Source organism: Macrosteles quadrilineatus, unplaced genomic scaffold (assembly GCF_028750875.1).
Source record: "Macrosteles quadrilineatus isolate MER2022 unplaced genomic scaffold, UCM_ALF_1.0 Scaffold_5__1_contigs__length_97177068, whole genome shotgun sequence".
Classification (NCBI taxonomy): domain Eukaryota; kingdom Metazoa; phylum Arthropoda; class Insecta; order Hemiptera; family Cicadellidae; genus Macrosteles; species Macrosteles quadrilineatus.
In genome coordinates this window covers 7,924,440-7,996,528 of record NW_026542598.1, presented here as the reverse complement: position 1 = coordinate 7,996,528, position 72,089 = coordinate 7,924,440, and the positions used below count along the sequence as shown (strand labels likewise).

The 72,089-nt window shown below is 35.7% G+C and overlaps 5 protein-coding genes across 6 annotated transcripts; all 5 read left to right on the top strand.

The window, feature by feature from the left end:
- The first annotated feature begins 6,622 nt into the window (after positions 1-6,622).
- LOC128994132 (tyrosine 3-monooxygenase-like) lies at positions 6,623-17,648 on the top strand. Its single transcript, XM_054418426.1, has 7 exons — positions 6,623-6,966; positions 12,380-12,491; positions 12,992-13,057; positions 13,399-13,461; positions 13,762-13,812; positions 14,600-15,419; positions 16,767-17,648. The coding sequence occupies exons 1-7, from the start codon at positions 6,898-6,900 to the stop codon at positions 17,293-17,295; spliced, it is 1,710 nt and encodes a 569-aa protein (XP_054274401.1). The 5' UTR covers positions 6,623-6,897; the 3' UTR covers positions 17,296-17,648.
- Positions 17,649-23,027: 5,379 nt separating this feature from the next.
- LOC128995362 (serine protease grass-like) lies at positions 23,028-45,061 on the top strand. The gene is made up of 3 exons (XM_054420367.1): positions 23,028-24,316; positions 44,061-44,258; positions 44,894-45,061. Exons 1-3 carry the CDS (start codon positions 23,090-23,092, stop codon positions 45,059-45,061), a joined length of 1,593 nt encoding a protein of 530 aa, XP_054276342.1. The 5' UTR covers positions 23,028-23,089.
- LOC128995363 (uncharacterized) lies at positions 42,879-43,917 on the top strand. Its single transcript, XM_054420368.1, has one exon. The coding sequence runs from the start codon at positions 42,999-43,001 to the stop codon at positions 43,560-43,562; it is 564 nt and encodes a 187-aa protein (XP_054276343.1). The 5' UTR covers positions 42,879-42,998; the 3' UTR covers positions 43,563-43,917.
- A 2,999-nt stretch (positions 45,062-48,060) lies between the features above and the next one.
- On the top strand, positions 48,061-65,333 carry LOC128994748 (uncharacterized). 2 transcript variants are annotated; one of them, XM_054419504.1, is made up of 3 exons: positions 48,061-49,354; positions 58,937-59,134; positions 65,166-65,333. In XM_054419504.1, exons 1-3 carry the CDS (start codon positions 48,125-48,127, stop codon positions 65,331-65,333), a joined length of 1,596 nt encoding a protein of 531 aa, XP_054275479.1. In that variant the 5' UTR covers positions 48,061-48,124. The 2 variants fall into 2 exon arrangements, with proteins under 2 accessions (XP_054275479.1, XP_054275480.1); XM_054419505.1 differs by lacking the exon at positions 58,937-59,134.
- A 4,485-nt stretch (positions 65,334-69,818) lies between these two features.
- LOC128994243 (52 kDa repressor of the inhibitor of the protein kinase-like) lies at positions 69,819-70,688 on the top strand. The gene has a single exon (XM_054418647.1). The coding sequence runs from the start codon at positions 69,819-69,821 to the stop codon at positions 70,686-70,688; it is 870 nt and encodes a 289-aa protein (XP_054274622.1).
- The last annotated feature ends 1,401 nt before the right edge of the window (positions 70,689-72,089 follow it).

The following is a 72,089-nucleotide window of genomic DNA, read 5'->3' as shown; positions in this document are numbered from 1 at the left end:
GGTACATTAATATAATATACATATTAATATAGGGTGATTTGTACTTAGTGTGACAAAATTTTTTTGGTGTAAGTACAAAGTAAATGAAGTGTGATGATGCATATCAAATGTTCCAAGTCTAAAAATTAGCTTCCCAAAAAATTATTTTCTGTTTTTCAAAAATAACCATGTTTTTAAACTTAATACAGTGATTTCTCAATTACCTGTGTATGGATTTGAGTAGATAATGTAATTTTCTTGTTCTACATTAAATTTTGAACAAGAATAATAGAAAATGACGGAGGATCAGTTGTAAAAACTCCATTGTAAATAGATTCAAAGATAAAAATTAAGATGTTTGATAAAAATTTGAAAAACAATTGTCTTTTACATTTTTCACACCCTGTATACAAGAAAGTGTCGGAATATGTTAAAAACTGCTCCATTTCATAAGCTTTCCAACCATATGCTACACTATTGAGGTTTATGTCTGCTTATGTACGCTTTAATGGTTTGAAGACTACAAAGCATGGTGTCTTTAACATGTAAAACATAGAAATTCGGCAGGTATTAAGCTTAAGTTGTATGTTTGTTTCAGCTTGAACAGTAAAAACAGTAAAAAAGTTCCCTGTTTTCTGGTATTCAAACCACTAAAACAAACAAAAAAATATCTAAACCTCAATAGTGTAGCATATGGTTGGAAAGCTTATAAAATGGAGCAGTTTTTAACATATTCCGACACTTTCTTGTATACAGGGTGTGAAAAATGCAATAGACCATTGTTTATAAAATTTTTATCAAATATCTTAATTTTTATCTTTGAATCTATTTTCAATGGAGTTTTTACATCTGATCCTCCGTCATTTTCCATTATTCTTGTTCAAAATTTAATGTAGAACACGAAAATGACAATATCTACTCAAATCCATACACAGGTAATCGATAAATCCCTGTATTAAGTTTAAAAGCATGGTTATTTTTGAAAAACATAAAATAATTCTTTGGGACGCTAATTTTGAGAGTTGGAACATTTGATATGCATCATCACACTTCATTTACTTTGTACTTACATCAAAAAAATTTTGTCACACTAAGTACAAATCACCCTGTATAATAGGGCCTATATACATATTATTAAATATGTGGCTATAGCTTAATTTTATATATATCTACTGTAGGTTGTTGAGTGCTGTCAGCAGTCCGAAGATTAAATAGCTTAAGTTTGAGTTATATAATTTAGTAATGATGATAACTTTTACCATGCATTACTAAACGTAACAGTATTGTACTGAGCATAGGCGGTCCGCAACTGCAAATATGGTTTAAATACTTTGGTACACAATAATTGTTTGTGTAACCAGTGGGCTTTGCTGCACATGAGAGAAATGTTTACGCACGAGCCGTAGGCGAGTGTGGAAAGTTTCTCGAGTGCAGCAAAGGCAGTTTGCACTCGTGTTACACATTTTATTTTTCCCACAGTTACTATAATCATATAAATAATTAGTCTTTCAAACACTATACAACACGTTTTTGGGTTAGGTTAAATCTAAACTTTGCACCAGCTGGTCGTAGTCGTAATATCTTTAAGTGTTGGCAACTTATTTTCAAGCGTACACGGATTAATACAAGCACGCTGTTTTGTGTTGTTTTCTTGGAATACTGGTGTGCCCCAAAGTAAAAACTGTGCGCCAAAGTAAGGCTTGTAAGTACCATAATCTGCGCAAGGAAGCCCACTTTGTCGGGTGGCTGTAGGAAAAATTATAATAATGTATTTCCCCCTGAAACTTGTTAATTTGTGTAGATTAGCAGGATTAGTAGGATTATTAGTAGTTTTGTGTTGATTCGAATTTCGAACTGACCCACATGTCCTTAGTTTGTAATTATGATCATGATTCAAGAACCAGCTGATTAGTAACAAAGTTGACATCCCATTCTTTCAACACTCTTCCTTTAGTCATCTTCTACCCGGCGTTGTAAACATCTAATCATATCTACTTTCTTCAACTTATAAATTTACCCGGTATAAATCTGTTAAGTAAGTCCAACTCCAGTAGCAACAAGATGATCTATGATGTAGGTGCCACACAGGAACTCGCCGATTATCGTTCAATAACAGGAAACTAACACGATTATTGATATGCATCGATAGTGCACTAAAGTACTGGTTAACCCTCAAGGTCAATCGAAGGTCGCCAATAGGTCAGATCAGGAGAAAACCACGATATCCGTATTCGTGAGCCATTGTCCCTTCAAAATGCCCAAGGTCGGGGCCGTTGACTAATGGGCAATGGGTAATGGTAATGGACCATTGCATCTCACCCATTAATACAAGGTGTAATGTCCATTAATGCCTTGAGATGCAGCTGTGATCTCAGTGGATGGTCGTTAACTTCAGCAAAGGATTTTGGTACTCCTAAATATTAGATTTTAAATAATAATAGTGGAATGTATATTACAAGTAAATACTGAAGAATACAATTGTGCAATTGCCGGCTACAACAATTACATTATAAATAGTAATAGTAGTAATGCAGGATATTATAAATTAGTTTTCGACGGAAAATTTTGATTTGTTTCGAAGTCAGTACAATCGTAATTTACCAAATAATAATTTTAAGAGTTTTTCCATTTATTTTACATGAATATGCCACAGTATTTAGTGAGTTGTTTAATGCCGATTGAATACCTAATGCCCATTGGTAAATGTTTCAATCGGCAAACACAAGAAGATTACAGTTCATTGAGTTAGCATAAAGTGTTTTTCATTTCCCTGTTTGAAACCATTCTCATCCTATTCAAAACTTTACATTTATTTCTCATTCTATTTGTATTCATTTTATTATCTAAATTTACTGATATCCACCTATTGTAGGGCCTACATTTTTTGACAATATGACATGAAGTCCTTTGCAAAACAATGCCACAAAATGATTGTAAAACATTGAAAAATTATGGAGACTCTTAACCCAAGAGAATTTATTTTAATGGAGTAAACACAGTTTTTCTCTCTTTTACTGAGGATATAAGCAATGACGAAACATTGCATGTGGTCGAAATGACACCTGGATTCTAGAACTAACTGTAAATCTATTTATAACTTCACCGAACATTATTATGTCATTCATAGACAAAGGTTATTTACCTTGTGGGACTACACAGCTGGCCACAATCCCCAACCTAATGTGATACTAATAGATGTGATACTATCTTCTCAACAGTTTCCTTGAGGTGTGATTGTATACATGTAACCTTCCGTTGGATCTGTTCTAGAATCGTATTTTACCAGATGAAAGTGTCAAATTGTCAGTTTCTACAGAAAATTGGTGTAATAATATTTAGGTTGTATAAATGTTTTGAATAGCCTACAAAATCTTTAACATGAAATAAAAGTGTACTGGTTATAATTTAAAAGCAGTGTTAATAGAATTTTAATTTTCGGTGGAAATGTGATGTATAGAATAATAGCTAAGTACGAATTGGCTGGGTAGCTGAGTGGTTATAGTGCTCGCCTAACAATATTAAAGGCCGGATCGATCTTGAGAAAATTTGGTACCTTTTTGGTAGTTCGAAACATCTAAACTAGACCCAGCTGTCCCTATTCAAAATGATCATGGCTAATTGAACAGCTGATCTTATATTAGTCATTAACAAAGCCATAAGATCACCTCAATCCATTTTACACTTATTCTACACTCATATTTGGGTTAAAATACGCACCTATGTTAGGTGGTGTCCCCATCTCAAATTTATAATAAAGGTTGTCAGTCCAATCCTAGAATAACTGGCAGCTTTTTCAAAGTCTATCATTAATCATTTTACGTCTAATAAACGGTTCTGGCTAAATAAACAGCTGATCTTAGTTAGTAAAACAGCTGCTCAAGGCTCCCTTAATTCTAAATTCACTCTTTACAGTGATTTAGGTTAAAATACCCAGCATTTCACTCCTGCCTCAATGTAATTGTAATGATAATGACACATTATATATTTCAGTTCTCAGTATAGTTGCAGATGACATATACGTTTTTATACAAACTCTAATTAAACTCTTTTTTAAACATTACTAAAGACCAACTTTACTAACAGTCAGATAGTCAGAATTGTACAATTTATAACAGTTTAAAATTAGCTTTAAAATGGGTAAAAATTGATTTAAAACTACAGTTTAAGTAAAAACACCTAACAAAAATTATTTTTTTCTATTTTAAATAATTTCTAAACTTGGTATACACTAAACTTAATATGCGATACTTGTTAAGGTTCGATTAATTCTTTTCGAAGACCTACAACACAAAATCCAAACCACAGTTGAAATGACGTCAATATCTAATACGACGTCAGCATCTGAGTATTTGCGAAACGAGTTTCGGCGAGACGTAATGGTTAAGAAGGGCAAAGGTTGAAGACACTTAACTAGCATTATTTATTAAAAATGTAAAGTATCCACTGAAGAATTTGAGCCATAAATCAAGGATTATTTCTCGTTTTCCTTTTTTGCTCGGGGCCGGTTTTCGCACGTGAGCGATCTCGTAGTAAATCATTTTCCTGGACGAGTTTCCTCCTGGGTTTTCCTCTGGTTGTATTGAGCTGCGTTGTGTTCGTAGACATTGCATTTAACTGATCTTTGTTAAGATTGACATTTCCTCATTCTGGTGCGTTAATCTTAACAAAGCGGAAAAAGAGCGAAAGGGAAAGATTACAGTTTGAAGATGCATGTTATGTATTGATTATCCTAAAATGTGTAAACTGACAATTTTGGGATTTCTCCGAAATTTCATAGAGTATATTTACTCTTCTGATTTCGCAAAGAATATATTTCGAGAGGAAATTCAAGATTATATAAAAGAAACTTGGGAATTGCTCATGACAACCTAAAAGATTGAAGTCCCTATGTATTGCGTGTTGACTACCAATAACATAAATTTTAAGTTGTTATAAATTTTAATTTGAGGGTTTTAGTGTATTTTAGAACTATTTTATTTTAAATTAGCTTTTGATAAACACATAAGAGACATTAAAACATTTAAAAACTGTTTATTTTGTATTTATGCATATAGTTTATGACGACAAGTCCCCTTTGAAGGAGTAAAACTTGATTAATTAAATTACAAATAAAATGTTTTAACACATTTTTTTGTCTTTTAGTGATATATCCCAAACAAATGATAAATACAAAATAGGTTTAGCTGAAACAGGCAAGAAATATTAGTTTATTTAGTAAACTTACTATCTTGACTAATTGAACTTTGGAATACAAGTGCTAATACGTGCTAATTGGAAAGTTAACATGCAAGCTAGAGTTTTAAAATATTTATATACAAGTTGTGTACAAACTAGAAAATCTGTAAATTGTGATAAGGTTTACATGTTAAATATCCACTGAGTTCAAAAATTATCCTCTTACCTTGAATATCTAAGATTTAAGTTTTTTATAAACGTATTAAAAGTTTTGACTATAAGACCTATCATTTTAGAAAAACTTTTCCAAGATTATCGCATACAAAATTTTACTAGGTAACATGGTTTTATGAGCAATGTAATGTGTATCAAATACATTTTTTTTAAGGTTCGGCAAAAAGTTTAATGCCATATACTTTTAAAATTTAAAAGGGTCAAAAATCCTTTTGAGTTCTCAATAAAATAGCTACTTTACAGGTTTAACAATAATAACAAGTTACAACGCAAAAGGTGGTGAAATACAAAACTAAACAATATTTTTGACTAAGTATGTTGAAAAACAACTTAAATAATTTATTTCAGGTTTAAATGACTATTCTATATTATATTTAAAACATGTTATTTAATTTTAATTCTAAAATAATTAAAAAAAACTATCCTACAAACGGTTTGTCGAATTTTACCGCATAGCAAATAAAAATAGCAAAATGTAACTATAATTTGTAAAATATTAATAAGGTAAAAATAAACAAAAATGTTATGTTTTGAAAAATCGCACAAAGTTTTTAATAAAATGTAATTTTTTACAGGCCGATCCTCTAAATTAATAATAATACTATAGTTACCTTCAATTTTACTAAAGTATAAAAATATGAATTATTTCATATATTTGCCTGAGATTAATTTCCAAACAGAGATTTTATTTTTAATATTGCAATATTGTTTATATAAATACTGTATATTGTAATTTATTTGAAATATATAAATGATTTAGCTGTTTGTTTGAATTCATATTAGATTTAAAGCATGTTACCTAAAATATATAAACTCTAAATTGAAATACTAGTGAAATCCTAAACAGTTTATGTAATGTCAGAATATATTTTAATTTCACACAGATTTAAACTTATAAAATTTGTTAATATAATCTGAAAAAAATTTTCTACCAGTAAACACGCAATATAATTTTGCCCAACACAACCAACACACCACTTAATCACCATTCGAAAACATCAACACCTTAAAAATATAACCTATGAATCCTCCTAAAACTCCAAAGTTATTGACACACGACAAAATGAAAACAAAACGCCAAATGAAACGCGTGGTGGGGAAGACACTCGGTCTAGCGAAGAGATAACACTGATAGTACGCTGGCTTCTCCTGACTCACCTCGGAAAATCCGCCAAGGCCACAATTTCTCCGTGCGAGGGGGTGGGGGAGGGCCGCGCTCATATATACCCTAGCGCGCCTATCATCAGCACAGTCAGATCAAGTCTGCAACCGCGAGCGCGCTTTCGACGCATCAACTTTGTAATTTTTCGATTTTTCGAACGTTCAGCCTAGAGTTCTCTTCGAGAAAGTCGGCTTGAGAAGTCTCGCAGTTTTGAAAAGACAAAGTCGTCGTAGCGTGAGTCGCGTCGTCCTGTGAAACTTTCCGGTCTGGAGTTTGGAGCTTTTCGTGTGTTAAGTCACCACCCCATTTACACCAACCCTTCCAAAGCCCCCACACATCCAGTCAAGATGATGGCCGTAGCAGCAGCACAGAAGAACAGGGAGATGTTCGCCATCAAGAAATCATACAGCATCGAGGTTAGTCTCACTAAATTGTATTTATTAAATGAACAAATAATATTTTTGAATTGTTTACTGGTATCAACACTAGTAAACTATAATTCTATAAAACTTTGAATTACCAATTTTTTAAATATCATATTTGCGTAGAAATTGTATAGGAATACTAGTTAAATATTCTCAAGAAAATAAAATACACACCTAAAACATGACTAAGCCTATGTTATGAATCTGAATACTTTGAACCTAAAATTATCTGGTAGCTCTTGTAACTTAATAAATACTAAAAATCATTAAAAATTCAGATGATCATCTAAAAGCGTGAACGTTTTATATAACAACGTATTTACATATAAAACAAAAGTATTTGGTAATTAATGTGTAATTTTTAAAATGTAAACAATAAGTTACGTATTTGATATGAACTAACATCTTAATACATTTTAAATTCACGAAGTGTAAAATATTGCTGATAACATTTTAAAATGTGTTTATTATTAAACAAAATCATTAAATATACATTAACAAGATAATACGAGTGTGTAAGAAAAGTAAACTAAATCTCAGTAAAATCAAAACATTTGATCTATTTAAAGTTTAACAGTATTCGTATTGAACACAATGTGTAGAGAAAAGCAAACCAAACTATCATCAATACAAGCTACTGCAGGTCTTGGTCAAATTCCTGACATTCCGATGTACAATACAAGGTCGCCAAGGGCTCCTGGCGATTTGCTAGGAAAGCTCTTAAACTACTCTAAACTAAACCTAACCTTTCGTCACGTAGGTCCCCTTGTTGCAAAAATATGTTTATGTTGGTTGTTCCAAAAATATAAAATAAACGCTGGAGGTGACAGAATAGGAAGCCTGCAGGTGAATTGATAGGTTTGCCACTAGTTTGTAAACAAAGAATGGGAAATACAAGTCTACAATGATCACGTGATCAGGTAAAAGCTTAACCCAAATGACAAATATTTAAAAACTTATATTTCATCGAATTTGTGTAATCAACAACGTACTAATTCATCAATATAACACTTGTTCGGACTAAGTAAACTGTAAAATTAGGATATAAACTAACAAAGTGGAAAGTAAATAAATTATAACACTTAAAAATACCCTAGGTGAGCTCAAAACAAATCATTACAATATTTACAGTTCACCAAACGAACAACGACAGATTCTGTTCCTAAAATAATACTGTTTTTTTATTGCATCAAAAATTCACACAATTTTTAGTTCCAATAAGTTTTTCACGTGAGTGCATGTTAGATAGCCATACTTGCACCTAGAAGTAGCTAGTAGCCGCACAATGACCATAGAGAACATTAGATTTTGATTTAGAACGGCTTTAAGCTTTTAAGCTTATGGCGATCCGTTTATAAGGGGTCGTAATTCAACATTGTAGATAAATATGCATAATATGTCTGTCGAAATCAGTAAACCAGTAAGACTAAATATGAACTCATAAAAGGTGTATTTGTATACATAACAGTTAATTTCTTTTTTATCGTCCGAATTTTTAGTTTCAAGTTTTGGGTTAGTAAAACTAAAGATATTCAATAATGTAAGCATCTAGCAAACAAACTATGGTAGTTAGTCTGCACTTCATTCATGAACATTGACTTTTGCCACACTTTACCTACATTTGTTATTCCTATACAACACTTTGATTAAAATGATCCATATATGTCTAGGTATATAACAAAACTTAATACATATTCATTCTCAACTAAAAATTATTCCAACACTCATTCCAACAGCAAACGAGTAGTCTAAATATTTCCCTAAAAATATTGAGTGCGCTTCAAATTTCCCTCCAAATATTTAGTTTGCTTAAAATCTCCCTCCAAAATATGAGCTATCGAAACGTAAAGTCCTGGGGTGGGTCACACGCACTCCTTGCCTCTGCTGCCGCACTGCCTTCCGGAGGACCCTGGGTGACCACCCATGGTCCACCCGCTCCCAGACCCGGTGTTCCAGGCAGCCGAGCAGAGGTTCCTCAGGGAGTGGCCTCTGGAGCGACTTCCCCCCCAGGACAAGCCTCCGGCCACGTCGTGCTTAAATCTGTTCAACTGTGGAATCTGGTGTTCGACTCCTCACATAGAGGTACGAACCTATTAGTATGAGAGCTGTAGGTTGTCACTTGGGTATTGGGCGCAAAAACTGTCAACTCTTGTTGGAAACTCACCGTAGCTCGTAAAGGTGCTAAATAATTGGTGTATCGAACACATGCATCCGTTGAAGAATGTTTTTGTTGCATTAAAATATTGTTGATGTTTTTTATACCTAAAAATCCAGAGTGACAAGCCATAGTGGACATACTTATTAATCCTTGATTTCAAAATATTTCAAGTTTTAAAAGTTGAATCGTGTTACATTTCTGTCTTAATCAGTCGAAAAAATTGAGTAAATATGCAAAAACAAATTAGGGAATAGTATCCAATTTGTTCAGTATATATTGACCTTGGTAAAAAAATATACAGAACTTGTGTTATAAAACATCCTCGGCGACCATTGCATAAAATACACAATAGAAACACCTTTGTTACGTAATCTTGCAAAACACTAACGCTGGCAGGTGATCAAGGCGTGGTTTGTGGTAACGGCATATCGCGCTGCAACAAGTGGTTTCTGGTTATTTAAGAAGTAGCCAGGTGCATTCCGGGTGTGCTTCAGGGTCGCGGCCTTGGGCACTTGACAACTGTCGGAGCAACTATGCGAAATGTCGCTCACACTTAGTGTAACATTGTATTGCATTTACTTTGAGAGTTTGAATTCACTAACTAGACAAATATCTAGGTGCCTAAAATGAGATTAATTAACAAAACAATCGATATTTGCCTAACAATAAATTTCAGAGAGATCCATGCAGCATTTGAACTTGTGAATCATAAAAATAGACATTTAACAAACACTCATTAGATCGAAGACAACGTATCACAAAACAATTCACGTTTATTAACGTTCCAAAAAGGAGTGTCTTTCAATTTGTTCTTAATTACCACAGTTCACCTTGGCGCATCAAGGCGAGCAGAAGCCGGTCAACCCTGAAACAGCTGATCACCTGGCCAAAGTGTTGCGAGGCTAACAGCTGACCACTGCTTAATTAATCATAATCACTTGTGTAAAGTGATGTGACCGGTTTATCACATTGTATGACTAGTATGACGTTTTATCGGACAGATTTGTGATTGAATTGCTTATGTAAAGTGACCATTCGGTATCAAATGCCTTACCACACTTATCTTTATTGGCATCACTAAAAATATTTACCTTTAGATATCCAAACCAAATATAATTATTTACTACCTATATTATACATGAGCTATTTCCTCACATTATGTGGCGAATCTATTGTCTAGCCTCTGGCTTACACACAGGGTCTGACAATTAATAATGGAATTTGAGAAAGTCAGAGTGAAAGTCCATAGTCTAATTATTGTCACTAAACAAACTGACCGTTCCACACGTACTGCCATCAAGATAAGCGTGTTGCAATACTTCCCTATTTGCATTGCTACTGAATGAATATACAAACATGATCTAATATTACTTTACACTATTCTACACATTAAAATTTCAATTACAATTGAAACACTAAACATGTCTAGTCTACCTTAAAGATAAACAACGTACCAGTAATTAATCTCTCTTTTACATTTCATATTTTTACCCCAAACTCCAAAGGTCCTTTTGCTAAGTCCTTAGTGGTTCAAAACATAACGAATTCAACACCGAAGAAATCCCTTGCTTTGAACTTAATGCGGTTAAGATGAAGGGGAAACGGGATCCACTGCCACATACATCAAGATGATCTTCGCCACTTCCACTGCCTCCGCGATCGCGTCGCCACCTGTATAACAATGTCATTAAAGCACTTCTAAGGCCGTGGAAATTAATTGTTTACAAAGTAGGTCGTCTTTTCAAGGATTTGATCCAAGCTAGATTGCCATGTTGCAACAGATGCAGTGCATTGTTGCATTGCATGCAATAGCTAACCGACAAAGTATATTGCAACTCGGTCTGTCGTTTGTAAATTTTTATTTTTTTTATCATACATACACATTATGTTGCACTCTAAAAAACCAAAGATCTTTTAGTTATTGAAAGGTATGTAAAACGTTAACTTTTTACAAAACTAAAACCAATGAATATTTACCCATTTATATATAACTAAAAATATTCTTATATACTGAAATCCTTACACTCTGTCATCCGATTGGTTGTTTAATTTTCAATTTAACTTAATCACATTATTGAAACTTTGCCGAGAGGAAATGTGTACTTCCTTTGAACAATCATCTGCTCACCGCTTTACATTCAAGTCGTGTGGGTTGTAAGTTCCGGTCTGCAGGCGCTTTGAGTCTAAGGAATAAACCTCGACTCAAGTTCAAATGCAGTTTTATATTTTATTCTTTTCTCATAAAAATTATATCCATAACTATTTTGTTGAGATCGTTCCCACAATTTTAAATTTTCAGATTAACCCTTTTACGATTTACACCAAATATACCACCACCCATTCTAGTAATAAATAACAAATACATAGCAAACAATATGATAATATCGAACAGCTGATTTGTGGTGGTCAGCTGTTTTTGACGTCACAATACCTGCGTGAGTAGTGGTGTACAAGGGTTCTTCGTTAGCGCACTCCATCAATCAAATCTTTGTTTTACTCGGGATAACCATCAGATGCCCTTAACTAATATATAATAACTGGAAAACTAATTAATAATAACGAATCGGTAATATTATTAGTATCACTATAAATTTTAAAAGACAGTTTTTGCAACACTATGATTTGGAATCGATGCTGTAAAATAATTCCCCATTATTACACATTTTGGTCAGTTCACAACACCAAATAAATACATATAAATCTAATTCAATGAAGAAACATAAATAACAATACACGATAAATAACTACATATGAGAAAGTGTGCTCGAACATTTTCCATTTTGTACATATAATCTGCGTTACATTTGTACCTAAATCACGACCAGATGGGTTCAGCTTTCAAACACAATATTGTTACACTGTAGGAAATAAACTCCTACGTTTTTTCTAAGCTGTTTAGATCATTGCTTACATTTTAGTGGTCACTAATTTTAGATCGAATTGTGTATTTTTAAAAGTACTGTTAACTGTATTCAAACCCATATTCTTTCAAATACGCATTTTTTGTACATACACATAAAAATTATTACCTACTCGTACATGATATTGCAAAATAAAACGTCATACGAATATTCTCCCAATTGATGGGTTATTCAGTTATATTTACTTTTATATAATTCCATGCTACTATTTAAGTTCCTATACACTTTCAACTTAAGATGTTTACTGTAAAACACGTTTACATTCTAAACACTTTACTTGGTTCCCCCTAGAGACTGTTCTAACAACTTCCTTCTGTTGTTCCAGAACGGGTACCCTGCCCGTCGCCGGTCACTAGTTGACGACGCTAGGTTCGAGACACTCGTGGTTAAGCAGACCAAACAATCTGTCCTAGAGGAGGCGAGACAACGGTCCAATGGTGAGTAAAATTTTATCATTGAGGAAAATCTGGAATATCTGGAGTATCTGGAAGATGTTTAAACACGGTTCAATTAAACCTTTTTATTTCATGTTCTTCACCAATCAATTCACATACAATTTTCAACTATCTGTGCAAATTTTAAATTAAATTCCAGCCCATTTTATAGACTTTTTAATAACGTGGCTACTTATTGTCTCTAAAATCAATATACTTAAATTTGTATGAATTTACTTTTCTAAAAGGTTTAGAAAGTTTCCTTTGTAGTAGGAGATTTATTATACTACGATGTATAGAATATATATATTTTCCTAAGTTTTATTTGACAATATTCACTGTAACCTTGTTGATACGTGAATTTAATTTTCCATTCCTTGCCTAATTCGTGAACTTTTTCACTTTTATATTCCAACATTTTCTGGACCATTTCATTTTTTTGTTTGTTCGTATTGTTTGCATCTTGTTTGATGTGCATGATAGTAACTGCATGACTGTTGTAGATTCTCAAAACGAGAGCATTGCCGTCCCCGCAGTCCAACAGGCTAAAATTACGACTCAAAAGTCAGGTGAGTTTTATTTTATTTTATTATTTTCGTCTTATAACCATTTTTATTTGTCATCAAATTAAATTTGTAAATAAGTTTTTCGACATACTCGTCTCAAACTATTAATGTATTGCTTTTTGTAATGTTACCTATTTTCATTGTTTATCCAACTATTACTTTTGAATTTCATCATCTTGTAAAATATATCATTAAAACTTAAATTACCAGTTTCACGATTCCGTATAATTTTTAACAGGATACATTTACCTTTGCTATAATTTTTGCTCAGATTTATTTAAAATTCTTTTTTTTGTTATTCATTTTTTGCTGTCATTTTTTATATTTTTTCCATTTATTTTTAGTCGAATATGAAGAAATCAAGACAGCAGAGCCCATTGTGAAGGAACCCCTTCCCGAACCGGCAGGTGTGTATTTTATCTATGCTTTAAACATTTATTTACTTTCTCAACTTACTTTAATTTACAGTTAGTTATTAGTTGAACTTAATTTTTCAATCTCAAATCCAAAATCGAATATTTATTTAAAATTATATATTTTGAATTTTTTTATATTAATTTCACAGTCCATATAAATTAAGGTGTTGCCTTACCAATTTGTGTTCTAATCACTCTTAAAGTAAAATTTTTAATATTATTTGGTTTTATATTTTTATTATTTTTGTGCTTGTTATTGTTGTTGTCTGCATGATTCGTGTTTCTGTGTAGTTGCTGCCCCTGCTGCCCAACCCAAAATTGAATCTCAGGTCAACGGAAAAGGTAAGAATACATTTAATTCTATATAATTCAAATAACTAAAATTTACGTGACACATCATTACTGTGACTATAAACTGCTTCTAAAAGCGTAAAACATTCTGCATTTGAGTAGAAATCATTCAACAACTTTTAACCGTGTTACTCGTCTTAACACAATAAGAGATGGAGTTAAAAGTACCGTCAACTTTTGACCGGGGGCGTTGGCGGGGGGGGGGAGGGGGCAATTTCCTCCCCTCAGAACCATTGTGGCGCTTCCTCCGTCACTTTGGCCCAAGGCGCAATTTGCCCAACCATCTGTGAACCACTTTACCCTCGGGCCACGGCTGGCTGCGGAAATTTGAAAACTCTGTTTAAATATTCTAAGAAATAGTAAACAGATATTTTGATCAAGGTATATATTAGTTGTTTAGTAGAGTATTAGCTCTACTGTTACAACTAGATGATTGATAGACTCGAGTTTTCTATTGATTTAATTGTGATATATTGTAATTACTTTGTCATTCAATATTCTTTGTGTTTTACGATTTGAAACCATACACTTAAACAATTTAATGGGCTGATTTCATACTTTTGCAAAGTTTAATTCGAAACAATTTGCCGAATTGAAACAGCGTGAGTTCTAGATAGGCTTACATGGCTTTGATCGACAAATTTTATGAGATTCTTTATCATTACTTTTTATGGTTATTCCTAAATCGACACATTGAGATCTTACTGTGGAAACAGATATTTAAAAAATGATTTCCCTACGATCTTTGCGTGTCTAACAAGTGTATCTTTGTGTTCAGATGCCGGACTCACCGAGGAGGAGGTCATCTTGCAGAACTCCATGTCCGAAGACAAGGAGGTCGAGGCCGCTGTCCAGAGGGCATCCATGGTGCTGCGCCTTAAGGAAGGCATGGGCTCCCTCGCCAGGATCCTCAAGACCATCGAGAACTTCCACGGCACCGTGGTCCACCTGGAGAGTCGTCCCGGCAAGACCGCTGAGTCCCAGTACGACGTGCTGGTCAAGGTAGACATGTCCAAGCAGGCGCTGCTGCTCCTCATCAGATCCCTGAGACAGAGCTCCGCCCTCGCTGGCGTCACCCTCCTGGCCGACAACAGTCAGTCCATCACGGACCCGTGGTTCCCCAAGCACGCTCGTGATCTGGACAACTGCAACCATCTGATGACCAAGTACGATCCCGACCTCGACATGAACCACCCCGGGTTCGCCGACAAGGAGTACCGCGGCCGCCGCAAGATGATCGCCGACATCGCCTTCGCCTACAAGTACGGAGACCCAATCCCCCACATCGACTACACGGAGACTGAGGTAGCTACCTGGGGCATGGTGTTCAAGAACGTCAAGGAGTTGATGCCCAAGCACTTCTGCGCCGAGTACCGCCAGGTGTTTGCCATGCTGGAGGAGGAAGGCATTTTCGGACCCAATCGCATCCCTCAGCTGCAAGACATGAGCGACTTCCTCAACAAAAACACAGGGTTCATTCTGCGTCCCTGCGCTGGTCTGCTTACTGCTAGGGACTTCCTCGCCAGCTTGGCCTTCAGAGTCTTCCAGAGCACCCAGTACGTCCGTCACACCAAGTCACCCTTCCACACACCCGAACCGTGAGTATTTTTGTAACATTCGTAGCATAACCGTCCGTCCGTATTAGTTAAACACCTGGCAAATAATTAGCACCAATTTGACATACGTTAATTCGATGAAGTATTACAACCAAACCATGTTGTATACTGTAAAAGGTAGTAGAAAGAGAATGAGATAACCTACATCACCAAATAAAGTGACTTATTTTGGGAAAATACTTGGTTCGATTGAAAAATATATTTTTTTTCTTTTTTGCCAATTAAGTGATAGCTTGCAGTTCCTAAACTTAGATACAAATTTGTTTATAAAATAAACACTTTTACATTTGCAAATCAAAATGATTACATTACAAATACTTGTGATCTGTAACATCTCCCTCTCGGCTAAGCTGATCACTTTGTCAATCCCTTCTCCCCGCGGACTCGGTATTAGGATCCAATCAGAACTGTTCAAATGTCAACTAGTTCGCGAATTGTTCTTGACAAGTTATTATTTGAGTTATAAACTTCCTTTTGTTGATTTACTAAATAGGTCTACGTTGACAAAATTACATTAAATTAATCCACTTATAACAATTGAGAAAAACAACACAAACTTTTTTCAGAAAGGATTTTTTATAAATTTTAAGTTGCCACCTGTTTAATCCCAGTGTCCGCTAAGGAGTGGAAGGTAACCGTGTTACGCCCCTGTCGAGTGTTAATGGAAGCTCTCTATCTATTAGCCCTATAATAATGTTAGTGTTCAGTGTCGCACCTCCAATCTTCAAGTAATTTGTCCTTCTTGTTAAACGATTCTCTGCCCCTTTCTCTCTCGCGCTACCTCAGTCATGTGCTTCTTTGTTTTAACTTACTATTTACACTAACTAAAACCAAACTGTGTATGGGGAACTTAAACAGAATTTGTAGTTTAAATTATCCTTTATTTTTTCTATTTACATACATTTTTTTCGCAAAATTTTGGGATACATGAAAATCTACAAAATATTAAAATGCTATGATATTCTGTAAACAAATTTTCCTAAAAAGGTTAGAATTTGGCAAAAATTTTCTGTGTACGACAAATATATAAATAGGTTGTAGGATAATTTTAATTTTACGTATTTTATTGAAAATTGGCAGGTATTTTAATGTTACTTCAAATTAATAATGCTGCGGATCGCAATTAATTGGCCGTTGGCAATTTACTACCTGATTCCAAACCTTTTATATGTGGGAAAGATTTCTCATTCAATTATTTTGTCAAGGAAAACATAGGATGCCTAATACCTTTCTAAATAGAATAACCATAGGCATTCAATTACAACATCATGTGAAAGTACAGTGAGACCCTAGAAGCCTTTGATTGTAACGATCTGTTGTATGTTGCAGTGACTGCATCCACGAGATACTGGGACACATGCCACTCCTCGCAGACCCGAGCTTCGCCCAGTTCTCCCAGGAGATCGGCCTCGCCTCCCTCGGCGCTTCAGACGAGGAGATCGAGAAGCTGTCCACCGTCTACTGGTTCACCGTGGAGTTCGGACTCTGCAAGGAGAACGGTGAGGTGAAGGCCTACGGTGCCGGTCTGTTGTCCGCATACGGAGAACTTCTGCACGCCATCTCCGACAAGCCCGAGCACCGACCCTTCGACCCCCAGGTCACCGCCGTCCAACCCTACCAGGACCAGGAATACCAACCCATCTACTACGTCGCCGAGAGCTTCGAGGACGCCAAGGAGAAGTTCAGACGCTGGGTGTCCGAGATGAGCCGCCCCTACGAGGTCAGATTCAACCCTCACACACAGAGGATCGAGATCCTCGACAGTGTAGAGAGATTGGACAACCTCATGGGACAGCTCAACCTTGAGATGCTACATCTCAACACAGCGATCAACAAACTCAAGAACAAATCAGTCTGAACGTCTCCCAAAGATCCTACCATTTGTATAAAGCTTTCACCGTCGTAGTTGTAGCTCGTGTGATATGATGACTAATTTAAGTAAATTATTTTTGTATATAAGTTCTAAATGATCGCGATCGTATTTATTTTAGTGCTGACCAGTATTATGTTGTGACCAGTGACAGGCGTTGCACTAAAAGTTCCTCGACGTTGGGATATAGGGTATTCGATCTAACATTGACTTTCGATTTGTGTTTTGTATATTTTAATTTATTGAAAATGTATTTATAGAAATTACAAGGGTGTCGACACCTGAATGCTAGATCACCCTATCATATACGTTGGGTGAACAATAAACACATGTAAACTATATTACTGTCTATTTACTAGTTTAACCCTCAAAACCTACCTAACATCTTGAAGTAAAATACTACGTGAATATATGATGGCGAATTTACGCCATAAAAATTCATCAGAGAATAAAAACTGTTAAAAACAATCTACGAGTATATTGATATTGTCGTCTAAATGAAATTTTAACAACTTGTAAAAATACTAAATTTAACTACAATCCATAGGCCATAGAATCTTCTTATCATTGACATCTTACCAATTGATATTATTAATTTATAGTAAATGAATAGGCAATCTTATTTTTCTTATAAGAAAGAATCAAATTATACCAAGAGATTAAAAACAGCATGAAAATATCCATGTGTTAACACTTACAAACTATATCTATAATACGTTGTTAAACCATATAAATAATAGGGGTTTTCAGTTCATAAAACGTAGCATATTCTGATTTATGGCCTAGTTTCATTACAAGTAAACTATGTAACCAAATATTCACTTTAAGAAATGACAAGGATTTGATTATATTACAACTATTATCGAATAGATTCAGTTTCATTAACAATACTGTAACATCGATACAAAACGTCATAATGCTCATTCTGAACTCACCTTTTCCGTTCATGTTCACTTCAAAGTGAGGCCTAAAACATTTGACTGCAACACAAATAATTGCTGTGTTTTTAAAATATATTTATCATAACACTGAACTAATAAGTAAGTAAACAATTGAAACAGAATTCAAAGGTTTGAACACTACCCCACAATATAAGAAAAACGTACTGCCACTTCTATTGATGCAATATAGAAATCTATGATAGAATCAAAAGGGTGACTCAAGGAAAAGATAAACAAACAAAAAAAACTAAAAAAACTTATCCAACAGCTGATGTATCTTCAATATTTTAAATGTGATACAGCCCTTTAATTGAGGTTCCTGCCCTAGGAGAGGGTTTTTTTGAAAAACCTAACTGACACGACTCATTCAAGTATGCGGTTAATAGGTGTGTGGATATGTTTTATCTATGATTATGGCATACAGTAGACGAACCAGCGCAAGTAGACTTCTCATCCCATTGTAAATTTTAAAGCTCGTTTTTCGTGTCTAGTTTATGTCCGGTGAAACTGATCGCTAGTGTTGACACAATTTTGTTTATATTGTTTTAGGGTTTTAATGATTTTGTGCTTTATATTTTGGTTATACAACGAAGGGACGAGTTATTGTTTATGATTGTTTTTTTTTTCAAACGAGGTTTTAAATTACTTAAATAACAAGAAACAAATTGTAAACAAAAGACGACCTCTACCGTTCACCACGCAGAGCTAACAATAAAATTGTCTTCAACAAGTCAGTTGGAGTTTAAACATGTTTGTACGATAATTTGTTACCGAGCAATAGTATTTGTATTTTAATGTATGTTTTTAATCCACCAAAATATGCATAAAAGCAGAATTCCAACCTACTTTTTCTGTTAAACACAAATTATCACGAAATTTTGTAGTAATTATGGTTCCTAGTTATAAGAACCATCTCTCGATACTCATATCCCACCTACCTAGGCACGCTTCAAAGAATTTGTGACCAAGTAGAATTTTTCACTGATGTTCGCTCAGAGACATATGAGCAGCGAAGTTAACTGTCACTTAGCACGGGAGATAGGCATATCATGCATAAAGAAAATTGTGAGTAAAAATTTTGAAGAATTAAAACTTAAACAAAAGGATAAGGTCGTGACCCTCACTTCAGTTTCATGCTCGTTGAAAATTACTGGTAAAAAAACTCACTGTAGATCCTCTCACTCTCTTCCAGTGTGTCTGCATCGCAAAAAGATCTGAGGAATATATAAATAAGCTCTTCAAGTTTGAACTCGACCCCTTCCCTATATAAATCTTTACCGAGGAAGGAATGCGCAAGGGAACTGTTGTAAGAAAGACTTAGTAAACCAAAAGTATGGCTTTTATTCATTCAAAATTACAACCATGTTTTAGTTAAGAACAAATACAATATTTACAAACAAATCAAATAATAAATATTATCAGGTGATAATGTTCACATCACCACATTCTCCCCCAATATTTTTCAAGGTAGGTATAGTATATTTAATCCTTTAGATATGACGGAGGCTTGACATTCCTCTTTGGACGTAGTTCCCCCACAGCCGTTTCTGAAGTTGGGGTCTGAGATACCGTTTGTTGAGTTTCATTTTGAACTTCATTGTGGTCAATGTCTGAATTTATATTTTCATCATTCTCTCTCTCAGTAGTGTTGTCTTCAGGAGGTAGATCACCAGGAGGTAGGCCAGCGGGTGCAAGATGTCTCAGGGATACTTGTGATTCTGACACATCTCTTCTTCTGACGAGAGCGTACTGTGGATTTGATTCCATAAGTTGAACTGGCTCCACAAGGTCATCATATTTATTAGATCTTTCAAACTTTCTAAGCAGGACAGGACCAGGAGCAGATAGCCAAGATGGTAAGGAGTCTCCATTGGTAGATCTTCTGCTATGTATAAAGAATGTTTCGTGCGGTGTGCAGTTAGTCGCAGTGCATAAAAGATATCTGACTAAGTGAAGAGCCTCCTGTAATACTTCTTCCCATGCAGCAACTGGCAGTTTGTGGTTTTTCAAAGCTAGTAGGATGGTTCGCCATATTGTTCCATTGAAGCGTTCAATCTGAGAGTTCCCTCTAGGGTTATAAGGTGTCGTATGACTTGTAGCTACTCCATACTTGTGAAAAAAGTCCGTCAGCTCATGTGACATAAAAGATGAACCTCTATCTGAATGTACAAAGGACGGGGCTCCAAACATAAAAAATAGATCTGAAAAACATCTGATAACTGTTGCTGAACTAATGTCCTTAACGGTTTCTGGTTGTTGATGGAAGAGGGCCCTTAAAGTCAATATTTAGACGTTCGAACGGAGTGGTTGCCTTTATCAATTTGCTTTGGAATTGGTGAAATCTTAGCTTCACTTCTGTACATGTTTGACAAGCTGACGTAATCCTTTTTACATCATCCAGAGTGTAGTTTAGATTTTTAGTTCTAATCCCATGGCCCCCACAAGGGTGGGGCTGGTGCAACTCTGGTCACAGGGCCCGGGCCCTAAGGGGGCCCGGGCCTACCCATTTTTTTTCTTTTTTTTTATTTTTTTCCCCATTGAAGATCACTTTACAGCAGATCATAAATTGAAGATAAAAAATAATATATATATTTTACAAAAAACAAAGTTAAATAATTGAAAATGTATTCATTCTAGATTCTAAGGTAGTTTATATTTAAATACTATAGGTGCGTAGGTGCGTATGTACTATACAACAGCAGAACAGCCAGCTCGGGCCCCAGTGGCCGGCTCCACAAACTCCATCTACCCCTTCCTCCCGCCAGGCGCCTAGCCACTCCTACCTCATTCCCTCCATAATAAACAAAGTTTGGTTTTATAATTGAACTGATAGTTTCAAGAATGAATCCTTACAGTTATAAGTTAAAATAAAATGTGTAAAGCATTGAAAAATTGACATGTACTATGTACCATAGCTAAGGTGACCAGACGTCCCGTTTTAGGGGGACTGGTCCGTCCCGACAAATCCTCTCGGGACGCTTATTTGTCCCGTTTTATCAACATTTGGTCCCGGTTGCACTTTTATGTATGGAATATTTCAATTAATAATTGCAATCTAGGTTATTTGACACAAACTTAAAAATTCTTTACTTTTGGAGTTTAAAAAATATGAAAGATTGTAATAATTTTGACCTAAGTTTTCTTCCCAATTCGCTCGGTATACTGTCTAAAGCATGGATTGAATAGCATCGGCATCGACAGCATCGGTCATTCTCGGCACTACTCGTGCACATTCGTTTTTCTCCGTGACTACTCGCGCAAGTTCGGCAGCTCACAGGCATCCACTCCCAAAAAATGTAGTATTGTTAAAATTCTTGATGAAAATTGTCACTGAATAAAATATGATTTCATTGGTGTAAGTTGTTAAACTCGATTTACGTAAGTTTTTTTCCTACTCCATATTACAAAGTACAATTATAGCAGTTAAGATAGCCAAACCCTTTTACAGGGAAATAAAAAAGACAAAATATTAATAGGCATGGAGCTTTTGTGTATTGATATAATAGTTTTAATTGCTGAATTCCTGTAATTTTAAGTCTTATAAAACTCATTGAAGAACTCTTTTCTTCCTTAAAAAGGCTGCAAAAGTGCCATTTACCACTCACAAATTTAATACCTAGATTGCCTTAAAAACTCACTAAAATACATGACATTTTCACAATTTTCCCGGGGGAGAACCCCCGGACCCCCCCTCTAGGCTGGGGGGTATTCCATACCCCCCCGACCCCCCGGTTGGTAGGGGGGCCCGAGCCGGATCCTGGTGACAGGGCCCACAATTAAATGTGGGGGCCATGTCTAATCCAATGAAACATTCGAGTGACTCCCGGATGGCAGAGAGATTTGTGTAATTCAAACAACTTAGCGTTATCCCTACGTATATTTCTCAATGAATTTTGTTTGAACATCAAAATAAAAGAATAAAACAACGTTTAAGAATACATACAGCTGATTCAAATCATTAAATTAAACCGCAAAAAAACACTAGCACGCGTAGTGAATAAATGGAGAACTAATTGAGAGCGAGGGAAAGTAAATTTAGAGCGAGGGAAAATCAGCTGTTCGATTTTCCCTCGCCCTAAATTAGAGCTTAGGAAACGGCTACTTTCATTGATGTCAGCTGTTATCGAAAATAGTTACTTTCGTTAAGGAGTGATGAAAATGTTGATTTATCATCCCTGAACATTATCCCCAAGTTTCATTAACTTCCGACCTTTTTCCATCTAACACCACTTTTTTCTAACTGCCGACTGGACTACTGAGACAACAATGCACACCGAGGTGGATATTAAAGCAAAGTTGGAGTAAAATAAAATAATATGATCTGTACATAGTTTGTTACCGTTTAAGATCAGCTGTTACATCAGCCTATACCAGACCATTCTTAAAACCCACAAACCAAGGATAGCTGGGCTTAGTTTCGAACCAAAGCGATTGACGTTCCTCATGATATAACTGTCAACCTTTTGATTGTTATGCGAGTACTATAATCAGCTGTCCAGTAATCCAATACGAAAATACAAGATCATCACTGACAATAATCAGGGTCAGCAATGTACACACTTTATACATATATCACCAACGGTCATTAAAATTATCGAATGCAGTAAAATATTCGCATCATAGAATACTTAAAGAGTTTCATTAGCTAACTGATGACCTATGGCATTAACTAACCAACACAAGGGAGTATAATTTATCTATGACTATGGCTAATACAAATCTTCCAGTTTGTCAATTTGATCACATGTTGTTGTTTTATACAATGTTAGCAAACAAACTTAAATACTTCTAACCTTGTACGTTTCATTTAAAATTATGTTTTTTCTGTTTCAAAATTATCAATGGAATTGATACTTGGATTATTTATTTTCTATTTTCAAACAATAGTCGTATTTAACCATAATGTAGCCGGGAAATCAAATGGAGAACAGACCCAAACTTTATCAATAGAAACCAACAATTCTAACGATGAAACACATCTATTATATACCAACCGAAGTACTGATGGTAATTTTACTAAAGATGTTAAGGATATGCACATTTTTTATGCTTTGGAGAGAACTCAAGATGTACCTGTAACAAATTCTACAAGTCTAGAGAACACAAAATTAGTGCATTCTAAAGTCAACAAGACAAAAAAGATTGTCTTTAACCAAATTAAGATTCCTAGTAAAGTCGTTAAAGACGGAGTTACAACGACATCTAAAAATGATATGCATAAAGCAACATTTGAATCAGATATCATCCAAGAAGAACCCGAAGGGTCTTTCAATAATGGTCAAAACGTAGATATCGCTATGCATCGCTCAGGCGTTGGGCACACGGAAGGCACTGAATTCAACGTCAACCAAACAGAAGGTTTGCATAGTAAGCCAACTGCATATTTTAACGAAGATGAAAATTTGAACAATTTGACTCATCCCACTGAAAAATGTCAATTCGGAAACAATAAAGAACAGGAAATCTTGCACGACTCGCAGTTTGACAGTGAAAACAGTGAATACCAAGACACTTTCGACTGGAGAAGAAGAGAAGATTCTTACAACCTGACAGAACCAGAGCAATACCCGTATTCTGTGCTCCTCATCATACGACGAGGCGGTAAATATTCCTCCACGTGCACAGGTTCGATCATAACTGAGGAATGGGTCTTGACAGCGGCACATTGCCTCCGTGGGGCAGAAGAATTGATAGTATACGCCGGGGGTCACTCGAAGGAGGAGTACAAAAAGTTCAAAAAAGGACGTCCCTTGCCTCCTACAGCCCAGCTGTTCCTATCCTCTAGTTTTATCATTCATCCTCGGTATGTGGGAGGAGATTTTGACGTGGGGCTGATCAAAGTGGAGGGAAAGTTCAACTTTACGCGGGCTGTGAACTCGATACAGCTGACCACGACACCTTGGAAGGAGAGTTACCATGGGTATACGACGTGCGTTTTTACGGGGTTTGGTGTTGTTCAGGTGGGAGAGAAGAACAAGGACGATGCCTACAGGAAGACGACTCGTTTGGATATTAAAAGCCCTTGCCTCTGCTCGTTCAAACTGCGCATGCTATTTGGATCAGAGACGGTGAGTAAGTGTTTGGGTCAGTAGTCTTAAGGTAAAATTGTTTTGGTAAATGGAATACGTAAAGTCCACATTTAATTTGGTAAATAGTTCTTCGGTTACTTTCAAGGCTTACGCTAATTCATCTAACTGCGATAAATTGAGTGAAATTATACATTATTTTGAGGATTTAGCATTTTTTAAAGAGTAGGTAATAAGTGTAAAAGCAATAATGATTTTTATTAATTACGTTAGTTACCAAATATGGTTGATCATTCAATGAATAAAATATTTCCCATACCGTACGTCATCAGAGATATTATTAGTATGTTAAATGGTATCTCTTCTTTTGGAAGAACCTTTAAATAGTATTAAAGTCGTATTGGTGGATCTTTTGTAGTTAAAAACTTCCGCGATTTCATCAGTGTAAATTAATACATGATTTTATTAGAGAAAAATATCTGTTTGTGGAGAAGACATGTTCTATCTTAAAAGGGAGGTATATCCGTTAACAGTGTAAGTTTGATTTTTCATTTGTCACGTCGCGTCAGTTCATATTGTACTTCTGTGCCAATAAATAACCCTCTAGCATAATTTTGAGAAATTGGTTGTGGGGTTACTGTTAAAGCTAATAAGACACTTCTGCACTTTTTTTTTTATCGTACCTATTACACAATCGAAGATTTTTTGAATGATTGAAAACATGTATGAGAATAATCTCATGAACTTATGATGATCTGTCGAGAATAATATGATAAAATATAACCAAAAGTGGTGAAAAGGCAGTCACCAACCCGTTCAATAGATAAGATGGTTCAATAAGAAATAATTTTAAGAGTTACTGTGACAAAAGGATTTCGTAATGGAACGCTATATTGCAAAACATGATATGATACAGAAGAAAATCTTATATATTAAAACGTGACAGGGTTTTTTTATTTCACGATTCTGAATCAACCACTTGACGGATTTTCAAGATTTTTGTGTTGAAAGAAAGATAATTTTGAGAACTAGGGAATGTCGAAGCAATAATTTTAGTTTAGAGTTTTAGTTTTATTTTATTAAGTTTTAATTTTCAAAAAGTCTAGCAGCTGACGCTAACATTCTAGACAAGATTTTGGTATAATACCATTTGCTTAACGTAACAGCATTCAGCAAAAATAGTAGCACATTCAGCAAGCATTGGTGACACAAATTCAGCATCTTATATATTTAAAAAATTTTGTTTTTCTTTTCCGAGTTCGTTTGGCTCTTCTACCCGACCGATTTTCATGATTGAGGTCTCAAATTGAACATATGCACAAACAGATTTGCCATCAAGCATCAACATATAATTATCTATAGTATTACTCTGGTTATACGTAAACGAAATTTGCTCCCCGTGTATTTCTTATGGGAGTTAAATTTGATTTGCCATCAACCATCGGCATATATTTGTCTATAATCCCACTCGGCTTTTACGTAAACGAAATTTGCTACCCATGTATTTCTTATGGGATTTAAATTTAGCTTTTCTTTGCCGAGTTCGTTGGGCTCTTCTACCCGACCGATTTTCATGATTCAGGTCTCGGATTGAAGGTATGCACATACAAATTTGCCATCAATCATCTACAAATATTTACCTACAGTATTACACGACCAAAACACATAATTTGATTTATTTTATAATTCTTACTCCAATTTAAGATGTACCTTTACCAGTTATAAATGTATAATCCTATATATTTTAGTCTAAGAACCTTCAGTTAAATACTGGCTTTCATTTAAGCTATTAGTTATTCAAAACGGACGAGTTTCAAGCAAACGCAAGGTGGATAACCAATATAAAAATAATTTTTCATAATGTTTTAATATAGATGAAAGTCAATAGCTCCAGTATTGTTCATGTTTTTCTATATGTTTTAGACACAAAATAATCAGTAAATTATAGGATTTAAATTGAGCTATTGATCGTTTGAATCAGTTAAGCTCAAGATACTATATTACTCAATCAAAAATTATAAATTTGATTATTTCTCGGATACAATAATTATTTTAACGCTGCGGAGCAGCATGGGTCCTCTAGTTTGTATAAAAACTAAATTAAATACGTAGGGTTGACGTATTCATACTATGTGTAATGCTATAATACGTTAATTTATTCGGCAAGAGCGTGAGTGATTATTTAAATATACATAATAATACTAGATGTTCTAATTCATGTTTTATTGCAGTCTTTAGGTTTGTTTTAGTGCAATATAATTGGTATGAACTAACAGCTGGATGGATATAAAAATATTCTATAGGACTATGAGGTTATTTTATTTGGTCTATGATTTTGCCATTGATTATAAAAAATAAGTAAGATTAGTAGAGATGAGTTAAGGCCACTCTAAAAAAAAACGACCACAGAGATAAGAAAGAAATATACAAATCGAGGATCTACTCAAGAGCCTTTAAAGAAAAGACTATGCAAATTGTTTGACTCCTCTACTTTTTGAGGAAAGCTTTTTGTTTACAATAAGAATAAATGTTCGACAGCTTAAACTTTTTTTGAAATAGGCCTGAAAATATTGATGTTATCAAACAAGGAGATCAAAGATGATCAGGAATCACGATTTTAAATTATTACCACAACCTTTGACGGGTTTTATCCAGAGATAAACAAAAACAGATGGATTACATAGACTAAACACAATGTTATCATAGACCCTATAGGATACTGCAAGTAGACTTACTATCCTTTTGTTAAATCTAAAAAAGTTGTTTGGCGTGTGTTCATGTGTGGTTACGTTTGGATGCGCTGATGTAGGAAAATATCTCTTATACGTGAGGGCTGTTTTTTGTGAACAAAACTCCTCCGTTATTTCTGGATCGATTTTAACGTATGAGGTGTCAAATAATTCGTCTCAATTCGTAGTTTTGCATAACGGTTTTATAATTTGAAAACTCTTACCCTTAAGGGCACGAGACGCTCTCAAAAGTCACATTTTCCCCATAAGAATTACATTGAAATCAAATTTTAAAACAAAAACAGCTGTACATAAAAAGAAACTCACCAGCTTTTTGTGAGTAAATATTGATGTTTGTATTATTTAGGAGGTTATAGACAAATCTAAACAGTAAATCAGTTTTGTTGGAAGAACAGACAATTTCTTCAGTTTAAAGGAGAATTATTGAAAACAGGAGGATGAGAAATTAATAGGAAATCTTATTCGTATGTGAAGAGTAATGTAGAAGCTTGGTCTCACAGTAAGGAATCCAGGTACACAATCACTTGGGGAGATGAACCATTTTTGCCAGTTTTGCTAAGCAACTTTTTGGAAGAAAAAAACCATGAAAAATATAGACACTTCATTTTGTCACAGTCGTACAGTAAACCTCCAAAATAAACGTCCTTGCATTTGCAGATGATGTTGCAATTATAGCGGAGAGTAAAGAAGAGTTGAAAATGCTGGTCACAAAACTCCTAAACCATACAAAGAAAGTTGGTTTAAGAATAAATGAAGGGAAAACAAAAATAATGGAGTGTGGGAGAGCAACCCAAATAAACAATGACAACAATATAGAAATAGAAGGGTACAACTTTAAAAAAGTAAACAACTTCACTTATTTGGGAGTAATGCTGACGAATAATAATGAAGAAGATATGGAAATACAACAAAGAATAAATGCAGCACACAGAAGTCTATCAGCATCCCACAAACTATTAAGCTCTCGAATACTATCACACAAAACAAAACTCCGTATATATAAAACCATTATAAGACCAGTTCTGTTATACGGCTCAGAAAATTGGGTGTTAAGTAAAAAAACAGAAAAACGTTTGATAGTATTTGAGAACAAAATATTGAGAAAAATATATGGTCCAACCTTTGAAGATGGAGAGTGGAGGATAAAACACAATGCAGAGTTGAGGCAATTATTTATGGACCCAGACATAGTGGCCGAGGTGAGAGGTAGGAGAATGAGATGGGCTGGCCATCTACTAAGGAAAGAGGACGACTCCTTAGTCAAGAACGTCTTTTTGAACAATCCGGAGGGCAGAAGACCACCAGGAAGGCCCAAGTTGAGATGGCGAGACCAGGTTAGAAAAGACCTAAGAAGACTGGGAAGAAGGGAAGATGAGGCAATGGATAGAAAAATCTGGAGGCAGTGTGTTGGCGAGGCAAAGTACCACCTTGGGTACCAAGAGCCACGGCAGTAAGTAAGTAAGGTACAGTACACCTACCTAAAGTCAGATCAAATAAATACAGGCAGGAAATGTTTACTGGTAATAGCTTTAAGTTGGGAAACATTTTGTAGAAAACACTAAAAAATAAGGTCGGGCCCAAAAAATTCTAAAATATTTTTACAAGAAGCGTTTATTATTTCAAAGTTGTTAAAAAGCGTGAATATTTCAATTAGCTATATAAGTATTTAGTCGGGCCTTTTAAACTCATCGAAAATTATGACCGTTATTACTGTAGTTTTAAAATAACTTCTGTATAATACCGGTACTTGAAAATTGCTCGATTTCGAGCAACAGTCATACTAGTCTTCTTTATTTTAACTAAATATCTTATAGTTTGAATAAATGAATATGGGAAATTAAGATGTGTGTACATATATTCAATGAGGGTGGGTAATTATCATGGCTTTAGAACGGATAACGATATGGATAATAAACCTTGAAAAATTACGTCACTAGCCTTACTAGCGTGTTTACTGTTTTAAATTCCTTCTACAGGTTCTTTTTCTAAATGAATGTTATTTTAATTGAACACCTGTTTCAAAACAAACTATTCGTTATTGTTTTACTTTTCTTTGTTTACTTATATTTAGCAATTAATGCAGTGTCCTAATTGATATAAAGGATAGGTATGGACGGTTTATTTGATAATGTTAGAACTATTTCGGCATAACAGATTTTTGGTTGATAAAGCAAATGTCTATTCTATTGGTGTGGTAGGTCCAGGTATAGCAGGTGGTGGTGGTGGCAGGTGGTGGTAGGTATAGGTTGGTGTGGGTGGTGGTTAGAAAACTGACCAATAAGCTGCAGGGTGTGCTATAAACCAAATTCGATTCATACCGTACTCTATTAGTACTTGTGGTGGTGGTTGTGGTAGTGGTTCAGAAACTTGGGCCCTTGCCAAAGAACCGAAACCCCTTATTGGATTGGAGAATAAAGTTCAGAGAAAATATACCCTACGGGCCTTTTCAAGATAATGGAGGTTGGGATACGAAAGGACAGAGAGCTAAGAGGAATTTTTAAACACCCAACAATTTTTAAACACCTGGTGATTTCCAGAAGTAAAAGGCTCGGATGGACAGGCTATGCGTGGTGGAGAGAATATACATCAACTTAAATGTATTCTAAGGAGCACCACAAGTAAGACGATCACTAGGAGGACCAAGCAATGAAAGACTTCTCCAGACTGGGGCCAACATTAGAAGAGGCAAGGGATAGAAGGGAATCAGAGTCCAACATCTTCTTTAGGGTTCAGTGGCAACTGAGGTAAAATAAGGTACTCTTTAAGTAATAGTAGGCAATGGAAGGTAATATGTAGCTAACTGTACTTTAAACCAGTGTGTGTGAATCAACCGCCAATCCCACTTCAAGGCTTTTCTAATTAACACAATCGCGGTTTTACTGTAAAACTATTGGATTAAAAATGCATTTCGCATAGGCCTGTAATCTAATGAAATAAATAGTAACTACTACCACGTGGTATTAGTTTACAAGATGATTTTCCCTATTAAAACTGCCACAATTTTTCTCTATGCGTGTAAAATAGGTGTTCTGGAATACATCTAATATATAAAATTCTCGTGTCACAGTGTTTGTCTGCAAACTCCTCCGGAACGACTTCACCGATCGTTATGAAATTTGGTGTGTAAATTCTGTAGGTATGCGAATCGGACGTAAACTATTTCCCGTTTCGAAATTCTTAAAAGGGCTCCGCCCCAGTGGCTCTGGAGTTTCCCATGTTAACCTTATGAGAAATGGAATTAATGAATCTTAACAGCTGTTTCAATTAAACAAGTTGGTTCTGTTCTATGATGTTCAATAGCATTAAAGTTACAAGGATTACCAACAGGGTGCAGCACTATTATTTCTTTTACATTTATGACAACAGCTAATTTGCAACCAAAAGATGAGTGAGCGTAGCGAACGAACTTCAACCTGGAGGCGAGTTAGCGTAGCGAACGAGCTAACCTGAAGGCAAGTGAGCGCAGCGAACGAGCTCCAACCTAAAGGTGAGTGAGCGTAGCGAACGAGCTCCAACCCAAAGGTGAGTGAGCGTAGCGAACGAACTTCAACCTGGAGGCGAGTTAGCGTAGCGAACGAGCTAACCTGAAGGCAAGTGAGCGCAGCGAACGAGCCCCAACCTAAAGGTGAGTGAGCGTAGCGAACGAGCTCCAACCCAAAGGTGAGTGAGCGTAGCGAACGAACTTCAACCAGGACGTGATTGAGCGATGCGAACGAGATCATCTTGAAAATTAAACGTAACGGTACTTTCTTTCCATCGGTCTGTCTTAGGGGAAACCTATAACTTAGGCGATACGAAGTTCGCCGGGTCAGCTAGTTAATATATATAATCGACTACTTTATTCCCGTACGTAGGACGGGCCAACAGCTAGTCAAAATTTAAATCAGAAAATAACATTGCAAATACTTCTTTTGGACAGTTCAGTAACTCCCAATAAACGTGTTTAAAACATTAATAGCTGTTTCATTAAAAAGTAAATTCCCTTAGGGATCTGCCCCAGAAACCTTTAAAGGTCCCTCCACTGATTGGTTTACATTTTGGCCATGTGAATAATACTTTTTAATGAAACAGCTGTTCATTTTTAAGTTGAACTAGCTGTAACCCGCGGGCTTTGCCCCGTTTAACTTCTTAATTTTCAAGATGATCTCGTTCGCATGGCTCGATCACGTCCTGGTTGAAGTTCGTTCGCTACGCTCACTCACCTTTAGGTTGGAGCTTGTTCGCTACGCTCACTCACCTTTAGGTTGGAGATCATTCGCTGCGCTCACTTGCCTTCAGGTTAGCTCGTTCGCTACGCTAACTCGCCTCCAGGTTGAAGTACCTTTTGGTTGCAAATTAGCTATTGTCATAAATGTAAAAGAAATAATAGTGCTGCACCCTGTTGGTAATCCTTGTAACTTTAATGCTATTGAACATCGAGAACAGAACCAACTTGTTTAGTTGAACCAGCTGTTAAGATTCAATAATTCCATTTCTCATAAGGTTAACATGGGAAACTCCAGAGCCACTGGGGCGGAGCCCAGAGGTCGGAGGGCAAAAGGAAGATGCCTGCCAAGTTTCAGGTTCCTAGGTCTTATGGTTTCTGAGATTTTGTGATGAGTGAGTGAATGAATGAATGATTGAATGAGTCAGTGGTATTTGAGCTTTATATATACAGGGTGAATAAAAAGTCAAGACCCCCCCCTTTAATATTTTCCCATTAAATATACAGAGATATCCTTTTGGTGGTTGTGCAATCTTAGCAGGAAGTTTCATTTTATGATTTTGAAATTTTTAAGTGTCCCCCCAAAAGGGGGATTTGGGGGGTAACTCAAATATTTTAAATGTAAACCCCCTTCAAGTGACACCTCTTTTTGAAGTGTTTACAAAAACTTAAAGAATGGTGAAAACTAGAGGTCGCTATCTGTTCTCTATCCAAAATGGTAGCCCGTCAAGTGTTGTAGAAAATCAATGGTAAAATTGGTTCGTAATGGTAATATTGGCTACCATTTTGGTTAGAAAAGAGATAGCGACCTCTAGTTTTCACCATTCTTTAAGTTTTTGTAAACACTTCAAAACAAAGTATCAAAAAATGGGGGTTTACCTTTAAAATTTTGGAGTGTCCCCCCAAAAGGGGGGATTTTGGGGGCAACTAAAATGTTTTCAATGTAAACCCTCATCAAGTGACACCTCATTTTGAAGAGGTTACAAAAACTTAAAGAATGGTGAAAACCAGAGTTCGCTATCTCTTCTCTATCCAAAATGGTAGCCAATATTACCATTACGAACCAATTTTACCATTGATTTTCTACAACATTTGACGGGCTACCATTTTGGATAGAGAACAGATAGCGACCTCTAGTTTTCACCATTCTTTAAGTTTTTGTAAACACTTCAAAATGAGGTGTCACTTGAAGGGGGTTTATATTTAAAATATTTGAGTTACCCCCCAAATCCCCCTTTTTGGGGGGACACTCAAAAATTTCAAAATCATCAAATGAAACTTCCTGCTAAGCTTGCACGATCACCAAAAGGATATCTCTGTATATTTACTTGGAAAAAATATTAGAGGGGGGGGTTTTGACTTTTTATTCACCCTGTATGGATTTGAAACAACACATATTTATTGGAAGTTACTGAATTCTGATTCTACCAAATAAGTATTTGCAATGTTATTTTCTGATTTTAAAATTGATTTTCTTCTTTATCATGTCATGTTTTGCAATATAATGTTCTATTACGAAATCAGTGGAAAATCCTTTTATCACTGCAATTCTTCAGTTATTTCTTATTGAACTATCTTATATCTGTTGTACGGGTTAGTGTCTGCATTTTTCACCACTCCTACATTTTATCATATTATTCTACACATATCAAATATTTATGTCGAAATATCTGCTCTTATCGTGTCTAATAACATCCAAACATAGAAACTGATATGTTTGTAACATTGTTTAATTGCAGCTGACTTTTAAGTTATTATTATTATTGTTTTTGTTTCTAGTTTTGACTCATGAAATAAGTTCAGTTCTATTTTATTAAACTAATTTACTTATCAATTTATATATTTGCTTCAAACATAAAACTGGCGACGAGGATGATTTTATGGAAAACTTGAGAGAGCAAGATAGTTTATTCAATTCCACAGTCTAATTCATTATAATGTCTGAAGATACATTACCAGCTACTCTTAATAATCCTATGTTAGTAAGTCAACCTAGATGTGAAAAATTTAACCCTAATTCATGCGACATTGATGTTTGGAATATTAAATTCAAGGCAAATTTATGTTTGGGCAATATTACAAATGATGATATTAAAAGATGTTTATTCATTGACTGCCTGGATAGTACAGTTCTTAAAACATTGGTAACTATTTGCAAGCCAAAAGATATTTGTGAATTCACTTATGAACAACTTTATGAACTTTTGGTAAATCATTTCAAGCCAGTAAAGTTTAAAGTTTCTGAAAGAGTCAAATTCATTTCACTGAAGTAAGGTGATGAATCTTTGTCCACCTTTGCAAGTAACTTAAAAGAATTAGCCAGCAGTTGTGATTTCCCTGGTGACTTTTATCAAGATGCTCTCATTACATCCTTCATAATGGGCATAAATGAAGTTCCGTTGTCTGAGACGATTGTTCTAGGTATGCCATATTTGCACAACAAATTCTTGAGCGATTCTACTGTCTTTTCTGTTGTAATAGAGGACATAGGTACTATTTCTGGCCATTTCGAGAAAGCGTCAATCACTAAGAGAAACATTTGTCCGTAAAATGGCCCAGCAAAATCTAAATGGATTCGACTCCAAGGTTCACTTTCTTTAGGCCAGTTGACTAGATGTGTTTTACTTGGTAAATTTTTAGCAAACAAGTTACATTCACGGCAACGGTGACACGTCTGTTCAATTAGAGCATCCATACCTGGCCACCACACATGACCCCGAGCCTCAGACTTCATTCTGACCATGCCATTGTGAGATTCATGCAAGTAGTCTATGATGTAAGTTCGGTATTTAGGTGGAATAACAGTTCCATTGGGAGTAAAGTGTACATTCGTACTTTTGTTGAAGGGAAAGTAAAATGGAAAATAGGAACCATACAAGTTAGGTAGGAACACGTGGTTGATTGATTCTAATGTACACACTAAAAGACATACAAGTCAAATTCGGACATGCTACCAAGACAATGAATCGGAAGAGGAAGACGACCCCTGCATTAAACAATTACCACAGCTACTGTCTTCTTCAGATTTCCAAGTACAAAATCCAGAAAACAATGGATCACCAGCTGTATTTCCTAGCCCTAGAGCAATCCCTGCAGTAGCTTCACAACATCCGAATGTCCCTCCTCAGCTACGATCTAGAATATCCACTGCAGAAGCTTTACCCCACCCGAATGTACCTCCTCAGCTGCGAAGATCAACAAGGACCTTCAGGCCACAGAGGAGGTTAATTGAAGAAGCCTAAACTTGGTGGAAAGAAGTGATATGTTTGTAACATTGTTTAATTGCAGCTGAATTTTAAGTTGTTATTATTATTATTATTGTTTTTGTTTTCTAGTTTTGACTCATGAAATAAGTTCAGTTCTATTTTATTAAACTAATTTACCTATCAATTTATGTATTTACTTCAAACATAAAAGAAACATTGCCTAAAATTGCACCCATGTAGACAAATTATTTGCACCTGCCTATATTATGTACTTTGGCGCACTGGGTTGGTAACATTATTGAAAATAATACGACATTTTGGCTGTAAAATATGGCACAACGAGAAAATACTATTTAAGCAGCTACTGGTAATAAAAAAAAACTGGTAATAAAATACTACTGGCATGACAGAACGGTCATATTCCTTTTAAACTAGATCACATAATCCTTTATAAGATACGTTGATTAACAATATGTAAACGTCAATATATACGTAACAGCCAATTTACAGTATTTTTGCTTTTTGGAAATGTCCCATTGCTATGTCATTTGCATTGTTTGTTGCCAATGAAGCCGCCAAGACCATACGAACATGGAGGTCCCTAACAGTTCAAGAATAAAAGCCAACTTCACTTCAAGTATTCCAATACACCTAACATTCCGTAGAGAAATTATATTGATAACTTTATGTAATTGATAAGGCTGAGACAACTAACTGACACCCCCATGTCAAGGAATTCCAGCTTTAACAGTAACCCCACGACCAATTTCTCAAAACTATGCTAGAGGGTTCATTCATCGGCACAGTACGATATGAACTGACGAGACGTGACGAAGGAAAAATCAAACTTACACTGCAACGGATATACCTCCCTTTGAAGTTAGAATATGTCTTCCCAAAAAATATTTTCTTTTCAAATAAAATCATATTACACTGATGAAATCACGAAAGTGTTTAGCTACAAAAGATCCACCAACACGATTTTAATACTATTTAAAGGTTCTTCCAAAGGAAGAGATAACATACTAATAAAAGGCCTGAAAGTTATAGGCCCATATCAATCATACCAACCCTATCTAAAGTTATTGAGATACTTGTGTTTGATCAAGTCAGCAATTTTTTAGGAAATAACAATCTTATTTATATGTCTCAATATGGATTCCGCAGTGGTATGTCAACCACAGATGCCATCGATGCTTTAGTACAAGAAGTATTAAATACTTTTGAGAGGAAGGCCTTTGCTTGGGCCACACTGTGTGACCTGAGCAAGGCCTTTGACTGTGTGGCCCATGATAATCTATTGTGCAAATTAGAGGACTTAGGCATTAAGGGGTCTGCTCTCTCTTTTTTTAAATCATACCTAGAAAATCGTAAACAACGTGTACTTTTAAATGGCTTGTGGTCGGACGAGGCTACTCTCAAGTATGGAGTACCACAAGGCTCTGTTCTGGGACCAATGTTATTCCTAGTAGCCATAAATGACCTGCCAAAAAAAATACCTAGCTTAACAAAAACCATACTGTATGCTGATGACACTACTTTTGTATCAGTTAGCAATCATTTAGATCTACTTAAACCTTTAGCTGATGGGGCTTTAAACAAGGCATCAGTGTGGTTTCAAGAAAATGGGCTTCTATTAAATAACGATAAAACACAGAATATTATTTTTAGTCTCAGGCCTGTTAACCTTGAACTGCCTAATAGTGTAAGTTGTGTTAAGTTTTTAGGCATTTATCTTGATAATAACCTTCAGTGGGACAATCACATCGATCATATAGCTGCAAGATTGTCCAGAGTGGTACATCTCATTAGACGTCTTAAGTATTTTGTTGACTTTGACTACATAAAAATGGCCTACTTTGCATTTTTCCAAAGTATTTTCCGTTATGGTCTTATCTTCTGGGGAAACAGCTGCAAAATTACAGATATTTTAATCATACAAAAAAAGGTGGTTAGACTAATTGCAAGTTCCACCCAAGACGCTCATAGTAAACCTTTATTCCTCGAGTTAAAAATTCAAACTGTTGTTAATTTGTACATTTTTGATCTTATGTCTTATGCTTTAAAGAATCTATCAACTTCAATTTTTAACAATCAAGTCCATACATATAATACAAGAAGTAATTGTCAGATAAACAGAACATTTAATAGGCTGAGTAAAACATTGAAAAGTCATGTTGTTATGTCCGATAAGGTATTTAATAAATTGAGTAAGACTGTTCAATTTTATCCAGGTAGACATTCTTTATTTTTAAGTAAATTTTATGACTGGCTCTTAAGAAACCCTTTTTTTTCTATTGACGACTTCATGGCCGTAAAGGAAGTTCAGTTTTAGACTCATTGTCAGTGCCTAGGTTAGTTTATATTGTTGTTAATATTGGTTAGCTTATATTGTTGTTAATCTTTTATCTTAATTGTCTATCAGCGTTTGTTATACTGTTTTTATCTCTTGTTAGCAGGACCTAGTCTACTGTTTTTTATATTTTAAATGTCCATCAACATTTGTTGCAATGGTTAATTTTTACAAATTTTTATCTTAATATCTGTATTTTGTTGTTGGTTCATATAATTTATTCTTTGTTAAATTTTCATATTTATTTACAAAATGTATTTATTGTTAAATCACACTCCATACTGTTGGTAATCCACAGAGCTGACACAAAAAAAAAAACAAAAATAAAAAATAAATTAACATATTGGACATGTTAGTTGTAATGTCTAGCCTGACTGTAGCCATGCCATATACACATGACAATTGTCAATGCATTTTTGTAATGTCCAATGACAAATAAATATTTCTGATTCTGATTTCTGATTCTGATTCTGATTCTGAAAAACTCCGATCACGTACAGTATAGGAAATATTTTATTCATTGAATGATCAACCCTATTTGGCAACTAACGCAATTAATATCATTATTGTTTTTACACTTATTGCTCTTTAAACAACTAAATGCTCAAAATATGTATATTTCACCCAATTTATCACAGTTAGATGAATTAACGTAAGCCTTGAAAGTAATCGTCGATTTCGACGGGTTTCACCTAGTATATATAGATAGACTAGCAGAGTACCCTTCCATAGTACGGGGTTGGCATATAAGTATAAAATGCTTATTGCAGTTATACTCGATCTTTGCGTTTGCAATGTGAGAAGACACGGTTTGAACAATAATTTTGTTTTCTCAAATTTACGGTATGCTTAGTATTACACATCTACCATAGTTATTATGTTCTACCACTTCACCTACACAATAGAGAAAGATAGATTATAAAAAATTCGAAAAGTATCACAAATTATTCATGAAATAAAAAAACAAACCGTAAAAAACTGTAAACAATCCTTCTTTGACAGTTCTCATTGTGTATCACAGTTTTTTATTGCTGCTTAGTTCAAACTAGCTGTTTTCATAAATAATGGAAAAAAAAGAATAGTGCTGCACCCTGTTGGTAAATCTTATAACTTTTTAACGCTTTTGCATATCATAGAATCAACTCTTTTAGTTGAAACAGCTGGCTAAGTTTCTTTAATCATATCATATCATATCATATCATATCATATCATATATATATACTAGCAGAGTACCCGTCCTTCGTACGGGGTTGGAATATAACTATAAAATGCTTATTGCAGTTATACTCAAGCTTTGCGTTTGCAATAAGGGAGGACACAGTTTGATAAAATTTGCTTTTTTAAATTTGCAGTATTCTACAGTATTACACATCTACCATAGCCATAATGTTCTACCACTTCACCTAAACAATAGAGAAAAATAAATTATCAACAATTCGCAAAATATCACAAGTTATTCATGAAATGAAAAACATAAACATAACTGTAAACAATCCTACTTATTTGACAGTTCTCAGTGTGAATCACAGTTTTTTTTGCTGCTTAGTTCAAATTAGCTGTTTTCATAAATGCAAAAAAATATATAGTGCTGCACCCTGTTGGTAAATCTTATAACTTTTTAATGCTTTTCCATATCATAGAACCAACTTTTTTAGTTGAAACAGCTGACTATAAATTTTTAATACCCTTTAATTATGAATACTCATAAGGTTAACATGGGGAATTACAGAGCCACTGGGGCAGAGCCCGAAAGGATTTTTGAGATAAGAATATGCCTATATGTTAATCGGGAATGTAAGCTATCATCATGCCAAATTTCAGCCCAATCCATCCAGTGGTTTATGCATGATTGAACTTCAAACACACAAACAAACAAACAAACAAACAAACAAACACACTAACTTTCACATTTATAATATTAGTAAAATATATATTATCTATAATATTAAAACGAAACAGTGTTTTTTTATTTCACGATTCTGAATCAACCACTCGACGGATTTTCATGATTTGTGTGTTGAAAGAAAGATAATTTTGAGAAATAGGGAATGTCGAAGCCATAATTTTAGTTTAGGGTCCCAGTTTTTTGGAAATTAAGTTTTAATTTTTAAAAAGTCTAGCAGCCGACGCTAAGATTCTAAACTAGCTTTTGGTGAAATATAATTTGTTTATCATAACAGCTGTAAACATTCAGCGTTTGTAACACAAATTCAGCATTTGGATAAAATTAAAAAACATACTAAGGGTTGACTTATTTATACTATGTGTAATGCTAATCATTGGTACGTTCAATCCTTCGATAAGAGGATGACAGATTATTTAAATATACATATATAGGTAAAATACTAGGATGTTCAAAGGATTTCTTTAAATAAATCTTTGTAATCTTCGGTTTGTTTTAGTGCAATATAATTTTCTTTTAACTAACAGCTGGTTAAATATGAAAATGCTCTGTAGAACTTTGAGGTTATTTTATTTACTCTGATTTTTCATTGATTTTTAGGAAATAAGTAAGATTAGTAGACCACCGAGAAAAGTAACACCATCGATGTATACAAGTCGAGGCTCTGTACACGAGTCTTAAAAAATGATATGCAAATTATTATACTGCTCAACTTTTTTAGGAAAGGGTAGAAAAATCCATTTTTTACACGTTTCAATTCATCTTGGTTTGTTCACAATCAATGTTTTTGAATGATTAAACTTTGTTTGGATTAGGCCCGGAAATATTGATGTCATAAAGAAGGAGAACAAGAATCCTCAGGAATGCGACGGGTTTTATCCAAAGATATACAGATGAATGACAGATTGAGCACAACGTCATCATTGACCTAGCAATTAGACTAACCATCTTTTTATGAAATCTAAAAAGTTGTTCTGCGTGTGTTTAGTTGTGGTTACTGAATATTTTATTCAGGGAGGCGCTGAATATTTTATAGTTTAAATAAATGAATACGGGGAATTACAGTGTATATTGATTCAATGAGGGTGGTTTAATTATTAAGGATATTAGAAGGAATGGATAATAAACATAGACAATTAAACTAGCTTTACTAGCGTGTTTTACGTTTTAAATTCCCTCAACATGTGACCAGTTCTTTTGTTTAAATGAATATTATTTTATTTTTGACTCAGCTGTTTACTAAAACAAACTATATGTTGTTGTTTTTACTTTTCTTTGTTTACACTTATTTATTTAGCAATTGATGCAGTGAAAATTGATATAAAGGATATGTGTGGACGATTCGTTTAATGATGTCAGGACACCAACTTTATAATTATGTGTACTGTGAATTTTATTGGATGTTTTCGTTTTATTTTAGGGAGTTTCTATTCAGACCTACTGGAAATTGTGTATAGTATGAGTAATTGTATTGTGTTGATATTGATTATGGAAGAGGCAAATATGCGATGTAATTGGAAGGTGATATCGTTGACTAGGCCTATACACTTTCTCAATTAATTACTCTGTCTACTGTAGGCTGCTATAAAATTTGTCTTTATACGTGTACGCTAGCTGTTCTGATTTATACACAGTTTTAACTGACTAATCCCGTACGTAGGACGGGCTAACACCTCGTATATATTAAAATGAAACAGGGTTTTTTTATCTCACGATTCTGAATCAACCACTTGACGGATTTTTATTATTTTTGTGTTGAAAGAAAGATAATTTTGAGAACTAGGGAATGTCGAAGCCATAATTTTAGTTTAAGGTTTCAGTTTTTTAGAAATTAAGTTTTAGGCTAATTTTTGAAAAGTCTAGCAGCCGCCGGACGAGTTAAAGTCGTTTTAGTGGTGGTTTAACTAACACCTGGTTTCTAACTGTCATTGAAATGTTTATGTTACAAGTTGTTTGTATACAAAAATATTGATCGTCAGAGATTGCCTACACACTATTTTACTTTGAAATGCTGTTTATTTTCTACCGTAAAAGATCTATGTTATCAGGAGATTGTGTAATTTTGAACAAAACATTTTAAACGTATAACCAAGTTTTATCAGAAATGCAATCCGTCTAAGTGCTAGTGCTTAATCCTTTAAGATATAAGTGGTTTACATGTTGATACATCTTTTTCTACATGTATGATTATAAGTATGACTGCATACAGTACACATGAAAATGTCAACCGGTGTAGTAGGTCTCCAGAAAACTGACCAGTAAGCTGCAGGGTGTCAGTAGAAACCAAAATCGATTCATACCATATCGTAGCCATCCCAGTAATACTGTATGATTCAGAAACTTGATAAAGGGATACATTCCAAAAGTAGACCAAAAGACTCGGATCTCGGATGGGCTGGGCAGGCTTGGCATGGCGGAGAGAAGATACTTCAACTTTTAAAAGTGTATTCCAAGGAGTACTACAAGGTAGACGACCACTTGGAAGACCAAGTAATGAAAGACATCTTCAGACTGGTATCTTCCTGTCTTCCTGTCATCCACAAATAGCAGGGGATAGAAGAGAACGGGAGGCCAGGATCATTTTAGAGGTTTCAGTCGCCAAGGTGGTAAAATAAGGTACGGTAAGTGATAGTAGTCCTATGCAGTGGATGGTGGTATGTAGCTACTGTACTCAAAGCCAGTGTGTGTGAATCGGCCACCAAGCTGTAAACTAGCTGTTCTGAATTATATTCAGTTTTAATTGTCTACTCGATTCCCGTACGTAGAACGGGCCAACAGCTCGTTCCCTTTAAATATGAATACTCATAAGGTTAACATTGGAAACTGCAGAGCCACTTGGGTGGAGCCCGAAAGGATTTTTGAAATAAGAGTATACCTATATTCATTGTGGTGTGAGTAGCCTCCAGATTGCGTATAATAACTATGATAGTGGTTTAAATACCTTATTCTTGCAATCCAATTGTTGTCTTCACAACTAGTTTCAACCTGCTAGGAGGTCATCATCAGGTGAGTACAAGGATGATATTACTTCATATGAAGGTCGTCAGTAACAGTTTTTTCACATTCACACAAACACACGACGAATAAACACATAGTGCGCACACATATACGGCCGATAAAAACATTTAACTCGACAAGCGGACCCGTGTTGATAATGCGGAAGTTGCGTCTAGACTGTAGGGTAAACAGCTGGTCAAGCATCACGCGCATTTTCTTATCGCTCGTCAGTTCCATTCCCATTGTCTCTGCCCTCCCCTTCCCTCTCCAGTATTTCTATTGCAGTGTTGTATATGACGTTTGAATTAAAATAAAGTTGGTCGTTTAAAACATTATCCATGTCTGATTTGACGGCTCTATATATCTCGAATTCTTCCAGGGTGTTAATTTTAAACTTGTCCTGTGACGTATGTACGGACAACCATACAACCAGGACAAACATACGTCACAGGACAAGTTTAAAATTAACACCCTGGAAGAATTCGAGATATATAGAGCCGTCAAATCAGACATGGATAATGTTTTAAACGACCAACTTTATTTTAATTCAAACGTCATATACAACACTGCAATAGAAATACTGGAGAGGGAAGGGGAGGGCAGAGACAATGGGAATGGAACTGACGAGCGATAAGAAAATGCGCGTGATGCTTGACCAGCTGTTTACCCTACAGTCTAGACGCAACTTCCGCATTATCAACACGGGTCCGCTTGTCGAGTTAAATGTTTTTATCGGCCGTATATGTGTGCGCACTATGTGTTTATTCGTCGTGTGTTTGTGTGAATGTGAAAAAACTGTTACTGACGACCTTCATATGAAGTAATATCATCCTTGTACTCACCTGATGATGACCTCCTAGCAGGTTGAAACTAGTTGTGAAGACAACAATTGGATTGCAAGAATAAGGTATTTAAACCACTATCATAGTATACCTATATGTTAATCGGGTATGTGAGCTATCATCATGCCAAATTTCAGCCCAATACGACTAGTATTTTTCGCGTTTACTTGTCACAAACATACATACATCCATAAATCCAAACTATCTCATTTATAATATTAGTAGGATTAGTAGGATGATATATTTTTAAAGTCGCATTATTGATGTAGGTAAGTTAAAAAGTCTGCAACTGGTAGTTTTTACATATGGTTGTTGTTATTGTTTTTAAATTAAAGTAAACACAATTTGGCCAAATCTTGAAATTCTTTTTTACAAATTCAATGTTTTAAAATGTGCCGTAAATATTGGTTGCTAATTTGCAAATTTTAAATAAATCCTGCGTGTTTTACTCTTAACTCTCTCTGTGATCATGCTTTATATATATCTACAAAGATCGAATATGCAAGTTGAGCACGCTAGGAAAGTAATAAGAGGTTATCGTGTTCAAAATGTATCGGAAAACAAGAAGGTAAGGCTTGACAAAGAGGACGAAAGCAGGAATAAGGACGATTTCCAAGGATTTTACGGACATCCAGTATATAATCTACATGTTAAAGTGTACCCTTCATTAAATAAAGTTAGTGACATAACAAATGTCAAGCTACCAGACCACTTTAGGCTTACAAATAAAACTCGTAACAAACACAAAGTAAAGAGAACGATAAATGAACAAAACTCAGTATTTAAAACTAGTCCCGAAGAAAACGTTGGAGAAAACGACGATGTAAATGTATTGAAAGTAAAAAAGAAAAAGAAACATGAAGAGGAGGAGAAGGACGAGTACGAATTAACGTATGCTGAAGACTTCCCTTTCTCTGTGCTTCTGATACTAGTTAAGAATGGGAATGACGAGCAGGGCATCTGTACAGGAACGATTATATCAGAAGAGTGGGTGTTGACGGCGGCGCACTGTCTGGACGAAGTAGAGAAGTAGACGGAGTTATTGTCTACGCCGGAGGGAACTCTCTCCAGGAGTTCGAAGACTACGCAAGTGGCGAAGACCAGCTTCCAGAAACAGCACAACTGGTGAAGAGCGCATAGTTGATAATTCACCCAAACTATGAGAGTGAAAAGGGCGATGGAGACGTAGGGCTTATTAGAGTGGATGAGAAGTTTGTTTGGAACGAGGCTGCTACTCCGATCAACCTGACGACAACTCCGTTCAAGCAGTCTTTTAAAGGATGGGCCGCATGCGAACTGACGGGGTTTGGCGTAGTCGAAGACAACACTCGCAGTGATGACGACACGAAGAGGAAAAAGTACAGTTTTAAAATTAAATCAGGCTGTTGGGAGACTATTGTAATGCAGATGGTTAAATCGTTTCAATTCGTTAGTTTCAGTAAGGTAAAGAGCCCCTTGGAAAGTGTGTGTTATTGATTTTTTAAAGTAGAATAAGTAACTGGTAGATAATCCTGTGACCTGTCTGTTGTAGGCCAGCAGGTACCTCTGTACCAAACCCAAGCTGGACTACGGAGTGTGTCCTGGAGATTCTGGTGGAGGTTTGGTCTGTGGAGGGAAGGTACGAGGAGTGGCCATGCAGATGATCAAGATGGGCAACACAAAGTACTGTGATCTGTCTATTTTAGGTGACATGCAATGCGGAGGCATGAATACTCTCAGTGTGTTTCAGGTGAGTGTTTAGTCTCATCATAGAAACATAGATAGAACATAGGCTAGGCGTCAACCGAGGAGACTGTAGTCTTGGCCTAACCACTGAGGATGTCTCTTCAAAATAAGGACAATGGTTTCTGCAGCGATCTCCAACTGACGACCCGATTGATGCTGATCACTATTGATTCTGATAACTCCGACCTTATGAGGATGCTCACTTACTAATTTACCTATTGGGTTTAATTTTTTAAGTTGTTTGGATTTTTGTTTTTCCCTATCTTATATTTTATAGAGCTGGGTAGCTTATCGGTTATATTGCTCGCGTATTAACCAGGCGATCGGTAGTTCATTCCTGAGAAAAGTCAGTAGCGTTGTGATGGTTCTAATCGGGATACTGCTGTCCGTTATTACTACTGTAATCCTAGGTCACTGTTTTCTGGCACATTTGAATTTTTGAATTTTGGTTTATTATTTGAATTGATCTTAAAATACCTTTGAATCTATAATGCCCTAAAAGACATGTTATTGTAAATCTCGCTAAGAAGTCAACCTTGATAAGAAATCGTATATGATAATCCCTAGAGGCTTGCTATAGAGGTTCTACTGCACCTTCTATAATGACATTTTTCCAGTCCCATATTGATTATGTTTCAGGATATCTGTCCATTTCTTCCATGGATCAATGAGCACACGAACGTCTTCAATGGAACGAAAATCTCGAAGAAATGTAAATATAGTGGATCAGCACGAAATAATAACTCCTATGGTTTATTATTTATTAATATCGTATTGAGTGTTTTAATAAACTCATTTCTCAGGTAATGAACTGTTTTATTTATTTACTTAACTAGTGTTAGGCTACGCTTATTCTGCGCGTAACGGCAATGACATTTGTATGGGCAAATAAACCAAATCTCAGTCAACAACAGTCTTAACTTCTTGTCGATTAATTAACCAAAGTCATCGGTAATATACGTAATGGATTTCCAACAGTTATCAATAGAAGGGAAATCCATCGTTCCTGTACAAAACGTCTTTTGATTAATTGAAGCCTATTTCCTTATTTGTTATGAGGCCTATCATAAACAAAACTAAGTTAAACTGAACTAATCTAAACCAGACGTTTATTAAAACCCACAAATCAAGGATATCTGGGCCTAGTTTCGAACCATATTAAAGCAATTGACGTTCCTCATGATTTAACTGACAACCTTTTGATTGTCATGCGAGTACTATAACTAATCAGTTGTCCAGTTATCAATCCAATACGAAAATGCAAGATCATCACTCACAATCGGCGGGGTAGCCAATGCACACACTGTCTACACAGTACACATATCACCGACGGTCAGCAGAACGAATGCAGTACTATGGTACTAGGTGGCGTTCGCAGAGGCATCCACGAAGTTGAGCGGAGTCATCAAGGATTCATATTATATTGTTTTTGTCATACTTCAGTAAAAACAGTAGTTTTTAATGCATGCGTTGTGGGTCTAAAGTACATTTTTAAAATTTAGGGAGTACAAATTGTATTTAGCCTCTATGGAGTAAAAAACAGCTGTTGTCAACTCAGTTGTAAATGTCGATTGTAAACGATTGCATGTATCGAAAATATTTGTATCAATTCGTGCTTCGTAATCATTTTAACATACAGTCTACAGTCTCTTCCCATAGCATTTTAGCATTGCAGATACATTAATCCATTCCCAAACTCAACACTGCTCACCTTTACTACTTCCTTCACCACACCCTACGTGGTGGACCTGTTCCCCTCTCTTCCCATAGCATTTTAGGATTGCACATACATTAATGTAATTGCCAAAGACAGTTCCCACACTCTGCACTGCTAGCCTTACTACTTCCTTTACCATTTAATACGTCATGGACCTGTTTCCTTCCTTTCTCATAGCATTTAAGTATTACAGATTCATTTATCTAACTGCCCAAACGGTTTCCCCACTCTGCACTGCCAGCCTTTACTACTTCCTTCACCACTTCCTACGTCGTGGGGCCTGTTTCCTTCCCTTCTCATAGCATTTTAGTATTGAAGATACATTAAGCTAACTGCCACAGACGGATCTCACACTATGCTGATGCTCATACTTAACTACTTCCTAAGTCACTTCCTACGTCGTGGACCTGTATTCATCACTTTCCATAGCATTTTAGTATTTTAGATACGTTAATCTAATTGCCACAAACATTCCCACTCTCCGTACTGCTAGCCTTTACTACTTCTTTCGCCATTTCCTATGTCGTGGGCATGCTTCCGTCCCTTTCTCATAGCATTTCAGCATTGAAGATACATTAAAACTGCTACAAATTGTTTCCAGTTCCCACACTCCACACTGCTCACCTTACTACTTCTTTCACCTCTTCCTACGTCAAGAATCTGTTTCCCTCTCTTCCCATAGCATTTTAAGATTGTAGATACCTAAATCTAATCGTCATAAACGGATCCCACACTCCGAACAACTCGCCTTTACTACTTCCTTCACCACTTCCTACATCACAGAACTGTTCCCTTCCTTTCCGTAGCATTTTAGGATTGCAGATACCTTAATCTAATCGTCATAAACAGTTCCCACATACCGGACAGCTCGCCTTGACTACTTCCTTCACCACTTCCTACGTCACGGACCTGTTTTCCTCCCTTCCCATAAAACTTTAGGAATGCAGGTATCTTAATTTAATCGTCATAAACAGTTTCCACACTCTAGACTGCTCGCCTTTACTACTTCCTTCACCACTTCCTACGTCGCGGACCTGTTTTCCTCCCTTCACATATAATTTTAGGAATGGACATACCTTAATCTAATCGTCATAAACAGTTTCCACACTTCAGACTGCTCGTCTTTACTACTTCCTTCACCACTTCCTACGTCGCGGACCTGTTTTCCTTCCTTCCCATAGAATTTTAGGAATGCATATACCTTAATCTAATCGTCATAAACAACCACACTCCAGACTGCTTGCTTTTACAACTTCCTTCACCACTTCCTACGTCGCGGACCTGTTTTCCTCCCTTCCCATAGAAGTTTAGGATTGTAGATACCTTGATCTAATCATCATAAACAGTTCCCACACTCCGGACAGCTCGCCTTGACTACTTCCTTCACCACTTCCTACGTCACGGACCTGTTTTCCTCCCTTCCCATAGAATTTTAGGAATGCAGATACCTTAATCTGATCGTCATGAACAGTTTTCACACTCCAGACTGCTCGCCTTTACTACTTCCTTTACCACTTCATACGTCACGGACCTCAAGCTAGTGTCGCCATTTGATTATATTTATGATCCATACAGTTTATGTTCTAATATCTGGGGAATAATGCTATCAGCTATTTCTTTATCTACTGCATTTAAAAGTCAACAGCTGATCATATGTCATAAGTCTTTGTTTATTTTTCAAATACTGCTTCCATAAGGATTACATTGAAACTTTGAGACCCAATGGGGCGGATTCCTGAGAGACTTTTTAACGCCATATAGATGTTGGCACTCACTGATATGGTCTTTAACACCATGCAAAATTTGAAAACGATTGATTCAGCCGTATAGGAGGAGTTTGCGTATTACAACGTTTAATAGTCGACGTATAAGAGCTTCGCTCGCTTCGCTCGCTCCGCTCAAAAATATTCTCATAATCGAATACTTGGAGATTCATATGTACATGTACATTCATTAGCTAACTGATGACCTATGGCATGGACTAACCAATACAAGGGACTATGATTAATCTATGGCTATGGCTAATTCAAATTGTTCAGTCTGTCAATTTGATCACATGTCAACGTTTTATACAATATTAGTAAACAAACATAAATACTCCTAAACTTTTGCATTAAATTCAAAATTGTGTTGTTTCGGTTTCAAAATCATCAATGGAATTGATACTTGGATTATTTATTTTCTATTTTCAAACAATAGTCGTATTTAACCAAAATGTAGCCGGGGAAACAAATGGAGAACAGACCCAAACTTTATCAACAGGAACCAACCATTCTAACGATGAAACATATCTATTAAATACCAACCGAAGTACTGATAGCAATTTTACTAAAGATGTTAAGGATATGCCCATTGTTTATGCTTTGGAGAGAACTCAAGATGTACCTGTAACAAATTCTACAAGTCTAGAGAACACAAAATTAGTGCATTTTAAAGTCAACAAGACAAAAAAGATTGTCTTCAACCAAATTAAGATTCCTAGCAAAGTCGTTAAAGACGGAGTTACAACGACATCTAAAAATGATATGCATGAAGCAACATTTGAATCAGACGTCATCCAAGCAGAACCCGAAGGGTCTTTCAATAATGGTCAAAACGTAGATATCGCTATGCATCGCTCAGACGTTGGGCACACGGAAGACACTGAATTCAACGTCAACCAAACAGAAGGTTTGCAGAGTAAGCCAACTGCATATTTTAACGAAGATGAAAATTTGAACAATTTGACTCATCCCACTGAAAAATGTCAATTCGACAGCAAAAAAGAACAGAAAATCTTGCACGACTCGCAGTTTAACAGTGAAAACAGTGAATACCTAGACACTTTCGACTGGAGAAGAAGAGAAGATTCTTACAACCTGACAGAACCAGAGCAATACCCGTATTCTGTGCTCGTCATCGTATTACGAGGCGGTAAAGTGGTAGGTCCGTGCACAGGTTCGATCATAACTGAGGAATGGGTCTTGACAGCGGCACATTGCCTCGTTGAGGGTGACGAATTTATGGTATATGCCGGGGGTCACTCGATGGAGGAGTTAAAAAAATTCATAAATGGAACAGGCCCCTTGCCTCCTACAGCCCAGCTGTCCCTATCCTCTAGTTTTATCATTCATCCTCGGTATGTGGGAGGAGATTTTGACGTGGGGCTGATCAAAGTGGAGGGAAAGTTCAACTTTACGCGGGCTGTGAGCACGATACAGCTGACCACGACACCTTGGATGGAGAGTTACCATGGATATACGACGTGTGTTTTTACGGGATTTGGTGTTGTTCAGATGGGAGAGAAGAACAAGGACGATGCCTACAGGAAGACGACTCATCTGGATATTAAAAGCCCTTGCCTCTGCTCGTTCTATCTGCGCATGCTATTTGGATCAGAGGCGGTAAGTAAGTGTGTGGGTCTAGTGTAGTCTTAAAGTAAATGTAAATGGTATACGAAAGTCCAAATTTAATTTGGTAAAAATTTCTTAATGATATATTTTTGAATTCGCATTGTTGATGTAGTTTTTAAAGTTCGAAAGTCTGTCACTGATAGTTTTTAAATCATTTAAGCTAGCTTATTCTGTTTCATTGGGCACTTGTGAAGAGTATTTTAAGTAGGCCTATAGATAGAAGACTTTATAAAACAACTCTTTTACTTTTGAAATTGTAAGCTTCGTAGAGTTTGTAAATGGTTCAATATTTTATTCATTACAATGTTAATGCGGTGAAAACATTTTGACTCGTTACAACTGACATCGGCAATACGTTTCACAGCTGAGTTTTGATAACATTTTTTTATTTATTTGAGACCGGTTAAGATAATGGAACTTGAAATTGCATCTAGGCTATTCAAAATTCGATATTAAACCTTTGCGAAGTCTGTTAAGATATTTTGGTATGTCGGGTTACATTTACTCACGTTTAGATTATATCGTACAGTACACATATAACGACTATATTTTGCCGATGCTTCCTTTAGTTTAGTATTATAACCAAAAATTACAAATCACACTGTAATTTTTACCATTAAAAGAATATATAAAATATAGTCTATATCAACGCATTTAAGCTTCATTACAAAACAGGAGACGCTAAAACCGGCTCGTTCTCAAGATTCGTCCATTTCAATATCATATGGATATCTAATGGTCGAACATCGCGCCACTCATCCTACACTTATCTCCATTCATACTTGGCCTAAAATACCTACTTTATATGGTCGCCATTTAATAAGAAAGTATTAAAGTATAAAACTATAATAGTCAATGGTTGAACGAAATTGATAATAGTAGTTTTTGACAGTACAAATTTGTTGTCCGTCATACTGCAGCAAAAACAGCCGTTTTAATGCATGCGTTGTGGGTCAAAAGTAGCAGTTTTGTTAATCGTTTTTAGCTCCAAGGGAGTATGGTAAGAATCAGCAATATGTATCGATGTTTTATCGATTGTAGATAATTGTTTCCGTATTGTAAATAGTTCGAAGTATCGATGGTATCACGATTACTAGAAAAAAACCCGGTATGGATCATAAACATAAACAAAATGACGTTGTTGGCCCGAATCCTATACTAATAGCATTGAACATATGTTTTAGCAGTTCCATTTAACCAATGTTAAATCATGTTTATTTTCGGGCCAAAAACGTCATTTGTTGATGTTTATGATCCATACCGGGTTTTTTCTAGTAATCATGGATGGTATAATGTACAATAGCACAGTAGTAATGACGAAACGATTGCATCATTTACTAAACAGCTGCTTGTTTCCATTGCGGTAGCAAATTGAATTTAAAACAAGCTGGAAGTGGTTTTGAGAGTTCAAGTTTTAAATTATTAAAACTATTTAATTTTTTTAACATAGTTTATTTAATTAATGGTGCGTTATGACGATAAATAGTTCATCACACGGGCAAAAGGTGTCTTTCAACTCTCGCTTATTTTCCAGTGTTTAGGCCCTGACGATTAATATCCTATTAACAAAAAAAAAGGGTAAAAGGGTGATAAAATCCAAGTTCAACATGAAAGTCATATGGTCATTGTTATTGTTTTTAAATTAAAATAAAAACAATTTGGCCAAATCTTGAAATTCTTTGTTACAAATTTTATGTTATAAAATGTGCCATAAATATTGGTTGCCAATTTACAAATTTTAAATAAAGCCTGCGTGTTTTATTCTTAACTCTCTCTGTGATCATGCTTTATATATCTCTACAAAGATCGAATATGCAAGTTGAGCACGCTGGGAAAATAATAAGAGGTTATCGTGTTCAAAATGTATCGGAAAACAAGAAGGTAAGGCTTAACAAGGAGGACGAATGCAGGAATAAGGACGATTTCCAAGGATTTTACGGGCATTCAGTATATAATCTACATGTTAAAGTGAACCCGTCATTAAATAAAGTTAGTAATTGAGATGACTTTCGAGTGGAAATATTAGAATATAAAAAGACAGAGTGTTGAAATAGAAGTAACTGTGTTATATTAAAGATCAGAATTGAAAAGTAAACAGCATTTGATGATTAACATTTTGGTTGCTATGGTAACAACTGATTCATATGTTCATAACAATCTCCCCCACTTAATCACTGGAGAGCAACTAAGATAGGACGGAACCAGCGAGCACATAATAATAATAATAATAGAGAGGACACGGCGTTTAACCAAATGCACTGAAAGTGTGGCCAAATAATCCGCCATCTTGGTCCGTCATACAGCCTGAATCCAAGACCCGCGAGCTCAGTTCGCATTAAAAACCCCGCGACAAATACACGATCATAAACAACATCTTATATATTAAAAAAATTTGGTTTTTCTTTTCCGAGTTCGTTTGGCTCTTCTACCCGACCGATTTTCATGATTGAGGTCTCAAATTGAAGGTATGCACGCACAGATTTGCCATCAAGCATCGACATATAAATTATCTATAGTATTACTCGGTTTATACGTAAACGAAATTTGCTCCCCATGTATTTCTTATGGGAGTTAAATTTGGGTTTTCTTTGCCGAGTTCGTTTGGCTCTTTTACCCGACCGATTTTCATGATTGAGGTCTGAAATTGAAGGTATGCACGCACAGATTTGCCATCAAGCATCGGCATATATTTATCTATAATCCCACTCAGTTTATACGTAAACGAAATTTGCTCCCCGTGTATTTCTTATGGGAGTTAAATTTGGCTTTTCTTTGCCGAGTTCGATGGGCTCTTCTACCCGACTGATTTTCATGATTGAGGTCTCAAATTGAAGGTATGCACGCACGAATTTGCCATCAAGTATCGGCATATAATTATCTATAGTATTACTCGGTTCATACGTAAACGAAATTTGCTCCCCATGTATTTCTTATGGGAGTTAAATTTGATTTTTCTTTGCCGAGTTCGTTTGGCTCTTCGACCCGACCGATTTTCATGATTGAGGTCTGAAATTGAAGGTATGCACGCACAGATTTGCCATCAAGCATCGGCATATATTTATCTATAATCCCACTAGGCTTATACGTAAACGAAATTTGCTCCCCATGTATTTCTTATGGGAGTTAAATTTGGCTTTTCTTTGCCGAGTTCGTTTGGCTCTTCTACCCGACCGATTTTCATGATTGAGGTCTCAAATCGAAGGTATGCACGCACAGATTTGCCATCAAGCATCGGCATATATTTATCTATAATCCCACTAGGCTTATACGTAAACGAAATTTGCTCCACATGTATTTCTTATGGGAGTTAAATTTGGCTTTTCTTTGCCGAGTTCGTTGGGCTCTTCTACCCGACCGATTTTCATGATTGAGGTCTCGAATTGAAGGTATGCACGCACAAATTTGCCACCAATCATCTACAAATATTTACCTACAGTATTACACGACCAGAACACATAGGTAATTTTATTTATTTTATATTTCTTACTTCAAATAAAGATGTACCTTTACCAGTTATAGATTTATAATCCCATATATTTTAGTCGAAGAACCTTCAGTTAAATACTGGCTTTCATTTAAGTTATTCAAATCCGACGAGTTTCAAGCAAATGCAAGGTGAATAACCAATATAAAAATTATTTTTCATAATGTTTTAATAGGGTTAAAATAGTCCAGTCAATGAATGATCCAAAAGTAGGTGTAGAGTGCGTGAGCAGGTAACTAAGCGATTCCTTCAGAAACTTGTTCAGGGGGCTTAGGGTGTTAACATATCAAAAGTCCTGACTCCTAGGTGGTGAGCCAGGGGGTGGAGGGGGGAAAAAGGGGGGGGGGGAAAGGTACGCATTTTGGGTTTTTTGATTATATCTCGAAAACTATCAACTTTTTGTATACTATAGTAAATAATAAAATTGAAGAAGATTAAATTTTCTACAAGAAAAGTATATAATGTGTTTATTTTGGTTCAACAGATTACGAGTTATAACTTATTTAATTGATATCTTATTAAAATACTCCTTCCATAAGAAATACATGTAAATTAGTATGCGAAATGGGGCGAATCCTATCCGCCCAAAGGAAATATAACTGATATTCTGGAAATCTTGACAAAATTTCCAGTAATTTGACACTTTAATCATGAAATTTTGTCAAAAATTAAAGCGAGGGTGAGCGTTTAAAAATAGGATGATTTAAGGTTTTTTTTATATTTCCAATAAAAAAAACACCAAAACTCGACATTTTGTTACCTCGCCCTCGCCTTAATTTTGGATCAATTTTAATGATTAAAGTGTCAAATTACTGGAAATTTTGTCAAGATTTCCATAATATCATTTATATTTCCTTTGGGCGGATAATTTACATGTGTTTCTTATGGAAGGAGTATTTTAATAAGATATCAATTAAATGAGTTATAACTCGTAATCTGTTGAACCAAAATAAACACATTATATACTTTTCTTGTAGAAAATTTAATCTTCTTCAATTTTATAATTTACTATAGTATACAAAAAGTTGATAGTTTTCGAGATATAATCAAAAAACCCAAAATGCGTACCTTTCCCCCCCCCCTTTTTCCCCCCTCCACCCCCTGGCACACCACCTAGGAGTCAGGACTTTTGATATGTTAACACCCTAAGCCCACTGAACAAGTTTCTGAAGGAATCGCTTAGTTACCTGCTCACGCACTCTACACCTCATTCCTTGACTGGACTAAAAATCAATATCTCCAGTATTGTTCTCCTGTTTTTTTATATGTTTTAGACACAAAATAATCAGTAAATTATAGGATTTAAATTGAGCTATTGATTGTTTGAATCAGTTAAGCTCAAGATACCGTATTACTCAATAAAAAATTATAAATTTGATTATTTCTCGGATATAATAATTATTTTAACGCTGCGGAGCAGCATGGGTCCTCTAGTTAATAGTTGAAAAAAAATTCTGAAATTTTGCACACTTGTAGATATGATACTGAGGAAAACGATGGTGTTATTATAAAATTATTAGTTATGATAGTAATTGAGTTATAAATATGTTTAATACTTATGTAGTTTAATTTTTCAGATTCAGACATGAAAAAGTTGTATTGCGAGGATTTTTTTTATTTTTTGGTCAGAGAAATTTCGTCAGCGGGAAAGTTGTGGATAAATAACCAAATTTAACTATCCGATTCACCAAAATTTTTTATCATGTTCGGTTTTCTAAAAAATCAGGTACAAAAGGGATCCATTGCCGCTGCTCCGCGCCACGCCCGCTGCGCCGCCGGGCCGTCGTCTATTCATTTTAGCGTGCAGTGTTTTAATGTTTTATACTGTTGTACTGTAATATTGTATATATCAAAGAAATTTTCAAATATATTGTCTATGTAGAGTTTTCAACCGTTTAGCACAACTTTTTAAGGACTAATTAGCTTTCAATATCAATCAAGATAAACTAAAGATAATTCTGTAAGATAAATTAAACTTCCCAAATATATTTGTACAATTACACTAAATTTATTGTCCCAGAAAAATTACAGTTTTATTGAGATGTTGCCTGATTTTATTTTTGTGAAGACTTTCGTTATTTATTTTACAGTAATAGTGAACTCTAACATTGAAATATTTTTGAGCAATAATTTTAATTAGGTACTAAACAAAAATGATTTTTGTCCATATCGTTTCATATCCTAAGAAATATGTACTATTTGGAAACAAATTTACTCCTACACATTGTCCAAGTACTTTGTTCGTCAAGACCTCAATTACATTGTTCTCTACACTAATATCATTAACTTTTATATCTACCCTATTCTCATCAAGCATAGCAGACGACTAGCGCGCTGCATACGCCGGGACTACTGTCGGGGAAATAAATATGTGCTTGAGTTTGAGCCTAAATATCTCTTGAGATTAATTATCCGATTTTGTTGATACAAAAATTAAATATAAACTGGTTTAAATACATTTTACGTGGTAACAATTAAAAAATTTCCGTTTACCAGAAAAATTTTTATAGATGAAAGATTCTAAAAAGTACCGGTTTTTAAGAAACTCTGCACTAACACTCAAGTTTAAAACTTAATTGTAAACAAACCACTAAGCCAATCATTCTGAAATTTGTATGGCTTATTGGTAGATTTATTGTTAACAGTTCCATGCATTTAAAATGTTTTACTCACGATAGTTTTTATGCTGATGTTTATTTTTAAAACGTATGCTAACATCGTTAATAAGACGCTAAAACTTTCGGTCAAAATTTCATCGTGTTTGTCGTGACACAAGAAATAACACGATTATGACAGATTAATAATGCGAACAAAGTGTTTTTTAAACAGATATATATTTGTAAACAAAAATTTCTCCCGCAAATTGCAGGCTGATTGGCTCAGTGGTTTGTTTACAATAAAATTTTAAACTTCAGTTTTAGTGCAGAGTTTCTTAAAACCCTGTACTTTTTAGGATCTTTCAACAATATAAATTTTTCTGGTAAACGGATTTTTTTTATTTCTACCACGTAAAATGTATTTAAACCAGCTTATATTTAATTTTTGTTTCAACAAAATTGGATTATTTATCTCTGAGATATTTAGGCTCAAACTCGAGTGCACATATTTATTTCCCCGACTGGTAGGCGCCGCCATCTTTGTCCGTTTCGCCGGCTAGTAAGACTGCCACGCTCCTGCGCTCCGAGTAGCGCTTCTATTTTGTTATGTGTTCGCTGGACGGAACCTTGCGCTGTCTGGAAGGACGAGTTAATTTGTTTTCTTTTTGTTCTGTGGCTTGAGGTCTGTCTAGATTTTCTTCCCTTAGAGTACCGTCTAGTTCTGTTGGATTGTTTGAACTTGATTCAGACTCTGGGTGGATCTCTTGTGGTGGTGCTTGACGGTCTATAATAGGTATCCGTCTTGGGACAACAGAACTATCTTGTTTATTTGTGTTGTAAAGGTAACTTTCTTCTTGGATACAAGAGTCAAAATCAATTAATTTATGTGTCGTTTTAAACTTCGTCCAGAATCCAATTCAACAATGTAATGGTATTGACCTAATTTTCTCTTGACTGTACCAAACTGCCATATGTCTTTATTTCCCAGGCGAACTCTTGCCTGAACCCTCTCCCCCACTTTAAGAGAGCGGACGCGAAGAGGAGCAATCGATTTTGATGGAAGTTTTGCCTTTGGGTTAGGGAGAAGTGTGTCAAGTCTAATCCGAATCTTCCTGTTAAAATACAACTCCTGCTGGAGTCTTGCCTGATGCCAAAGGTGTTGCTCGATATCTGAACATAATGTTTTGTAGCTTTGTGGTAATTGGGGTTGGATCATCGGCAGCAGCAATAAGTCTTCTCTTTAAAGTTTGTATGTTTCGTTCCGCCAGACCATTTGTTGCAGGATGGTTAGGAGCAGTAAATTTTTTGAAAATCCCACGTTCTTTACAGTAGTTGATAAATTCCTCACTTTTGAATATAGTGGCATTGTCCGAGACTAAGAACGAGGGGTACCAATGGACTGAGAAAATGTTTTCAAGTAGTGCCATCGTCGTTGCTGAGGATGGAGCATTTCGAAGAATGCGAACTGCTGCCCACTTTGATTTTGCATCTACACACATGAGGAAATAATTTCCATTCAATGGACCGGCATAATCAATATGTACTCTTTCCCAGTTATCATCGGGCTGATCCCACGGATGTACCGGAGCTTTTGGTGGATTGTGACGAACTTTAGCACAAGCTTCACAGCTTTTCACTAATCTTTCTATGTCTTTGTCCATACCTTCCCAATATACATATCTTATAGCAAGCTGTTTCATTTTAGTAATTCCGAGGTGTGATTCATGGAGCTCATTTAGAATTTGATTTTGAAGACATTTGGGAATTACGACTCGATCTGATCAGAAAAGTATGTTGTCTGAGATCATGTAAGGGCTATCTTTGCGACTATTTTTCAGTTCATGCAAAAGAACTTGAAGCTCAGGGTCTTTTGCTGTTTCTTCTTTTATCGTTTCGGCGGTTATCACTGTGCTGGAGATTTGAAGTAAGGTTTCTGCATCGATTGTGTTTATTTCTTTGTCGAATGCTAGTTCAGATGAAATTGATGATTGAACTGGGCTTCGAGACAAACAATCCACGTTTTCATTGTCTTTCCCTTTCTTGCATCGAACTGTATAGTCAAGACCACTGAGGAATGAAGAATAACGCAATAAGCGAGATGATGTCATTCGTGGCAGAGCACGTCCTGGATGAAAAATATGTGACAATGGTTCATTATCGGTGACAAGAGTGAATTTTTTACCAAAAACGTAATTGTAAAAATGGGTGACTGCGTAGATGATTGCTAGAGCTTCTCTATCAAGTTGGCTGTAATTGGTTTCAGCCTGAGTCAATGCTCTGGATGCATATGCAATTGAGCAATTCCAGTTGGGCTAGCATCTGTTGTGAGAATAACTGGTTTTGATGGGTCGAAAGGAATAAGAACTGTATCACTACAAAGTTCAGATTTCAGATTCAAAAATGAGGCTTCAGAAATAGCCTCAGATAGCTTCAAATAGCTTCAGATATAGATACTGTAATCCTGTGACCTGTCCGTTGCAGACTAGCAGATACCTCTGTATCAAACCCAAGCTGGTTACGGCATGTGTCCCGGATATTCTGGTGGAGGTTTGGTCTGTAGAGGGAAGGTACGAGGAGTGGTCATGCAGATCATCAAGATGGGTAACACCAAACTGGATCTGTCTGCTGTCTGTTGTAGGCCAGCAGGTACCTCTGTATCAAACCCAAGCTGGACTACGGCGTGTGTCCCGGATATTCTGGTGGACGGTCTGTAGAGGGAAGGTACGAGAAGTGGCCATGCAGATCATCAAGATGGGATACAGCAAACTGTGATCCGACTGTTTACTGACCTATTACACTAATTTTTAATTTAGGTTAGGCCTAGTTTTTGTTTTAGGGACGAGAGCCAAGATCTGTGGAAATAATAGAATCTGAATAAATCACCATATAATTATTTATTTTTTCATTCACGTTAACCAGCCTATAATTACGATTATCCATTTTACAATAATAAATTCTTAGGCTAGTGGTACCTGTACATGCACATATACAATCATATGGAAAACGATCTATACTCAGGGAAGAAAAGGAGGATCTTCGTTCTGAAATACAAAATAAATTGTCTGAGTTACATATCGGTATACTAAACTAACTAAAATACTGAATAAGGTAAATACAATTGTTTAACACGTGGCAAGAGGTTGTGATTGGCAAGTATTTGAAAATATTATGATTGTCCTGCAGATAAACTAAATCTTTGTTGGCATCTGTTAAACATTAATACTTCTGATTAATATAAAGGATATTTTACAATGGATGTGCTCGGATAGTTATAATTACAACTTTTTACAATAGATCTACTCACATTTTCTAACGGCCTCCTCTGTTTCCGCTCTCCACTTTGATTGGTCTGTTACTCGAGTTTGATCTGTACGACATGGGCTACCGACGTACCAACTTTTAAGGCGATAGATTTGCAATAATTAGTTCAATAATTATAACTTAATTATATGTTTCCTACTGTAACAAATCAGTATATGTTGTCTGTTGTAGGTCAGCAGGTTCCTCTGTACCAAGCCCAAGCTGGACTACGGCATGTGTCCCGGAGATTCTGGTGGAGGTTTGGTCTGTGGAGGGAAGTTACGAGGATTGACCAAGATGGGAGTCAGGATAGACGACATCAAGAACTGTGATATGTCTATTAAGGGTCGCATGCAATGCGGAGCCATGAATACTCTCAGTGTGTTTCAGGTGAGCGTTTAGTCTCATCATAGAAACGGGACCGCGCCGAACTTGGACAGCGACACACGCGGACAACGTTAAAGTTGGACAGATTAAGTTTCCAGGATTGTCGTTTGCGTGCAACGTTAAACTTGGACACATTTGAATGTGTCCAGTTTCGTCGTGTCGTGCAACGCCACCCCTGGACAACTTAAAAACGTGTCCAGGTTCGGCGTTTGCGTGCAACGTTAAACTTGTACACATTTGAATGTGTCCAGTTTCGTCGTGTCGTGCAACGCCACCCCTGGACAACTTAAAACCTTTCCAGGTTCGTCGTTCGCATGCAACGTTAAACTTGGACACATTTGAATGTGTCCAGTTTCGTCGTGTCGTGCAACGACGAATCTGGACATTTGTCATAAGTCTCTTGTTTTGGGACCTGACTGTACATTCTACCTGTCAAAGTCCATTGTTTGGGATTTCGACCAAGGCCCCACTAGAACAACAGACAATGCTGAAGGTTCATGACGTCACACTATAGTGGATAGATTCACTGCAATATCCCATATTATGTTAATATTAAACATATCATGTTTTAGGTAATAAAGCTGGCTGTTTTCGGATTTTACGGTTACATTTTCGTACAACTATCCACCACTGTGACGTAGTGTTGCGCATTGACTGGGACGGGTGGCGTCGTCCTGTAATCCAGCTACTAGGAGGTCACGAATTGTGGATATTTATAGGGATGCACTGTGGATGCGATGCTCACTGGTGTGGATTAACGTCCGCACTAGTGAGTACTACGACTATCCGCAGTACTATCCTGATAATTAGACCAATTCGTAAATTACAAGGAAAAATGTGGTTCGGATTCCACTATAAACTGTAGGTCCCTTAGTTGCCATTAGCTGTATGGGCTATTAATTAACAGCTGTGTCTAAGGAACATGTCGGCCTTAGTCACTAACAAGACTACAAGATCGCGCCACTCATCCTACACTCATCCTTCACTCATATTTGGGTTAAAATACGCACATAGTGGCGTCCCCATCTTAAATAATTGATAATTGTCGGTATTTTTGGATACATAAAAGTAAACGAATATTTTCTATTCCCTCCGTACGGAAAAACTAACTCTTGCTCGGAAAACAACACATGTGTGTAGTATAAGTCTACTTTTTAATCGGTGAATAGCAAGACAACTAAATCGCTGAACGTAATATTTTGTGCTTGGCGACTGGCGCATATGTCTGAAACCGCCTTTAAGATATAGAAAATGCATCCCTCAGGCTTTGTTTTGCGTTGTCCATGTTCGTCGCCAATCGCCATATCTTTCAGATCAGTTGAACTATAATTTTTCTGTTTTCATAGCTTAATATTATTATTTTTAATTTTCCGGATATAATAGATTAAATATAAATGAAATAATCATGACAGTATTAATAAGATTAGATATACGTCTTACGTTGTCAATCCTAATATAGTTTCGGGCGACTATTTCAAAATATCTGTTTGGTTTTCAAGCCTCTTTTCATTTTACATAACATTATTTTTTATTCGAATGTGTGTTAATATCCAGACTTTCTATTTATTAGCAGGTAAATATTTCATATGTTGTCCATACATAACTAATATGAAACGTAGCTTCTATCTTCAAACGTGACTTAAAAAAAATAAATAGTAATTCAGGTTTATTTAAAAAGTATCGGTGCTATTTGCACATTTTCACACATTTTGTGTGCGACCGTGCACAAAAATGAGTCATTCGTATTTCGTTCATCTCAAGTAATTGAAAAACATTGTAGGCCTAAATAAACCCGTATTATTGACACAGTAAAAATTACCAACATAAAAATTCTGCATTTAAAAATGTTAAGTTATCATTACAGTATTATCATTTTTAAAGTTGCAACATATTATAGGCCTAAGACTTGATGTTATAACGGTTAATCTCATATTTTATAGTTTATTGGCCTATATTTAACATCAGATTTCCTCTACCAGTTAGACACATCATACAGTTTTGTTTTAGGCCAATAAAAGGTTACTTTCATTCAAAACTAATGAATTTCACTGATAATAAATCTACTGTTAGGAATAAGTTTTTGTGTATAAATTAAACTGCAAATAAACACTCCGAACACTTTAAGATGTGGTATTCTGCTGTATAATGTATTTTCCAGTGCTGATTTTAAGGATTTGCAAAACAAAAAATGTCATGATCTTTACTTTATGCTCTTGAGTCTGGAGCATATTTATACGAGTGTTAAAGAGGTTATTTTTTATACTGAATCTCATTAAAAATATGTCTAACTCAAATAAAACAATCATGTTTAAGGTAAATTAAACTATTAATCTGGAACTATAGCTAACCTATAAAACATATATCTTGTTTTACGTGTAAGTCATCTTTATTTAAAACTATCTAGGCTATGTACCCGTTCCACGCACGGTGATAGTGTAGCCAGTTGAATTCACTGGTTAAAATACTACCTCCAACTCACCATTGAACACTTTATCCTGTTTGAAATTTTCATTTTCATTAACAAAAGTGCTCTTGACTTTTTCGTGAAACACTGAGTAATAAAGGAATTAATGCGTCACAAACAGACATACGCCCAAAAATGCAGAATTTAATTAGGTAAGGAATTTGCTAACGTTTAACCATAACAAAGTACATATAAAATTAGTAAGCGCCGTCAATGAGTGGAAACCTAATTTTTGTAAGCTATTGGCGACAATGATTTAAAAAATGTTAATTTCCCAGCCCTAAACAACACTGATTCAAGGTCTTTTTCCCGGTTATCAAAACTCAAGAACAATTTGATACACAAAGAATCTCCGGTTCCTAACCTGGATGATGCCAAGTTATTTAATTACATTTGCGGTTACACATTATTGCACTTGCGATAAATCCGTTATGTAAGGACAATTTTTTTTTTTAAACTTGCTTGTTTTGGATTTTCTTTCAAAACGTGATTGAAATTGTTGCGGTGTTTGTAAACAACATAATGTAAACATGACAGCTAGAAGAAATAACCTTGATTCAAACTAACAGCTGTTCGTTATTTCATGGATGACGTATGTGATAAACATTAGGGAAAACTTGGGGAACTTGGGAGAAACTCACAAAATTTGATTTTTTTAACGTCCGTTTTTATATTTACAAAGTAGTGAGGCCATATTTTAATGGCCAAAGACACTCACGCCAACCCTGTTAAAATGATTTAAGCGTATAAGCGAATTCATAAGAATAACGTAGAAACGTTTAAGGCAGGCAGGGCAGAGCTCTAGGAGAGTACTCTTATGAAGAATAAGTGAACTGTTGTTTGCTTGTTTATAAACAAATTTTGATCAAATTTGGAAAATGTATTTATTTATACTATACTGTCAACATTTAACTATAAAAACACCTTACAGCCTTCCCTGTAGCAACATACATAAAAACTCATACATTAAACGCAACATACATTAAACTAATGTTATAGAAATAGAGAATAAATATTACATTGTTGAGGAGATATTTTATTGACAACACAGTCAGACAAAAGTAAAGTAGCTTATAGTCTGCAGGTTCGTTGTGGCGGGGGTAGTTATAGTTCCGTAACGGTTTTGCGAAGTATTATCCGTAGTGGATTCACCAACGATCTCAAATACACGCATGATATGTTATCATTGTGTATCACCGCTATTTTGCTGCTTGGTTCAAATAATCCTCAATCGAATCAGTATTATTATTTCAACCTATGTAGGTACGATATGTGATCGTAGGATACGATAGACTGCACATTGTGAAATAGGTTTAGTCTAGTAGGATCCATTTACACATAATAAAATCTTACTAATATTATAAATGTGAAAGTTTAGATGTATGGATGTATGGATGGATGTATGTTTGTGACAAGTGAACGCAAAAAATACTGGTCGGATCGGGCTGAAATTCGGCATGATGATAGCTCATATTCCCGATTAACATATAGGCATATTTTTATCCCAAAAATCCTTTCGGGCTCCGCCCCAGTGGCTCTGGAGTATTCCATGTTAACCTCATGAGAAATGGAATTAATGAATCTTAACAGATATTTCAATTAAACAAGTTGGTTCTGTTCTATGATGTTCAATAGCATTAAAGTTACAAGGATTACCAACAGGGTGCAGCACTATTATTTCTTTTACATTTATGACAACAGCTAATTTGCAACCAAAAGGTGAGTGAGCGTAGCGAACGAACTTCAACCTGGAGGCGAGTGAGCGTAGCGAACGAGCTAACCTGAAGGCAAGTGAGCGTAGCGAACGAGCTAACCTGAAGGAAAGTGAGCGCAGCGAACGAGCTCCAACCTAAAGGTGAGTGAGCGTAGCGAACGAGCTCCAACCTAAAGGTGAGTGAGCGTAGCGAACGAACTTCAACCAGGACGTGATTGAGCCATGCAAACGAGATCATCTTGAAAATTAAGAAGTTAAACGGGGCAAAGCCCGCGGGTTACAGCTAGTAATTCATAAATTTGACTGCTCTATTGCAGCTGTTTCACCACGAAAACGTTAAAATTCTAAGGCATCTGTTTGCATCATTTTGTTAGTTTATCCACGTTAGAGGTTGACGACTGATACGTTTAATCATAGAAAAACCAAGGACAACCCCCCAGACAACAACACTCCACATATTTCGTTTCTATAATTATGGTAAATATATATTTAAAAAAAAATGGACAGCTAATTACTATTGAAGGGCACTAAAAATCACTTAAATATGACAGCTTTAAAATGAGCCTTAATTAACTTTTCTACGACCCTTAGCAACACGTAAGCTGTTGATTTGATCCATCCTTTTGGGACACGGTGTACCCAGGCCCCATAGGCCTTATTTTTTTATTAATATCCAGAAAACATTTACAACTACCAAATCAACATGCAATTAAATTTCCAAATTTATAATGTGCAATGTGTTTCGCGGACTATGAGTCACTACAACATAACCGTGTATTAGAAAGAAGCCTTGTAACAATACGGCATTTCTATTAACAATCACGGCATTTCTGTATTAGGAAGCTCATTCAGAGTTTACCAACCGAGCGAGACTGAGAATTTGATGAGCCTGGTGTACAGTCTGTTCAAAAACTAAGAGTGTCCGGGTTCGTCGTTTGCGCGCAGCGTTAAACTGGGACACCTTTTCAATGTGTCCAGTTTCGTCGTGTCGTGAAACGCCACCCCTGGACAACTTAAAAACGTGTCCAGGTTTGTCATTTGCGTGCAACGTTAAACTTGGACACATTTGAATGTGTCCAGTTTCGTCGTGTCGTGAAACGCCGCCCCCGGACAACTTAAAAATGTGTCCAGGTTCGTCGTTGCCTGCTTTTATCGTTGTCTGATTGAGTCGGTGTCTGTTTTTAACGTAGTCCACGTTTAACGTTGTCCAACTTCGACATCGTCCCCATAGAAACATAGATAGAACATAGGCAAGGGGTCAACCGAGGAGACTATAGTCTTGGCCTAACCACTGAGGATGCCTCTTCAAAATAAGGACAATGGTTTCTGCAGCGATCTCCAACTGACGACCCGATTGATGCTGATCACTATTGATTCTGATAACTCCGACCTTATGTGGATGCTCACTTACTAATTTACCTATTGGGTTTAACTTTTTAAGTTGTTTGGATTTTTGTTTTTCCCTATCTTATATTTTATAGAGCTGGGTAGCTTATCGGTTATATTGCTCCCGTATTAACCAGACGATCGGTAGTTCATTCGTGAGAAAAGTCAGTAGCGTTGTGATGGTTCTAATCGGGATACTGCTGTCCTTTATTACTACTGTAATCCTAGGTCACTGTTTTCTGGCACATTTGAATTTTGATAACAAGGCCCTTGATAATGATACCCCTTGATATTGATCTTAAAATACCTTTGAATTTATAATGTCCTAAATGACATGTTATTGTAAATCTCGCTAAGAAGTCAACCTTGGTAAGAAGTCTTATATGATAATCCATATAGACTTGTTATCGAGGTTCTACTGCACCTTCTATAATGACGGGTTTTCCAGTTCCCTATTGGTTATGTTTCAGGATATCTGTCCATTTCTTCCATGGATCAATGAGCACACGAACGTCTTCAATGGAACGAAAATCTCTAAGAAATGTAAATATAGTGGATCAGCAAGAACTAATAAGTCCTATGGTTTATTATTTATGAATATCGTATTGGTTGTGTTAATAAACTCATTTCTCAGGTAATGAACTGTTTTATTTACTTAATTAAATGGTAAATGCAGTTTTGGTGTATTCAATCTAAATATATAAAATCACGAGAAATTATTTATACGCTAAATGATTGCAAAACAAGTATATTGTTGATCAATGCCACTCATTCTTGTAATTATTCCTCGACTTATCGTTGCACTTCAAATTTAAGTAAGAGTATAAATGGATATACGACAAAATCTGTTGCATCCACGATTCTATAGTTATTTGTGTAACTAGTGAGCAAAGGTCATTTGCGCTCGTGTTACTCATTATATTTTTTCCTACATTCACTAATAAGCAAGCAGGTTTTTTAAAACTTTTTTCCCAGCTCTTGTGCATCGTAAGAAAAATCTACGCATACCGTTAGAAAGCTATTTTCCTGTAGGTGTGCAGAACCCCTTTATAAATTAAAATAGGCTCAAAAATAAGCACAAAAAATTAATTTGAAATTAACAAAAAATTAACATGGGCTTTATGGGTTGCCATGCTGGTGACCAAATAACAACGAAATATAAACAGAAATCAAAACAAATGTTAGAAACTCTAATCACATTTTTATTTACAGTGTGGGGTGAAAAATAAACAAGTCTGTACAGTGCAACTGGATTTTTAGCTAGAATCGGTTAAGCTGTGGTGGAATACCTAATACCTTTGATTGAAGATGAACCTTTTTAATGCTATATGTGTTCATTACGTGTACAATTTTGAGGTTAAATCAAAACAAAAAAACTGGCATATATATTTTTGGAATTTGACAGTAGTTAAATATACTTACTCTACTGTAATAAAATCACTTTGTCATTAGAGAATATTTAGTGTGAAATAGATACATGATTACTTATTCCAAATCAACTAATTAATAAATGGTTATTTAATTATTGCCTTCAAATTAAGTGATGGTTGCTTTGAAAATGATTAATTTTACATGAGCAGATATTAAAATATTGAATCATCTTGCAAATTTAATTTTGATCATTATATTAATAGAATAATGTAGTTGCCGTAACTGGTTACACATGATAAACTGTTGGGACATAATGATGATTTATGATTCGGAAAACGTTATACGATAGGCCAGGGAAGCAAGATTCGAGTTTGATTTATAAAATGCAGTAGCCTAAATACTGAATTTTTTCTAATAAATCAGACAATAAATGACATACTAAATCAATTTATTTGATCTTAAATGAAATTTCTTTCGTAAGTAATACAACATTGTCCCTAATTGACAACATGCCAGTTTGTTTGTTTTGATTTGACCTCAAAAATTTGCATGGGAACATTGAACACATGATCGCACCATCGATGTATATAACCTAACACCTTAGACATTCCATCCCCATGTTAAAGTTGTAGCCAGGTTTTTAATCAAATTTGTCTTAGTTGATGTGAGAAACCGACAGATTGCTCTAATCTAAATTACTGATTTCTGTCGAATACACGATGGTTTTTACCAAGTCAAACTGATGGACCGACTTATTATGAGCTATAGTAACTGTAATGACCCATCAACTATGTAGGTAACAAAAAAGGTAGAAAATAGAATTTTAGACACTAGCACATTCTGTGACTGGCGCACACAACTACATTCTTTGTTAGTAAAAAATTGGCGACAGCTGATCCATATAAATGGGATGTCATATTCTGTATCCAATAGTCAATGCTAACACCATTGATGTTACTACTATCTATTATTATACTATATCTATATTACCGTACTACTATGGATCGCGCTCACTACAGCCTATAGCCAAATATGTTCACCCGCAAAGATATTCCACCATATCTCAACCGCTTCTAGCTAAAAAAATCCAATCGTACATATTTATGGTCGAGTTTTCGACCACTGGACGACCTCTAGTACTTATTTAATACACAAGCAAGTTTTTTGTAACAATTACTCCTCCGAAACTACTAAACCGATTGACACGTTTTCGGTGTCATTGGAAAGAATGTAACATGAAGTTGTGCAGGAAACTTTCTTTTTAGGTAAATAATTAGAGAGTGAGGCCCTGGGGCCCTTTAAAGTTTCGTATTTCTCCATAAGAATAACATGGGAGATAATTTTTATTTACAGAAACATATGTTTGTTACTTGAAAATAGTCAAAGTCTACTACATAATGATTGCTGTGTATTATGACTCTTAATGTATACTCCATTTCAATCAAGGATTGTGTACCTTAAAGTTTACCCATAATGGATCTTACTACTTTATTTTAATGCTGGGAATAGTAAAATTTAGGTGAGAATAAGTTAACATTATTTAGAAAACTTTGCTATAATGTGTGGATTTATGTATTTAAAATCACAAATCTTTGACATTACCTATTAATTCATTTGAAACTAAACAGCTGATCGACAAATCAAACAAATCATCTACTTCATGTGAATAATGTTATTACACAAAAATAGTTTTTTTTACCAATAACTTGATTCTTTTTTTACTTGTGGGTGTATTTTGAGTTTGCAGTTATGAAAGCACCAAGCCAAGTAACTTTTATCTAATTTTCTTTATAAACTAACAGTATTATTGAATTACTACATGAACTTGACAAGTCAGGTAATTAATTGTCAGTATACCAAGGGGAAGAAGAGTGGGTCCTTGAAAACAGACGAAGGCGGAGACACCCATCTAGAAAATCCAACTGAGTTTTTAAATATAGAGGTCAGTGGATTGCCAAGACGCAGATTAGACTAATAAAAGGGGGCACTGGTTTTATTGATGAGGGATATTAATATATCAATACCCCCGCCGCAGCAAACCTGCCGACTAAGCGAATTTCCATTTGTCTGAATTGATTTTCAGTTAAATATATTTTAATAACATTAGGTTTAACGAGTACCTAGGTTTGCTGCTACAAGGAAACTAATAAAGTGTGTTTTTGAGTAAAATATTGATAGCTTAGTACAAAATAAATAAATTTGCCAAGTTTGATCAAAATATATCCATAAACAAGCAAACTACAACATTTGACAATATTCTCCATAAGAATAACATGGGAATTTTAAATTTAAGATTTGTTTAATTTTCTCCGTTACCAATAATCGAACAAAAATACTTGTATATACTAAATTATTTTTTTTAAGCTCTTTAAAAAGGTTTAAAGAGAAATCCGGAAATTTTGTGTTTTGAGGGTCAAAAGTGAGAAAAACCAATTTTTACCCCATAAAACCCCCCGTAAAGCCCCGTTCCCATGGTCCGATCGTGCTGGTTCGCGAACTCATTCAAGTTTATCCCGCTTTACACCTTTAAACCAAATTTCATCAAAATCGGACAAAAATTACTCAAGTTATCGCGTTCACGGACGTATATATATATATATATATATATAATCAACGTCTGCCGTGTTGGCAATACTGCGAGTCCGAGACATACACACTGCGCATTCACCCACACGCACCTACACTTGCTCGTTTCTAACCTCAAATTTAGTTCAGTGTAGTTGAGTTAGTCTATTGTAGTTGTTACGTTACGATTAGCTCAGTGGTTGTGCAAACTTGAACTGTTAATAAAGACGTGGTTTTGACGATTAGTACAACATGTAACAGTGATATTTCCTTAGGCCTATAGTAGGATTACTACAAAGTGAATGACTGTTTTAAATAACGATGTCTAAAAAACTTTCTGGAGCGCAAAGACGCAAGTTAGTTCGAGAAGAGGAGGCTGCGACTGAAGCACTTCTGAAAAAAGTCCCAAAGCTTACATCCTATTTTGCTCCTTCCAGTTCTTCGGCTGTAATAATTAGTGAGCCTGAACATGTCTCAGTAAACGTGAGTACACCTAATGAAGTCCTTCCAGTTCCAGATTCAGTTTTGATTGAAGAAAAATTAATGAGAATGAAAAGTTGTCGATTTCATCTCCTAAACCCGTCAACGTAGGCCTAATCAATTCAGATCCATCCTCTTGGCCAGATATCATTAATAGAGATGAAAGAGACGAGTTAATTTTAAAAGGGCCTATACCGTTAAAGGCTGATAATGATTATCCAAAAAATGCCCAAAAGAGACATTTTTCTAATGAACACCAATTTCGATGTGCGGAAAATGGGGAAAAGGTAAAACGCAAATGGTTGGTGTATTCTGAAGGCACCAACTCAGTATACTGCTTCTGTTGCCGACTTTTCGAGCCTAATTCAAAGTCACAACTTGGTCAAAAGTCAGGTTTTAATGATTGGAAACACCTGGCAGAGCGACTTCGTTTACACGAAACCACACCAGAGCATTTCAAAACTATGACTATCTGGTTTGAAGCCGAGCTACGTCTAAAAAAATGTATTTCGGTGAATCATGCTCTATCGGACCAAATTAGGAGAGAGACAGAAAGATGGCAGGAAGTTTTTAAGCGCCTTGTCGCTATAATCTTATATTTGGCAGAACATAATATCGCTTTTCGAGGGTCATCTTCAAAGCTATTTACTAAGAATAACGGCAATTACTTAGGTCTGATCGAGCTGATAGGACAATTCGATGGTGTCATGTCAGATCACTTGCGAAGGGTAACTAGTGCCTCCTCCCAAGTGACTCTTCTAGGAAATAATATTCAAAACGAGCTAATTTGTCTTTTGGGATCTGAAGTAAAGAAGGCTACAATCAGAAAAATAAATAAATCCAAGTATTTTTCTGTAATCTTGGACAGCACTCCAGATATAACCCATAAAGACCAGATATCTCTCACAATCCGATATGTAACAGAACAAGATGGAATAAGTGGTGATGTAGCCGTTGAAGAAAGTTTTATTGGATATAAAGTGGCAAAAGAATCAACTGGAGAAGCTCTCTCAGAGCTGTTGTTCGCTGAAATTGAAAGTTGCCATTTAAACATGAATGACTGCCGAGGACAAGCTTATGACAACGGTGCTAATATGGCTGGTGTAAACAAAGGTGTTCAGGCTAGAGTCTTAAAAGAATATCCTCGTGCTTCGTTTACACCGTGTACCAGTCACAGTTTGAATCTGGTAATATCTGATGGTGCAAAGTCGTCTGTTAAGTCAACCTCACTGTTTGGAATAATTCAGAGGATCTACACGATATTTGCGGGATCGACAAAACGCTATTGTATAGTGAGTGAACATGTCCAATCACTATCTATTAAACAAGTTTGTGAAACTCGCTGGGAAGCGAGGATTTCTTCCATTCAGGCTATCAGGTACCAGTATGCTGACGTTAGACAAGCATTGATTGAACTTGCAGACAGTGTTGAAGACCCTAAAACAGCATCAGAAGCTCAGTCTCTGATATCGCATATGGAAGATTTTTCTTTCTTGACTTGTTTAATTGTTTGGCACGATCTTCTGTTTCAAGTTAATCTTGTAAGCAAAACATTACAAGGGAAAATGACTGATTGAACATCAGCCAAAAGGCTGCTTGATAATTGCCAAGCCTTCCTAGGGTCTTTTCGAGAATCAGGGCTTGTAGATGCAATCATTTGTGCTAAGGAGATTGCCGAAAGTATTGGAACTGAGCCCGTTTTCCCGAAAAAGCCTTTAAGGAAGAAAAAGAAACAGTTTTCTTATGAAGGGCCAGATGAAATTAACGGTACTCCACAGGAACTCTTTAATAGGGATGTATTTTTGCCCCTTGTTGATAGTGTAACCACATCTCTTACTGGACGTACTGAACAGCTGAAAAAGCACCATTCTTTATGGAGCTTTTTGTATGACCTTAGCAAGTTGCCAGAAAAAGAGGAGTTGAAGAAGTGTTGCCTGAAACTTCAAGAATTTCTTACATTTGATAACATTAGTGACATAAACGGAAATGACTTGTATAATGAAATTATCCACGTGAAAAGCATCGTTCATGATGAACATAAAACAAATGAAGCGTTATCTCCCCTCAAGGTGCTAAAGAGTATTAAGTCACATGACCAAAAAGATCTATTTACAAACTTGTGGATTGCTCTAAGGATATTGCTGACCATCCCCCTAACTGTAGCAAGTGCTGAACGAAGTTTTAGCAAGTTAAAACTCATCAAGACGTATCTGCGATCCACTATGACGCAAGAAAAGCTGAATGCATTGGCAATTTTATCGATAGAAAATGAGGCGGCAAAACAGTTAGACTTTAAAGACATTTTAACCTCTTTTGCAAATGCCAAAGCTAGGAAAATTCCATTGGGTGTAAATTAATCTTGTATTATGGTTTCAAAGTTGTATCTATTGCCAAAAGATTTATCTACATAAGTTCTGTTTGTTATAATTTCAATATTATAATGATACGTTTTTGTAAATAAAGTGTTGTGTTTCTTAATAAATGGTATACATTTTTTTTAAACAATTTCAAAGATTTTCGTCTCTAATGCTTTTTCATATACTTTTATGGCAAATTATGTTAGCAAAAGTTCGGCATTTTGTAAATAATAGAGTTATTTTTAAGCTAACAGCGTGCATTTACTAACATTATTGTTTACATTGACCGTCTGTGGACCCATTCCTATATTTAAACAAACTGAATACTGTATGTAAAGGATTTAAAAAATACATGGATAACGTTCGATATCGATGAACCCTCTATCGACGCAAACCCCCGAAATACCTTTGTTTAGGAGGGGCGAAAATTTAAATCTTGCCCCGGGCGTCTATAGCCCTCGGGGCGGCCCTGTATATATATACATATATAAAAATTTGAACGAATGGTGTTTTTGGCCTCTGGGGACATCAAAATGAAAAAGTAAATCGGTCCCGGGTCTAGGTCTTACCGTGCCACCTTCGGTAATAGCTACTTCCCTATAGGGAAATTCGCTAAAAAGG

Coding starts and splice junctions, on each gene's coding strand:
- LOC128994132 (XM_054418426.1), top strand. CDS start 6,898: ATGATGGCCGTAGCAGCAGCACAGAAGAACAGGGAGATGTTCGCCATC. Junction 13,058..13,398: donor AATTACGACTCAAAAGTCAG/GTGAGTTTTATT, acceptor ATTTATTTTTAG/TCGAATATGAAGAAATCAAG. Junction 13,462..13,761: donor ACCCCTTCCCGAACCGGCAG/GTGTGTATTTTA, acceptor GTTTCTGTGTAG/TTGCTGCCCCTGCTGCCCAA.
- LOC128995362 (XM_054420367.1), top strand. CDS start 23,090: ATGGAATTGATACTTGGATTATTTATTTTCTATTTTCAAACAATAGTC. Junction 24,317..44,060: donor TGCTATTTGGATCAGAGACG/GTGAGTAAGTGT, acceptor TGTCTGTTGTAG/GCCAGCAGGTACCTCTGTAC. Junction 44,259..44,893: donor ATACTCTCAGTGTGTTTCAG/GTGAGTGTTTAG, acceptor ATTATGTTTCAG/GATATCTGTCCATTTCTTCC.
- LOC128995363 (XM_054420368.1), top strand. CDS start 42,999: ATGCTTTATATATATCTACAAAGATCGAATATGCAAGTTGAGCACGCT.
- LOC128994748 (XM_054419504.1), top strand. CDS start 48,125: ATGGAATTGATACTTGGATTATTTATTTTCTATTTTCAAACAATAGTC. Junction 49,355..58,936: donor TGCTATTTGGATCAGAGGCG/GTAAGTAAGTGT, acceptor TGTCTGTTGTAG/GTCAGCAGGTTCCTCTGTAC. Junction 59,135..65,165: donor ATACTCTCAGTGTGTTTCAG/GTGAGCGTTTAG, acceptor GTTATGTTTCAG/GATATCTGTCCATTTCTTCC.
- LOC128994243 (XM_054418647.1), top strand. CDS start 69,819: ATGTCAGATCACTTGCGAAGGGTAACTAGTGCCTCCTCCCAAGTGACT.